General features: G+C 47.5%; 2 protein-coding genes across 2 annotated transcripts; one reads left to right on the top strand and one right to left on the bottom strand.

Moving 5' to 3' along the window:
• Nucleotides 1–2,215: 2,215 nt before the first annotated feature.
• Nucleotides 2,216–44,200, bottom strand: LOC129512205 (collagen alpha-1(III) chain-like). The gene is made up of 11 exons (XM_055329458.1): nucleotides 44,173–44,200; nucleotides 43,844–44,115; nucleotides 42,808–43,788; nucleotides 42,076–42,249; nucleotides 39,402–39,583; nucleotides 24,266–24,448; nucleotides 14,094–15,491; nucleotides 13,216–13,681; nucleotides 12,814–13,112; nucleotides 12,508–12,632; nucleotides 2,216–8,893 (listed from the first exon to the last, which is right to left on the bottom strand). The coding sequence occupies exons 1-5, from the start codon at nucleotides 44,198–44,200 to the stop codon at nucleotides 39,566–39,568; spliced, it is 1,473 nt and encodes a 490-aa protein (XP_055185433.1). The 3' UTR covers nucleotides 2,216–8,893; nucleotides 12,508–12,632; nucleotides 12,814–13,112; nucleotides 13,216–13,681; nucleotides 14,094–15,491; nucleotides 24,266–24,448; nucleotides 39,402–39,565.
• Nucleotides 44,147–45,710, top strand: PCBP1 (poly(rC) binding protein 1). The gene has a single exon (XM_055328227.1). It carries the CDS (start codon nucleotides 44,199–44,201, stop codon nucleotides 45,267–45,269), a length of 1,071 nt encoding a protein of 356 aa, XP_055184202.1. The 5' UTR covers nucleotides 44,147–44,198; the 3' UTR covers nucleotides 45,270–45,710.
• Nucleotides 45,711–70,997: the final 25,287 nt, after the last annotated feature.

Below are 70,997 nucleotides of genomic sequence, written 5' to 3' on the forward strand. Positions count from 1 at the left end.
CTACCACCAGGAATGGGAGGACCGAGATAAGACCATCCCTCTCCTAAACATCTCAAGGGTGTCAACTCTAGAGTCCCACTCTTACTTACTGCCTCTACTTCAGAAGTACCTTTTCCTCTAAATGGGAATCCCCAGTCTATAGAATATTTCCTTTTGGATGTAGCTCTGGACCTTCAAATTTAACTCCAAGACACAAATTTCTCTCCCCTTTCTAGAGGACTAGTTCTCCTTTCCAGTTACCCTCTTTCTGTCATAATGAGTAATTTTCCAACTTCACAGTGTAGACACACACCTTGGCATAATATAACTGTGGTTTTGGCCCACCTACCACCATCAAGTCAGAATCTATTTTTTTTTTTTTTTAAGATTTTATGTTTCAGGGCAGCCTGGGTGGCTCAGTGGTTTAGCGCTGCCTTTGGCCCAGGGCCTGATCCTGGAGACCCGGGATCGAGTCCCACATCGGGCTTCCTGCATGGAGCCTGCTTCTCCCTCTGCCTGTGTCTCTGTCCCTCTCCGTGCCTCTCATGAATAAATAAATAAAATACTTTAAAAATAATAATAAATATATACACACACACATACACACACAGCTCTGATGGTATTTATTTCAACTGAAACAAATTCATACGCTATATATTTTTTTCATTTTATATTATAGCCATCTTTGTGTGTCAGTAATTATAGCTCGATTTATCATTGTACAAACTTAACAGTTTATTTGGCCAATTGCCAATCCCCTATTGATGGTCATTTTGATTGCTTTACCAATTCGATAGTAATAAATATACATCTGTACACTTTCCCTGGGCATAAATACCTAGAAATCAGATTGGTGGATTAAGAATGTGTGTACTTCAGGGGCGCCTGGGTGGCTCAATTAAGTGTCTGACTTGGCTCAGGTCATGATCTCAGGGTCCTGGGATGGAGCCCTCTATCGGGCTCCCTGCTCAGTGGAGAGTCTGCTTCTCTCTCCCCCCCTGCCTCGCCCCCTTCATGCTCTAATAAGAATTTTTTAAAAAGAAAATAACTTTTTTAAGTATACTTATTATTTTAGTTTTTATATTAAAAACCTTTAATCCATCTATAATATATTTTGCTAGAAGGTGACAGGAATTTTTTTTTTTTAATTAGTTAAGACATTCATTCTAAACACTATCCTTGGGATGCCTGCGTGGCTCAGTGGTGGAGCGTCTGCCTTCAGCTCAGGGCATGACCCTGGGGTTCCAGGATTGAGCCCCACATCGGGCCCGCCATAGGGAGCCTGCTTCTCCCTCTGCCTGTGTCTCTGCCTCTCTCTGTGTGTCTCTCATGAATAAGTAATATCTTTAAAAAAAAAAAAAAAGAAAGAAAGAAAGAAAGAAACCCCAACACTATGCTTTCCACTAAAAGCTAAATCTGTTTCTGGACTTTCTAATCAATCTTGAGCTCTGCTCACCAACAAAAATTCTTATTTCCAGATAGAATATTTTTTTTTCATTGCCCACAATAGGTTTTATGCAGACTGCTGCCTATATACACATTGTTCTCCTAGCCTGGAACATCCTCTTACCTTCCCTCCACAGATTCTTCAAAGCAAAACCATTTCTGAGGTAAGTAGTAAATGCTAAAATAATAATAATAATAATAATAATAATAATAATTTAAATTTAAAAAAAAATGTAGTAGTAAATGCTGGGGTGCCTGGGTGGCTCAGTTGGCAGAGCATGCAACTCCTAATCTCAGGGTCATGAGTTCAAGCCCCACATTGGGTGTAGAGTTAGCTTTATTTATTTTTTTTTTAAGATTTTTTTTTATTTTTTATTTATTCATAGAGACACACACAGAGAGAGGCAGAGGGAGAAGCAGGCTCCATGCAGGGAGCCCGATGTGGGACTCGATCCCGGGTCTCCAGGATCACGCCCTAGGCTGCAGGCGGCGCTAAACCGCTGCACCACCAAGGCTGCCCTAGAGTTAGCTTTAAAAAAAGAAATAGTAAATGCTATTTAAAACAAGAAATGTGGGGATCCCTGGGTGGCGCAGCGGTTTGGCACCTGCCTTTGGCCCAGGGCGCGATCCTGGAGACCCAGGATCGAGTCCCACATCGGGCTCCCGGTGCATGGAGCCTGCTTCTCCCTCTGCCTGTGTCTCTGCCTCTCTCTCTCTCTCTCTGTGTGTAACTATCATAAATAAATAAAAATTAAAAAAAAAAATAACCACCAAAAAAAAACAAGAAATGTGTTTTTTAAAAAATATTTATTTATGTTTTAGAGAAAGAGAGTGAGCGGGAGGGGGAGTGGGAGGAGAGAGAATTTCAAGCAGACTTCACATTGAGCATGGAGCCTGACACAGGACTCAGTCTCACAACCCTGAGATCATGACCTGCAATCTTGACCTGAGCTGAAACCAAGAGTCTTAACTGACTGTGCCACCCAGGTGCCCCACACAAGAAATGTTTTCAAAGGAGAGAAATAACATAAAAGAACATATCAGAGGTTCTAAAAATACTTTGTATGGCTAAAGTGGATGAATTTTTACTCAGCAGAACCATTTCAGTGGGCTTTGGACATATGGAGGTAAGTTTGGAAAACAGAGTAGAATTCAACTGCTTTGCATAACAGAGGAAGTAGTATCGGGAATATTTAGTGGCAACAGAGTTAGGAAAGTTTGCAGAGGAATGATTAAAAGAGACCAAAGCCATAGGCACATGGGTGATATATATAGTGATGAATCCCTAATGGAGATATAGACAAAAAAATACTTTAAGGGATAGGGATAGCCAGTATTAGAATTCAAGTTGCTGCTTTCCGGCAATGTAAAACACTCTCCATTATCCTAAATCTTTAATAAAGTCTGCTATACACTTACAGGCTTTAGTTGGGAGATATTTGAGCTCTACATCTGGGTGAATGTGGATGGAAACAGAGACAGCATGCTTGAGACAGTAAGACCATCTATAATCTGAACTAATTTAGTGGAAGCAAGAGCTCAAAATTAGAATGACCATAAATACATGAGCTCCTAGGAATGTGAAGAATCTGGGTGAAGGAATCAGACTCTACAATCTGTAGAATGACACTTTGAGCCAAATTTTTAGGGGAAAAGATGGTTCCAGCTAACTAATGGGTTACATTAAGATACTCAATCTTCAGAAGCTTTTAAAAAGGACCAAACTTGGGACACCTGGGTGGCTCAGGGTGTGATCCTGGTCTGGGGATCAAGTTCCATAGCAGGCTCCCAGTGAAGAGCCTGCTTCTCTGTCTCTGCCTGTGTCTCTCATGAATAAATAAATAAATAAAATCTTAAAAGAAAAAAAAAAAAGCAGGACCAAACTGGGGCACCTGGTGGCTCAGTAGTTGAGCCTTTGGCTGATATCGTGATCCTGGGGTCCCGGGATCAAGTCCTGCATCAGGCTCCGTGCAGGAGGTATGCTTTTCCCTCTGCCTGTGTCTCTGCCTTTTTCTCTGTGTCTCGAATGAATGAATGAGTAAATAAATAAATAAGTAAATCTTTAAAAAGGACCAAACTACATGATGTTCAGTGTGATTTACAGAAGAGACCAGTGGGGGAGGTACCAGTTACTCTGCTTGCACAAGAAATAATCTGAGGATTTTACCCCATTCCTTCCCCACTCCACATGCTCCCGTCGGGGTGTTCCAGTCCCTACCTTACTTAGTGTGTCCTTAATCAACAATCATCTCTTCCATGAAACTTTCTCCCAAGGTTTTAGCTCTCAGGTGATTCCTTTCCAAAACTTCCATTTTACCTAGAATCTGAACCTCGGTGTAACCTTTAATTGTCCTTTTTTTTCCTATTTGTTAACTTCTCTATTAAGTTCAACTAGAGATGCCTTGCAGACAAGGACCCAAGCGAGAGAGAAAGAGAGAGCGAGCACATGCACAAGTGAGACAGGGAGGGAGGGAGGAAGGGACATTCTAAACATCTTACATTACATTCAGAGCCTACTTAATTCCTGGTGGGAAAACAGGGAAGACAATGATGCAGAAGCAAGCCTATTAATGACCCTGGAGGATTATAGAAAGTTACAGTTATCACACCTATAGCTACATATACAGCTATCACAGCTACAGCATACATACAGTTTTATATGCCAATACTTATAAATACCTACAGAAGGACCAAATAACTGGCTCTACTGAAGATCTCTAAATGACTATTACAAGCCCTCTTCTGACATTTCTGTGAGCTCACTCTCTGATCTTCAGTTAAAACCATAGCATTTCAGGGGATCCCTGGGGGGTGGGGGGAGGCTCAGTGGTTTAGCGCCTGCCTTTGGCCCAGGGTGTGATCCTGGAGTCCTGGGATGGAGTCCCAGGATTGAGTCCTGCATTGGGCTCCCCATGGAGAGCCTGCTTCTCCCTCTGCCTGTGTCTCTGCCTCTCTCTCTCATGAATAAATAAAATCTTAAAAAAAAAAAAAAAACAACATAGCATTTCAGAGGAAGTGGCAGAAATGGACAGGGACCCTAGACCAAGGCCCCTAAGGTGGGGCCTATGGGTAGAAGATGCTGTTGGATGAACATCATATCTAAGCGTGAGATCAAAGCTAAACCTTTGTATATAGTTTGTTTCATGATTAGGTCATCCAACTCTGTTAAAGACTGGCCAACCAAAGATCTCACTCATGATAGTAAAGACACATACACACACCAGGATCTCAAAAGGACCTAAAATTTCTTAATCAGAAGTCTTAGTTGGAGATTTCTGTCTACTTCAAGTGGTCTTTTCCAGGCTGTCCCGGTAGAGAATGGCATACAAAGGAAATAACTAGTTTCCTCTTTGGTTGGTTACCAGTTCTGTCAGCTAGAGCTCCAGGCAACTGGTCACCCCCACTGTCAGATTTAAATGCTCTCCACTGGCAAGACTGCCCTGCCTACAGTGCATGCGTTTATCTCCACTGAAAAGTTGAAAAAAGTAATCATCTAGACTACCCCTGAGCTATAAGAGAGGGATTTCATAGGGAAAGTACAAAGTTTACAATGTCATAATCATTCCATAAAAAATGAGCTCCATCCCAGTTAGCACTGATCTTGTATGTGAAGTCAAAATCCTGAACTAGCAATAAGACTTGAAACTGATGCTGAGATGATTACTCCCAGAGTGAGATGGAAGGGGTGGTCAGGAGTGCTGGAGAAATCCTAGAAGAGGTCAAACCTGGGGAAAGAAGCCTCAGAGAAGCCTTGCTTGGATCCAGAAGCTGATGACATCACCCTACTCAGTACTTCCTTTTTCCTGTTTTAACTGGAAGAAAGAGGAAGAAGAATCAAATGTGGGAGAAAGAATGTAGAATCCCTACCTCCTCCCCACCTTACACATACACTCCAGATCACAGCTGTCCTTACACAGATGCCATACAGTTAAGTAGTCAAACACATGATGTGATTCCAGCAGAAAGACTGGTAAATACTAGGTGCTCAGTAGGCATGTGCTGAATGAAGAGGACCAAGAGAGATTTCCTACCCCCAAATAATGTTTTTTCACTGACTGTCACATTACCTTCACCTGGAATTCCTCAGTTTGAGATCTACTCCTTTAGGATAAAGCCTCATACTTTCCAAAACTGTGCTCCACCAAACACCATACTCCATGAGATTTTAATACCACTTCAAAAAAAAATAATTGTTCTCAGGACACCTGGGTGATTGTCTGCCTCCAGCTCAGGTCATGATCCCATGGGTCCCTCCCCACAAGCAGGGAACCCTCTTCTCCCTCTCCCTCTGCGTGCCACTTCCCCTGCTTGTGCTTTCACACATGCTCGTTAAATAAATAAATAAATATTCTCTAGTTAACTAAGTTTGGAAAAGGTTATATTCTCTCTCTTTTGAAGCTTTATAAATGCATATTAAAAGCTGTTTTTGAGGCAGAGGCAGTTGGAGAACTAGCATGAAATTCAGGACAGGGCCCGACTAAGCTAAGTAGCTTGTTCCAGAAGTACAGCTGAGCAGACTAGCATGACATCCAATTCGCCCAAAGAGTAGCAGGGAGAGTTCAGTGTGGTCAACAATTGGGAGATCTGTGCATGGGTAAGACCCTACCTACCAAAGCCTAGATGTAAGGAAAGTCTCTAGTAGGGGGAATGGGTGGGCGGGTGGGAGGAATCTCTGGTATCAGAGAAGGGACCTGGCCTGAGAGAGGCTGGAAAGCAAAAGTCCCAGTCCCTGGTGAGGGGTTGACAGCAGAGTTTTAGTCCTAGACAAGCCTAGGGGGTCCAAGCAGGGCAACTGGACAGAGTCTGATCCTTTTAGGGAAAAGCCAAAATAAAGGTGAGATGGAGGAGAGGCAGAGTAATGGACAGAGCTCTCCCTCACAGTACAGTACACCTATTCAAGAGTCCCTCCCTGCTGGGGGCACTGGCTCCCAAATCCTGGTGATTAGAAGACCTAGCTATTAAAAAAAAAAAGGAAGAAGAAGAAGAAGAAGAAGAAGAAGAAGAAGAAGAAGAAGAAGAAGAAGGAGAAGGAGAAGGAGAAGGAGAAGGAGAAGGAGAAGGAGAAGGAGAAGGAGAAGGAGAAGGAGAAGGAGAAGGAGAAGGAGGAGAAGGAGAAGGAGAAGGAGAAGAAGAAGAAGAAAGAAAGAAGAAAGAGAAGAAAGAAGAAAGAAGAAAGAAAGAAGAAAGAAGAAAGAAGAAGACCTAGCTATATCACTGGACCTTCTGTATGGGGCTATGGTGGTTGGGGAAAGATGAAGGGGTGTATTACATCCAGAAATTCACAGAGTTGTACTAATTCCAGTAAAGAGGGCGGTCCAGACTCTGTCAAACTTCAGGAGGTGAGGGGTGGAGACCATTCCTAGGATATAGCTTTCTAGGGAAATGTGCTGGAAGGACCCCAGAAGCATGAATGAAACTAAAAGTTTGAGCCAAAACAAAATAGACTTAGGGTAAGAACGTGCACAGAGTAGAAGTTGAAGCCCAAAGGTGAAGGGCATCCATGAACTGAACTGAACTGAACTGAACTGTGAGGAGCTGGGAAAGGCACTCAGATTTTAGTTGCTTCTGTCAAAGACTCCCTGGCGGAGAACAGATGTGGGAGTTCAGATCACAAAGGCTGTTTGAAAGCACTGCTAGATGAAAGATGATGAACGGTCAACTAGAAAGACTCTCTTTGGAGGAATTCAGGCCAAAAAAAGCTGTAGATCTGAATCACAGGTGCCATGCTGCAGCCTCTAGATTAGCTATTTTGGCTCTACAAAGTTAGTGGGCAATGGGAATCGCACCTTTGCGTGGACACCCCAAATGCTTGGTCATTGCTTTTGACATGGCTTATTTTGCTTTCTGGTAAAGCCCTATCTCAGCACAGCACATTGGGAAATCAAGACCAGAAGCTGTCCGTGACCAGCGGCCTCTGAGGAAGTGCCCTGCCCATGTTGTCATCAGCAGCCTCTTTTGCGCCACCATTTTACATCACTTCTGGGAAGCTGCCTCCCACTTCCTAAGATCTCTGCCGGTCTTGTCTGAGGACATCACAGCAAACCGCAGACCCAAAGGTCCTACACTCTTTCTTACAGTCTGCCTGTCAGCTGTTCTCCAGACAACATCATGTCTGAATACCCAGTATGCTCACAGGAAGTCTCTCCACCCGACACCCCCTCTTGGAATCATAAGCCTCCATATCCCAATACCCTTAGCTGCTTGTTTTCTCAGTCAAAACTGTAAAGAAAACAAAGTGTTTCTTTAGGGACCCAACTTCTCTTTTCAGGGTCTTTATTTCAAACTCAATAGTTCTCCTTCCTGTCCATGGCTAGGATGGAGTCCTGTCCATGACCAAGCCAGAGTGCCCTTTCCTCTCTGTCTCTGCCTGAGTCTAGTTCTCAGAAATCAATCACCTACACTCATTCATACCTCCACTTACACGACCAAAATGCTTCATAATCAAACCCCTTCCTGAAAAAATAAAATTAAATTTAACTTTTTTTTTAAGATTTTATTTATTCATGACAGAGACAGCGAGAGAGAGAGAGAGAAAGAGACGCAGGCAGAGGGAGAAGCAGGCTCCATGCAGGGAGCCCAACGTGGGACCCGATCCTAGGTCCCCAGGATCACACCCCCAGGCCAAAGGCGGCGCTAAACTGCTGAGCCACCGGGGCTGCCCAAAATTAAATTTAACTTGATTTAAAAAAAAAAAAAAACCCTTCCTGGAGTCTCTTCATTTTTAATAGGGTCTCGAAGGCTTAAGTCAAGGGAAATAAATTTCACTTGTAGAATTCCAACCACTAGCAAAGAGCCGACACAAGTCTTTGAGGGGCAGGCACATTCTGGGTGCCCCTGAAATTACACCACTTGATAGTCCAGCCTTGGCTCTTCTTATTCCATCACCTGACACACTCAAGCTATCTCCTCTGCCAGCCCAGAGGCTAGGCTCCCCTGGCCCTGGGCCAGCACACAGTGCCATCTGGTCTCCCCTAGAAAGGCAAAGGAGAGACACCTCTTGTTTACTCAGTAATAATCCACTGTAATAGTCACATAACAGGTGTCACCAGCTCCAGTACACACAGTAAGAGCACACCACACCCTCACCTCTGCCCCTATCATGCCTTACTCTTTGGGACACATCAACAAATTTTATTTGGAGAATAAAATCTCCAAAGGGTCTCTTGAGCAGTAAACCAGAGTTACCAATATGTTTTGACACTTGTGGATTACACTGCAATGACAGCCTAGAGGTAAAGAACAAAGGCTTTTTAAAAATTCTCCCCTACAGCCAATTGGTATCCTTCCCACATATGTTGTTGCAGCATCTCTATATATAGAACCTAGCATTCTATAAACAGGATGCTCTGGCTAAACACGTCTCAACAAGTAAAACTGTGAGGTAGAGAAAGATGTCATCTCTCCATCTCCTCTTCTTTCCCTAATCTCGTCAGAGACAGAAGAGCTTGGGCTTTGGAACTGGACAGACCTAAGAAGAAACAAAACCTAGTTCAGCCTTTTATTAGCTGTCTGACCTTGGCAAGTTACATAACTTCTTTGACTTTCAGTTTGCCCATGTGCAAAAATGAAAATAATACTTCACTGTTTTGTATTATGATAATTAAACTTAGAAATATAGGAAAAGCATCTAATACATGCCTGGCTCTCCAGGGACAGGAGTTTGTTCTCCTTCATCTAGCTCATCATGCACCTGGTACCCTCAATGTTACTCTCTGCCTGTCCAAGGCCACAGTGTATACCCCACACAAACCTAGCCTTCTTTTCCTAAACCCTATCAAAGTTCCCATCCCTTAGAAGAACTGACCTAGGGGTACCTGAATGGCTCTGTCAGTTAAGCATCTGACTTTTGATTTTGGGTCAAGTTTTGACCTCAGGATCCTGGGATCAAGCCCCACATCAGGCTCCCTATTCAAAGGGGAGTCTGCTTATCTCCCTCCCCTGCTTGTGCGTGCTCTCTCTCAATAAATAAATCTTTAAAAAGAATGAACTGATCTAATCACACAACTAAAAGGATAGTAATTTTGATAAAATTAATTCAAGTAAAATGTGGATGATGTTGCTGGGTTCCTATATCAATTCTGTAGGGGAGGGGGAGGATTTTTACATTTAAAAGAAGAGTTAGACTGGGCAGTCTGGTGGCTCAACAGTTTAGTCCCACTTTCAGCCCAGGGCATGATCCAGGAGACCCCGGATCAAGTCCCATGTCGGGTTCCCAGCATGGAGCCTGTTTGTCTCTACCTCTCTCTTTGCCGGTGTCTTTGCCTCTCTCTTTCTCTGTTTCTCATGAATAAATAAATAAAATCTTTTTTAAAATAAATAAAAAGAAGAGCTAGAGGGGTGCCTGGCTAGCTCAGTAGGTGGAACAGGTGACTCTTGATCTCAGGGTTGTAAGTTTGAGCCCCACTTTGGGTATAGAGATTACTGAAAATAATTTAAAAATCTTTTTTTCTTTTAAGACTTTATGTGTTTATTCATGAGAGACGCAGAGAGAAAGAGAGGCAGAGAAAGACACAGGCAAAGAGAGAAGCAGGCCCCCCTCAGGGAGCCCAATGCGGGACTCCATCCCAGGACCCTGGGATCATGACCTGAGCTGAAGGCAGACGCTCAATCGCTAAGCCGAATAGGCATCCCCAAATCTTTTTTTTTTTAAGATTGTATTTATTTATTCATGAGAGACACACACAGAGAGAGAGAGAGAGAGAGAGAGGCAGAGACACAGGCAGAGGAAGAAGCAGGCTCCATGCAGGGAGCCTGATGTGGGACTCAATCCCGGGTCTCCAGGATCATGCCCTGGGCTGAAGGCGGCACTAAACTGCTGAGCCACCTGGGCTGCCCCCCAAAATCTTTGAAACAATAAAAAAATAAGGGGACCTGGGTGGCTCAATGGGTAAAGCATCCAACTCCTGACTTCAGCGCAGGTCATCTCAGGGTCGTGAGATGGAGCCCCACACTGGGTTCTGTGCTCAGCATAGAATCCACCTGAGATTCTCTTTCTGCCTTTCCTCTCACTCGCTCTCACTCTTGCTATACAAATAAAAAATTTTAAGAGCTAGAAATTCAAAGGAAAGGAAGGACATCTAGTGATAAGGTCTCCTAGATCACAGGGGACCAATAACAGCCTCTCTCTCTACAGGCAAGGCCCACATCACCCTTTATGCTGAAGATGAACCATCAGAACTCTAAGATAGCATCTCAGATTGCCAAACATCACATCTCAAGCCAACAGGTCCAGAAAGAACTTGGGAGCCTTGGCTACCGCTTCTGCTCTGGCCAGCACACACCACTTCCTTAGCCAAGAAGTTACAGTGGTGCTTTTTTTCCTAGGAGGTTTCCAATACTATTTTAAGCTCTTTGAAATGAAGCAGCAACAGATTTGATTACAGTCACAGCCTTGGAATAGCCTGTAGGAGGCTTGAGCTCTACTTCCAGAATCATACCTTCCTTCTCTGAATGGTTTCAACAAAGCTAGATTAGTACAGGTAGCAGAGTAGGACTGCATCTGGACTTCTCAGTAATCCAGGAAGAAGGACGTCAGGGACATTTCTGGGCTTTCCACATGTCAGATCACAGAAGCAGATTATTACAACTAAAAACGGCCCAAGTATAATCACTTGGCACAATGTGCTATGCTGACTATAAACCACAATTCAGCATGGAAGTTCCCTAAGGTACTCTTTAGGAATGTGCATGTTCTACTTGACCTTCTTAGCAAGCCCCCAGGGAGCCCAGGGCATTTAGCCTAAGCTGGGGTCTCAGGAGCCAGATACTCCTATGGGGTGAAAGGGACTGGCTGGCAATCTTACCAGATGGAATAAAGAGGAAATGAAGATGAAGTCCAAGGTGAGGAAAGGACTGGCCCAGTCAGGATTATCCAATAGCACATGTTTAGAGAAACAGGAAAGCTAAGATGTAATAGCAAATGTTTTAAATTTTTTTTTAATTTTTTATTTATGATAGTCACACACACAGAGAGAGAGAGAGAGGCCGAGACACAGGCAGAGGGAGAAGCAGGCTCCATGCACCGGGAGCCCGATATGGGATTCGATCCCGGGTCTCCAGGATCACGCCCTGGGCCAAGGCAGGCGCCAAACCGCTGCGCCACCCAGGGATCCCAGCAAATGTTTTAAATTATATTTATCTAATTAGTCGCCAGGGTAAAAATCAGAATTTTACTGGATTTTCCTTATACTTTGCTGGATTTCCTTATATTTATTTTGTGTTAAATATTATTTTTGAAATACTACCAAGGGCTGAAAATATGAGGGACATCAGAATGTACTGCTTAGACCTCTAAAGTTCTTACTCTGGTCCTTGGCTTTAGTAAGATGCAAGGAAAACCAAGATTACAAAGCTTTAAGGTTAGGGATGCCTGGGTGGCTCAGCAGTTGAGCGCCTCCCTTCTGCCCAGGGCATGATCCCAGGGTCCCAAGACTGCGTCCCACATCGGGCTCCCTGCAGGGAGCCTGCTTCTCTCTCTGCCTGTGTCTCTGCCTCTCTGTCTCTCTCATGAATAAATACATAAAATCTTTAAAAAAAAAAAAAACCACAAAGCTTTAAGGTTAATATTCAATTCTTCATTCAATAGCATTTCTTGGGGGGCTAGACAAGTATCAGGTCTTTGCTCAATCCTGGGATACAGCAGCAAACAAAACAAATATGAGTTCCTGGAGCTTACTCTAGTGAGAGTTGTTAAGAATAAGAGCAGGATTGGGGCACCTGGGTGGCTTAGTCAGTTGAGCATTGGACTCTTGGTTTCAGCTCAGGTCATGATCTCAGGGTCACAGGATCAATCCCCGCCTTAGGCTCCACGCTCAGCGCAGTCTACTTGTCCCTCGCCCTCTGCTCCTCCCCCTACTTGTGCCCCGTCCTGCTTGTTCTCAAAAATAAATAATAAATAAAATCTTACAAAAAAAAATAAAAGCAAAAGATTCATATTGGAAAACAGGCAAGATTCTGCAGCTAGCGATGGGACACAGAGGAAGGACACCCCTTCTGACATGCCAGCAGAAGAGGCCATGGGCAAACAAGGGGCTGTGTAGGGGGACGGGCTGGGTCAGACAACATCCTCATCCCTCTACTCACTTTGGTAGAGAAGAGGCCAGGTGACCAGGGCCCTCAGAACCAATGCAGTCATGATGCTCCTCCTGCTCTGCTCACAGCCATGAACTGTGATATGTGCTATGTGAGCTACAGGTGACATCCTGAGGCTGAAAAGAAAAAAAAAAAAAAAGACGAGTTGTCTCCTGACAGGAATTCTACAAAATATAGCAGGCCAGAAATGGGAAGCATAAAAACAACTGCCAGAAGAAGCTGAGCGACCCTGCCCACAACTGTCACTCACATTTCTCTGACATTGCATGGAAATGAAAAATAAAAGCCTGACTTCACCTGGAGAAGTGGGGCCACGAAGTATCCTGCTGAAATAATCAGTCTACAGCCAGAGCCTCTGAGAGGAGTTTCTGATTCAGGGTGTGAAGTGGGTAAGAAGGGGGAAACGCTGCAGCCTGCTGTGTTAGAGAAGGAGCCATTCCAGCAACTGAGCACCAGCAGTAACAGAGGTGTGACGGCATGGAAGGTGCAGAGCTGACAACAGCAACATCAGGAACTTCAGAGTAAGTGCCCTGCCCACAGAGCAGTGGCCTAGAGACATCTCAAAGGGTCTGACCTCTCTAGGCCTGCTTCCTTACCTGAAAATGGAGATAATAAAAGAACATGTGTTGGTTTCCTAAGGCTGCTGTAATAAAGATTACAAACTGGGTGGCTTCAAACAAAAGACATTTATTCTCTCACAGTTCTAGAGGCTAGAAGTCCAAAATCAAGGTTTCAGCAAGGCCATGCTCCATGTGAAGGCTCCAGGGGAGAATCTTTCTTTGCCTCTTCCAGCTCTGGCGGTTGCCAGTAATTCTTGACATTCCTTGGTTTGTGGCAGCACGATTCCGATTTCTGCTCCCATCTTCATATGGATGTCTTCCCTCTGTGTATCTCCCTCTTCATATAAGAACATCAGTCACTGGATTAGGGCCCATCCTAATCTACTATGACTTCATCTTAACTTGATTACATCGACAAGAATCCTATTTCCAAGTAAGATCACATTCATAGGTTCTGGGTGGACGGGCACATAATACATGCCACGGAAGAGTCAGCTCCCCTTCTTCCATGTCTTTGGCAGATGACAGCTGCCATGGGACATAAGAATGCTCTGTTATGTAGAAATTCCGCTCCCTCTATCTTGAGTCAAGAGTTCTTAAAAGAGCTGATGAAAAAAAAAAAAAAAGAGCTGATGAGGGCACAGGTAGACACAATGTGTTTGTTACCATTCAATTCCCCAGATCAATACCCTACCAATAACTCAGGCTGGAGTGAGGAAATAGCCCCTACAATCACTTCATTTGTTTTTCAAAAACACAGAATTTATCATTCCAAACAATGGACGCTTCAAAGCTGTCCTCAAACTAAGATCCATTTAGAAGGAGGCTCCAGAGAAGAGCCAGGGGAGAAGAGACACTAGCAAATGCAGCAGTTTCACTGCTTAGATAAGCTGTGAGTTTTGATTCCAAACTGCTTTACAGAGCATATTCACCCCACAGCTTAGCAACTGAATGACTGAGTCCAAACATGAAATTCATTCTCTGAAATGAGGATTTGCTACCTTTAGGATATCTTACTTTCAAATTAGAGGAGGGGAAAAAAGATTGAAGGCTCCTGCTCTTTCCTCTTGAATAAATAGGTCTAGGACAGTACCCAACTGAAAAGAAATAGAGCCAGATCTCAACTGCTATCCTTGTATCAAAATAAATTCCAGATGGATCCAAGACTTAAAGATTTAAACACACACACACCAAGTACTCAAAGAAAATGAATAACTATTTTTTATAATTTAGAGGTAGGGAAGCATGCCTTTTCTTTTCTTTTTTTTTTTTTTAAGATTTTATTTATTTATTCATAGAAACAGAGAGAGAAAAAGAGAGGGGCAGAGGCAGAAGCAGGCTCCAAGCAGGGAGCCCGACGTGGGACCCGATCCAGGGTCCCCAGGATCACACCCCAGGCTGCAGGCGGTGCTAAACCGCTGTGCCACCGGGGCATGCCTTTTCTAAACACTGGCCTAGCAGCAGGAAAAACTATAAGAAAAAAGATTATTTTGACTACCTAAAAATACAAAACTTTCCAAGAGAAAAAAAAAATTGCATAAATACAGTCAAAAGACAAAAATGACAAACTAAGAGCAATTCTGCATTACATATAATAGTCAACACTTCAGCTCTTACAAATTATTAAGAAAATATTACTGGGAAAACATGCAAAAGACATAAGTGACTCAAAAAATATATAAATGTCCAACATACATTTGAGAAGATATTGAATCTTTAATATAAAAAAGAAATATAGGGATCCCTGGGCGGATCATCGGTTTGGCGCCTACCTTTGGCCCAGGGCGTGATCCTGGAGTCCTGGGATTGAATCCCACGTCAGGCTCCCTGCATGAAGCCTGCTTCTCCCTCTGCCTGTGTCTCTGTCTCTCTCTGTGTCTCTCATGAATAACTAAATAAAAATATAAAAAATATATAAAAAATAAAAAAATAAAAAAGAAATATAGGGATCCCTGGGTGGCTCAGCGGTTTAGCGCCTGCCTTTGGCCCAGGGTGTGATCCTGGAGTCCCGGGATCGAGTCCCACGTCGGCTCCCTGCATGGAGCCTACTTCTCCCTCTGCCTGTGCGCCTCTGCCTCTCTCTCTCTGTGTCTCTCATGAATAAATAAAATCTTAAAAAAAAAAAAGAAATACTAATTAAATTATACTTATTGAGTGACATTCCATTACTATTTGAAGCATTTTACTTAGATTAACTGACTTATTCTTCCAGAAACAGGTGCTATCATTATGCTTACCTTATCAAAGATGAAACTGAGAGAGAAATTAAATGACATACCCAAGGTCACACAGTAAGTGGCTGCATCAGAATTCAGGCCCCAGCAAACTGGCTCCAGAGTCACATACCATATCACATCACATCTATCAGAGTCACCTGCTCAACTACCACATTATAGTGACAAGACCGCTTTTCACCTGTTAGATGAGGAAGATGAAAAACATACAACCAGTATTTTTATTTTTTAAGATTTTATTTATTTATTCATGAGAGAAAGAGAGAGAGAGAGAGAGAGAGAGAGAAAGGCAGAGACACAGGCAGAGGGAGAAGCAGGCTCCATGCCAGGAGCCTGACACGGGACCCGATCCCTAGACTCCATCCCGGGCCCCCAGGATCACGCCCTGGGCCGAAGGTGGCGCTAAACCACTGAGCCACCCGGGCTGCCCACAACCCAGTATTATTGGCAATGTAGGCAATCTCATGTGCTACTGGTAGAAGTTAACATTCATAAAGGTAGTTGGTTCCATGAATCGTCATTTTGAACATGCATATCCTTTAACTCAGCCATTCTAGTTCTTAGAATTTATCCTAAGGAGATAAGTAGACAAATGCACAAAGATTATATACAGGGTGTTTATCACAGAATGCACACAATAACAAAAATACTACAAATAGGGCCACCTGGCTAGGTCAGTCGATAGAGCATGCTCTATCTCAGGGTCCTGAGTCTGAGCCCCACATTGTGTGCAGAGATTACTTAAAAATATATATATACTGCAAATAAAAAGCCCTACAGATACACCAAAAGTCCAAGAAATTCATTCATTCAACAAATATTTATTGAATATCAACTGTGTACCAGGAACTGTTCTATGTCACAGCTACAGAGCAGTGAATAAAAAAAGAAGGAAAAAAATTTGTCTGCATGGAGCCTACATTCTAATGGAAGGTGTTGGGCAATAAACAAGAAAAGTATATAGTATATCAAGTGGTGTTAAACGCTACAGAGAAAAATAAAGGAGGGAAGGGAGATAGGAATCCACCTACACCTACAAATTCTTTAACTCTCCCCTTCCTTCCTCATCCTTCTTCCTCCTCTTTTCAGAAGCCAGGCCAGTAATAGGGAGAAAAGGATAAAAGCCAAAGATCAAGGCAAGCTGATGGGGCCTAAGAAGGATGGAGGGAAACCCCCATAGAACTGGATGGGATTCCTCTTACTTCACCACATGAGAAACAATAGATCCTGGGATGCACACTTCCTCCCTGCAGATCTGTAAGATCTGAAACAAAGCCATCTGATTCAGATTCCCTGTTTCATCTCCTAAAAACCCCAAGTGCCCTGCAGGGTAGGTTAAAACTGACTCGCAAAGGGAAGTGACTAACCACAGCAGGCCAGAGCTCTGCCCCCAGCACACAAGTGCCTGTATTTTCCTAGGAGCAGCAAATGACACAGGGCTGAGCCTATTTTACTCCCTACCTTATCCCTTACTCCATGTCTGCACCCAACAAGCTACCCTGGGTGAGTTAAACTCATGCCCAAACCCATACACTCACCACCTTGTATGACTAGTCTAGAGATTTAGTCGTCCCCACTAAGATTCTTAAGCCTAAGTCCCTACCAAAAAGTTGCCCATGGTGACTTTTTCAGTCTGGGGTAAGGTTTTGAGTAGCCTCGTGGACAGGATCCAAATATATTTGCTCTCAGATACGTGGAAGCCAATTACACTTCTTGCCTGAGCACAAAGCCACTAACAAGGAATTGGCAACTTCCCAAAGGTGGAGCCCATGCTGCTAACCCCTATTTAGCCTAAGGGTAGGTAGGAGGCACGTGAACAGAGGAGGGGACCTAAGGAAAGACTGAACAGTTTCAAAATATTTCTCACATACTCTCTGCCACTTCTTGGACACCAACAATAACACCCTGTGTTATGAGTTTTTATATACTATCATCAAAAATGACAAATCACTTTAGTCAAACATTCCTACCGTATGCTACTAAATTTAGGAAGTCCATGGCACCCACAGGGTCCAGCTGCCCTGCTGACAGTTGAATACCCAGGCTTGACATTAGAAAGAGGTCAGAAATCTGAGATTGTCCTCAATCTCAGGGCTGCAACACAGACATCTCATTACACACCATTACACACCAGCACACACCAGCTTCTCCTCTCTCCTGGGCTTCCAGCAGGGAATATCCGTCCAATACATCCACATACACACACCCGAAATCCTCCAACACGCTTAGTCTACAAACGGAAGAAATTCTTCACTAGTAAAGAGTACAAGATGAGTCAGAGAAAATCCAAAAGCAATCATCTCTTTGGCAGAGGAGCCTCTCTCTCTACCTCTCTTTTATCTTCCTTGAATACGTAGTTACTGAGAAACTTCTATTATGCTTGTCACTATAAGATAGAACCATAAGACACGCCTCCCACCTTCAAGAATTTACTCCATTTGGAAAGACAAAATCAGTGCAGCCCGGGTGGCTCAGCGGTTTAGTGCCACCTCAGCCCAGGACGTGGTCCTGGAGCCCCGGGATCAAGTCCCATGTTAGGCTCCCCGCAGGGAGCCTGCTTCTTCCTCTGCCTATGTCTCTGCCTCTCTCTGTGTCTCTCATGAATAAATAAATAAAATCTTTTAAAAAAATGACAAAATCAACACACAGGAAACATAAAAGGGGGCTCCAAGATTTCTAGTGCATGGAACAGGAAGAACAGAGAGACGAATAGTGGGGCATCCTGACATACGCAGGTATCTTCAATTTCAAACACAATCTCCCCCTTTTTTAGTTCCATTCTCAGTAGAAAGAGGTTTCATTTCAAGAAAAATCTCATATACCAAAATCCAAATATATTAAGCTGGGGATCATTTACTAGACAAAAAAGGATCTTCCTTCTCTTCCTCTTTCCTGTGAAATTTAGAGAGACTTAACGCCTCCCCAGCCCCCGCCCATTCTGTCTGTCTCTCTCTCTCTCTTTCTCTCTCTCTCTCTCTCTCTCTCTCACACACACACACACACACACACACACTCTCTCTCTCAAGTTTTCACGATCACATTTATAGGGTAAACCAAAGTACTTAAAAAATGTAAAACACTCAGCATGCCTGTGTGGTTCAGTCAGTTAAGCATCCAACTCGTGATCTGGGCTCAGGTTGTGACCTCAGGGTCATGACACTGAGCCCCACATTAGGCTCTGCACGCTAAGTAGAGAGTTTGCTAGAGATTCTCTCTCTCTCCTGCCCTTCTCCTACTTTCTGTCTCCCCTATACACACGTTCGCACTTTCTAAAATAAATAAATCTTTAAAAACAAAACAAACAAACGAGGGAATCTGGGTATATTAAGTAGAATCCTCTTCTGTTTTCACACAGATACTAATACTAGCATGCCACAAACACTACTCTACACCTTGCCTTATTCTTAGTAACAGATCTTTTTTTTTTTAAGATTTGATTTATTTATTCATGAGAGACACAGGCAGAGGCACAGAGGCAGAGACACAGGCAGAGGAAGAAGCAGGCTCCATGCAGGGAGCCCAACGTGGGACTCAATCCCAGGTCCCCAGGATCACCCCGTGGGCAGAAGGCAGGTGCTAAACCACTGAGCCACCCGGGCTGCCCTTAATAACAGATCTTAGACACTGTTCTTTTTTTTTTTTTACTTATGATAGTCACAGAGAGAGAGAGAGGCAGAGACACAGGTGGAGGGAGAAGCAGGCTCCATGCACCGGGAGCCCGACGTGGGATTCGATCCCGGGTCTCCAGGATCGCGCCCTGGGCCAAAGGCAGGCGCCAAACTGCTGCGCCACCCAGGGATTCCCTTAGAGACTGTTCTGAGTGTGTCTGTCTCATTCTTTTTAATAGCTACATAATATGGCAATATTCACTACAATTTACTCAACTAATATCTATAATAAGATATATTTTTAATTGAAATATAAAACTTAGCACACCAATTTTACATATTTTCCCCCAACAAAAATCTTCAGATTTCACTCTTTATATATCCTCTAAACAACTGATGATCATTGATACCTCCTTTGGTTTGAATTTAATACTGTTAATAGTGTTTCACCTTGATTCATTTCTACTAGGATATATGTTGACTGTGTCATTATCACCAATGAGTAAACACATGAAATACATATTGTCCTCTGAATATTATGGTTACCCTTTATGCTATCATCCTTATAAATGGCTTAATAATATACTTTCTAACATGTTTAACTCTGAGCAAGTGCAAGACAAACTATACACATACACACACACACACTTTCATTACTTAATTAAAAAACATCTCTTTCACTTCAGTGTCTCTGGATCTGCTATTTGGTTTCTTTTAGATCGCAGCAAGGTAGAACAAGTGAGGGCTCTTACACATACATCAGGGCTTGAATCATGATTCTCCCCTTTCCTTTTTTTTAATTTTAATTTTTTTTATTCTCCCCTTTCCAAATAAATCAAGCTCTCAGAGTTTATGGCTTATCATCTATAAACCAAGGGCATACCATCTATCTCTTATACAGATGAAATCACCACAAAGGGCAAGAATTCCATTCAAGAAAACCAAAGTGCTGTCTCTATTGAACTAGCACCACCCGAGGAAGTCAAAGACTTGCTTAGAAAAGTGGAAAAGGACAAGAAAAAAATCTGACCAGGGACGTCTGTCTGGGTGGCTCAGTGGTTGAGCATCTGCCTTTGGCTCAGGGTGTGACCCCAGGGTCCTGGGACATACTTCCACATCAGGCTCCCTGCAGGAAGCCTGCTTCTCCCTCTGCCGGTGTCTCTGCCTCTCTCTCTGGGTCTTTCATGAATAAATAAAATTTTTTTAAGAGAAAAAAAAAAATCTGACCAGCTGATGAGAGAAAGGGTGGTTCCAGCAAAGGCAACAACACATGCGAAGTATGAGAGTTGTGCACAACCACAAAGCACCCACACAGGTACTGACAAGAAGGGGAAAAGCAATTTATAGTCAACAAATACTTCCTTTGTGCTTCTAGGCACTGAAGATACAACCATGAGCAAGAAGGTCCCTACCTTCATGGAACTTATAATCTAATAGGAGAGAAAGACTAATAAAAAGCAGTAAGTGGTCTAATGGAAGAAAATGAGGTACTAAGAAAGAAAGCAACATGGAGTTGCTTTGTACAGAGTAGTCAGAAAAGACTTCTAAGAGGAGATAACATTTAACTGATACTTAAAAGTAAGGGAAAGTTAATGAGGTGAAGGGCAGGGTAAAGAGTGTTTCAGGCAGAGACTACATCACCACAAAGGCTCTGAAACCAGAGAGCAGAAAAAGAGATCAATGAACTACGAGCAGGTGGGGGTGCCGTAGGAGATAAGGAGAAAAAGACTTGGGATAAGACTTGAGAAACAGACAGGGACCATATCTTCCTGGATTTGAGAGGCCACAATTTGGGTGAAATTTTGTAAGACTGTCTATTTTCACTAAGACATTTGAACTTGATCAGAGAAGTAACAGGAATGCAACAGAGGACTTAAAAGGAGAGATAAGATTGGGTTGTCTTGGGTAGCCCTGGTGGCTCAGTGATTTAGCGCCGCCCTGAGCCCAGGGCGTGATCCTAGAGACCCAGGATCAAGTCCCACGTCGGGTTCCCTGTATGGAGCCTGCTTCTCTCTCTGCCTGTGTCTCTGCCTCTCTCTGTGTGTGTATCTGTCATGAATAAATAAATAAAATCTTTAAAAAAAAAAAAAAGATTGGGTTGTCTTATAGGAGGATAGTGGCACCTGTGAACTGGGTGGCCAATGGAGAGTAAAGACAGCTTGGGAACCAAATAAAGATCATCTACACTAGAACAGGGTCAGTGTACACAAGAAAAAAGAGGCACCCTAGAGAAAATCTGCAGTGCGACCGGTAGCCTTCAGGGTCCATGCTCTAGTCTGTTTTCTGAGTCCAAAGTCAAAGCTTCCTACAAATCCCAGAGGTCCTGACCTGCCATGGGTTAGTCATTAAGGTCCTCTACACCTCATCTGGCTCTGCACCTAGTGCAGCAATGAAATGAGGAGGTGCCAATATATAAGGAGAGTTATCCATTGTCCCCTGGGTGACAGGTGACAGACCACATTTCCTAGGACCTTTAAATCCAAGAAAAGGGCTCAAATCTCCTTTCTTACCCTTTAGAGATGTGAAGCCAACAGAGTCCTCTACGTCAGTTTCTCCAAATATACTCTGTGGATGATGACTGGAGTCAGAGTCATCTGGGAGGCCAATCAAAACACAGATTCCTGATTACCACCTTATACCTACTGAATCAGAAAAGCTAGAAGTAGAGATCAGGAATTTGCATTTTACTTTATTGTTTAAGTAAGGTCTACACCCAACACAGGGCTCAAACTCATGACCCCAAGATCATGAGTCACACACTCTTATAACTGAGCCAGCCAGGCACCTCCAGGAATCTGCATTTTAAGTAAGTATCCACCATGCCCCTCTTTTGCCCGCATGGGTAATTCTGATGTATTAAAGCTTCCAAATCATAGCTCTACAAACAGGACTAATGAAGGAAGGCCCTCACTTAAAGTTGGCTGGCAATGTCAAAATTAAGGCACTATGTAGAACCAAGAATCAAACTGAACGTGCAGTAATCTAGAAGGAGTCAGAATGAACTAAGAAATTTGAAGGAACCAAAGCAAAAAATAGAAGACAGGACATCAGAGCATGAGGCTTAAAGAACAGAGGAGTCAAAGACAGGGAGTAGTCTTGAGGGAACCACTAACAATGGCCATGATCTCTGGCTCCTCTAGGCTGGTTTTCCTAGCAGAGTCCGAGTAGGAGAGTGCAGATGCCTTGCTTCACATAGGCAAGGTGATCGGGCTTAGACTGCCCAGGATGTACATACAATCACTCTATCCAACCTTCAAAAGAGAAATAAGCCTCTTTAGTAAGTACTGGTCCTATCCCCATGATTACCCCCAACCAAGCACCCACCATGATGCCAGCTACTGGTCAGGCTGTAGAAGACCTCCATGCCACATAGAAAAATACATAGAACACCTCTAAGGACTAAAGAATAGCACTACTCACCCAAGATTCTCTACTTGGCACATTAGAGAACCCTAACACCGCCATAAACTCAAGGACCATTCCAGGTCAGAAACCTTGAAGCCCACTGCCTATACACCCTTAGAACGTACATCTCTGCACACCCAGCCAGTCCTCCGCTGCTCCTACAGTGCCTCACTGATAGAATCCCACCCTATATTCTACACTCCCATGTCCTTCCCCAGAATTCAGACAGAAATTCCACAGACTCAGGCTAGGCAGAGTCCTGAATTCCTGAGGCTCCTAAGGCCACACCACTGTGTGGTGGGAGGAGGTACAGCCTAAAGGAAGTATACTCAGTCTTCCTAAGGGAGAATCCTCCACCGCCTAAAGGGAGCACTAGGACTGCTACAGGCTTCTGCACAGGCAACTTTTTCAAGAATTAACTAGTTAACCTAGTATAATTAAAAGGAGGAAAAGTGGGCTCTTGGGAGCAGAAACTGAATGAAGTGTGGGGGAAAAGGCAGAGTAGGATTTCTGAGGATTTGACTTTCAGATAACTGACACATAAAACCCAAAGTAATATGCACCTGGCTCAAACCTTCACACTTCAACCACCTGATCCTTCTCATCCACAAGCTGCTTCCACTAAACAAGAATGCCAAAAGATGATTTAAGTAATCCCCAAGATTATTTACGGCCCTAATCGAGAACTGCTTGCCCTATCCTTTCTTACACTCCACCCATTATCCTGATTCTCTGAGGTTTCTGACTTAATGATTCAGCTTCCTGTTTCATCTTTGCCTCACCTTATCCCTAAGGCCTTTTGCTTCCATCCTTGCTTAGAATCCCACTCCACTCCCTGTGATTCTGCCATCAGCCACTCAGGGTAAACAATCTGCCTACCCAGGTCCCCAACTTTGATCCTCAGCACTCATGCCTCCTTCACGGACAAGTCCTCGGCCAGGCCGACACTGATTTTATGAACATGTCTCAGAGAGAGACAAGTGTGTGAGATGATTCATCTCAAGCATGTTAGACAGTTCATCCAGGCAAACACTGGAATCACCAAAGATGTAAGAAGGAGAATGACAATGAGCCAGGGCCAAATGGCTAGGCCTCTGCTGTGGGCTGGAACCATCCCTTGAGATGGGGTGCTGGGAAGGATTCTCCAGAGTACCAAGTGAGGGCTAAGAAGGTACGCCTTCGAATGTCAGGGTAAGGTCTAGGTCTTAAAGGTTTTACATGTAAAAGCCCAATGGCAAGATCACTTAAGTTTTTTAAGCGGGAAAGTTAGACCATGATCGTTCGTAGTATATACTATAAAGAGCCCTCTGGCTGCAACATGCAGAGTGGAATGCAGGCAGGGAAGGATAAAATCAAGAGTGAATGTAGTGATGAGAATGGATTAAGTACATTAAGTTGAGAAGACCCCAACAACAACGACTATGATGATGATAACAACCAACACTCTCATAGTATTTACTGGGTGCCTATCTATCATTCTAAACACTTTACATGTTATTAACTTATTTTACATTTACACATACTCTATTTTAGAAGTCATAAAACTAAAGTACATGGTAGAGGCAATGAAGGAAAGAAACAAATTCGATCCAAGAAACACTGGAGAGGAAAAGTCCCAGTGAAGACTGGCTGTTAAATGTGGGAGAGGAGGGCAGCCTGGGTGGCTCAGTAGTTTAGCCCCGCCTTCAGCCCAGGGCATGATCCTGGAGACCTGGGATTGAGTCCCATGTTGGGCTCCCTGCACAAAGCCTGTTTCTCTCTCCGCCTCTCTCTCTCTCTCTCTCTCCCTCGATCTGTGTCTCTCATGAATAAATAAAATCTTTAGATAGATAGATAGATAGATAGATAGATAGATAGATAGATAGATAGATAGATGTGGGAGAGGAAAGGAAGTCTGAAAATGACTACCAGCCTCTGGGCCTAGTAACTGTGTGCTACTTACCATGTGACAGGACACTGGACGAGGAGCAAATGGGGAAGAGCAGAAGGCTGCAAGATGGCGAGTATGTCAGACATCCTTGTGATGTTGTCCACATGAGCAGCTGGATATTGTGTTCTGGAGAAAGATCTGGGTTTCAACTACATGTAGATGGTTAAGTGGAGCTGTCAGAAAGGTTGAGATCACCTAGGAAGAATATGAAAAAAGAAAAAAAAAAGGCCTATAAACAGAATGCTGACATTTAAAACACAACAAGAATCATTTATAACTACAAAAAAATGGAAATACCTTAAAATCCCTCAATAGGAAAATAGCTAAATAACTAAATACAGTAGCCAAAATGAATGAGAAGTATGTTTACATACCAACATTAAATATTGTCAAGGTACCTTACTGGGTCAAAGAAATACCAAAATGACCCATAAAATGTGACCCCATTTGTGTAAATAAAACATAAAAATAACACTTTTTCTGGATTCATACATATGTATGTAAACACACAGAAAAATGTCTGGTAGGTATAAGTTCCAAACACTAACAGGTTACCACATCTGAGGAATACAAAAATAACTGAAATGGGGGAGGGGGTACAGGAGAATTCAAAATTTTAATTTTTAGATTATATTATATTCCATATAAAATTAAAGATCAATTTTTCAAAAAGTAATGGGAATCTCAGGGCACCTAGCTGGCTCATTTGGTAGAGTGTGTGTGTTTGAGCCCCACCTTGGGCACAGAGCTTACTTAAATATAATAATAATGGGGATCTTTGTATTTTCCCCTCCATTTTGCTGTGAACACAAAACTGTTCTAAAAAAAAAAAAAACTCTTAATTTTTTTTTTTAAATGGGCAGAAGAGAGAGCCTACAAAGGATATCCTTTGCTTCAAATGCAAAACTCTCTCTGTCCCTTCCACCCACAATGGCCTTGGTGTTCAGATTTAGTTTCCCATTTCCCCACATCTGAGATATTAACATGAAGCTCCCTAATTCCATGGCCTACCCTGAATCAGCAGACCCAGGCCAAGCCTGACCACCAATTCCCTAGTCTGAGACTCAGAGTCCCAGGAGGATTGAGACACCAAGGTCTTAAAAAAAAAAATGGGAGAGTGAGGGGCACATAGCTGGCTCAGTCAGTAGAGCATGCCACTCTTGAGAGGAAGCCAAATTCTGTGAAGGAGCTGAGGGCAGGACATGGGGGTATGTGTGTCTGGGGGTAGCTTCACATCAAAGCAGCAATTCCAGGAGGCACAGTATAAACCTTCAGAACCTGGAGCAGGGCAGCCCGGGTGGCTCAGCGGTTTAGCGCCACCTTCAGCCCAGAGCGTGATCCTGGAGACCCGGGATCGAGTCCCACATCCGGCTCCCTGCATGGAGTCTGCTTCTCCCTCTGCCTGTGTCTCTGCCTCTCCCTCCCTCTCTGTGTGTCTCTCATGAATAAATAAAATCTTTAAAAAAATAGTAGAAGCTGGAGCAGCAGAAAGAGGCCAAAAACTTGACTCCTTCCTGAAAAGGCGGCTTCTTTTTTTTTTTTTTTTTTTTTTTGAAAAGGCGGCTTCTAAAATGAGGAAAAAAGACACTGAAACACTGCCTTTCCTCCTTCAGTAAACCAAAGGCAGCAAGATCATGGCAGATCTCTGATGACTGTACTCTTAACTTTCAACTAAGAATGAAAAACAACATATTTGGTCTACACGTCTTCCTGGTTACCCAAAAAGCAAGCACTACCTGGGCCTTACCCAACAGCTGATTCACCATCAATTAGTCTGTATCACAGCCTGCTGAGCCTTACACTTCACACAGTCACATACCAGACTCTAGAAAAAAAACAGTCTGATGTGAGCTGTCAAAGTCCTCTCGGTACCTGACCTCACCCTCTGGGGTAGGTTTCATTTCAAAACTGAAAGGGACAGAGAGCTGGGGAAATCCAAAGATCAACAGAGCAGGAACAGGTGGTTCCCAGCAGAAAAGGGTCCCAGGCTGGAACTCAAAACAGAAACCAGACCATTGATAAGACAGTTTATGATGTCTGTCTCCAAGCCAGATACTTACATGCTTTTTAATATTTACAACAGGGCATGACCGGGCTTATCCAACCACTGACAATTAGATATCAAATTCTCCAAGGATTCAATCAACCTCCTGGCTTTATTAAGTTTTAGAGCTCTGGGATAACTCCAATAACTGGGATACCTTGTGAATTTTATAGTTCAAATGGGCCACATTTTTTATCTATTTAACCTCGTGGGAGGGAAGGGCAGAAGGGGAAAGAGAGAAACGGAGAGAGAGAATCCCAAGTAGATTCTGTGATTCAGGGCTCAAGATCATGACCAGAGCAAAACCCAAGAGTCAGACACCCCACCAAATGAGCCACCCAGGCACCCCAAATGGGCCACATTTTAATCATAATGAACTTCATCATCTCCTCCTCCTCCTTTATCTCCTCTCAGAAAAATTCTCAATAAAAAATTTCCATATTTTTCATGGTGGCCCTCTCAACAGAACAATACTCAATGAAAGTCTAGTTCAATGAATACAATGAAAGAAATCAAGTTATTTGCTTGAGATTCACTTTTAACTTAGCTGAGGGATCTCAAGGAAGTCATTTAACCTTTCTGGACTCAGTTTCTTCGCCTGTGAAGTAAGAAGGTTGGAAACAGATGGAAGGAAAGCAATAAAACTTCCTTGAACTAAAAAGGAAAAGTTTTTAAGTCTAAATTCAACAAGCAGCAAGCGGAGTTATTTTAAAAAGACACATATCTCAAGCATATCAAGATGAAATGCTAAGCAGAAAGAAAAAACTTACAAACTTCTAAAGAGAAAGAACGAGTAGTTGCTTAAAAAGGAGAAAGATTCCTATTGGCATTGGACTTCCCATCTGTATCAATAAAACCTGAAGACAGTAGAAAGCTGCAAAAGTCCCTTTGTAGGGACTAGAACTACCATTTGATAACCCTAAACCCTGCCAAGACATCATTCCTGCATTATGGTAAAACTCAGGCCTGCCCAGCTGGCTCAGTTGGTAAAACATGCAACTCTTGATGAAGGGTTATAAGCTTGAGCCCCACATTGGCTGTAGAGATTACTTAAGAATAAACTCCCAGGGCATCTGGGTGGCTCAGGCAGTTAAGCATCTGACTTAATTTTAGTTGGGATCATGATCTCAGGGTCGTGACACTAAGCCCTACTTTGGGCTCCATGCTCTGCTTGTCTCTCTCTCTCCAAAATGGATAAATAAAATCTTGAACAAAAAATAAAAAATAAATTCTTACAAAATACATATATATGAACATACATATACAGTCTCTCTCTCTCTCACTCACACACACACAAACTGGACCATCCGTGCCCCTTATCTAAGGAAATCACTCAGAGAAAGAAGCAACCTATTCAAATTAATATTTAAAACTGGAGCAGGGCAACCCGGGTGGCTCAGCAGTTTAGCGCCGCCTTCAGCCCAGGGTGTGATCCTGGAGACCCAGGATCAAGTCCCACGTCAGGCTCCCTGTATGGACCCTGCTTCTCCCTCTGCCTGTGTCTCTGCCTCTGCCTCTCAAGAATAAATAAAATCTTTAAAATTTTTTTAAATAAATAAAACTGGAGTAAAGCTGGGAAAGACAAAGTGTGCACAAAACATATTTTCCCCTCCCCCAAAAAAGATCTTTTAATGAAGCTGTATCAGATGACTTCTGACTGCCTTTCCAAGCATAAACAGAAACTGTCCTATACACACATACTCCGTCCCTCCAAGTCTGGGTTCGTGAGTTGCTCATCACCTAGTGGCCTGATGAAGTAAATGCAGTTTTGTCAAATGCCCGGATAAACGTCCAGCCATTTTGTGAGCTCTGACAGCGTGTACCGGCAACAGGCTAACGTCCTAGAGATTACAAGACTGCAGACCCTCCAGGCTCATACACAACTGCAGAGACTTAGCTCACTATCCACTCATTCCCCAAAGATGTGAGAGGGGCTCATAGTTGTGACTAACCGTAAGTGAAGCATAGATTTGTTGCAAGGCTGCACTTGCAAAGCAGTAAAAAGCAGATTGTTTCTTGTGCCGACCAATTCAAACTGAAAGCAAGTTTAGATGCTATGAGAAACCTTAATAAGAAAATATGTCTTATAAATAGGAAGACTGTCTTCAAACATTCATAAGATTGGCATGTGAAAAATGGATTATATTTATCCTGTATGGTTCCAGGGGACAGGCCTAAAGGTGATGAGAAGTCATCTCACTTAGATTTCAATTCAAAACAAGAAATAGGGGATCCCTGGGTGGCTCAGCAGTTTAGCGCCTGCCTTTGGCCCAGGGCACGATCCTGGAGTCCCGGGATCGAGTCCCACATCGGGCTCCTGGGATGGAGCCTGCTTCTCCCTCCTCCTGTGTCTCTGCCTCTCTCTCTCTCTCTCTCTCTGTCTATCATAAATAAGTAAGTAAATAAATAAATCTTAAAAAAAAAAGAAGAAATACTATCTTACCAAAGAGAGCTATTCAACATATAATGGGATTCCTCAAAAAGTGATGAGCTCCCCATCAATGGAAGCATTCAAAAAGAACTTGGTGACCACCCGTCAGGGGGATGATGGAAAGCTCTCCTATAACTGGATAGCAGACAAAAGACAAGGAGATTGATTTTTTTTTAAGATTTTATTTATTCATGAAATACAGAGAGAGACAGAGACACAGGCAGAGAGAAAAAGTCTCCCCACAGGAAGCCCAATTGGGGACTCCATCCCAGGACCCCAGGGTCATGCCCTGAGCCGAAGGCAGAGGCTCCACCACTGAACCCCCAGGCACCCTAGGAGATTGACTATTACCTCAAAGACCCTTTCTAATTCCAAGAGTCTATTATTCTAAATAAAACAAAAACAAAACAAACATCACTAATAGAGTCCTCCTTCTGCTTTTTTAAGTTCCAACCAGGCAGTACAACACAGTAGGTTGGATACCACTGTCCACTTGAGTAACTATAGACAAATTATTTAACTCTATTTGCCTCACTTTCATTATCTGTAAATTTAGAATAGTACTTATAAGATTACTATGAAGATTAAATAACAAACTTCTTAACAAAGTACTAACATACAGAAAGTATAGAAAACTGGGAGCTTGTAAAGGAACGGTAGCTTGGGGAGGGGGGAGGGGGGAAAGTGAAACCTAAATGTGCTGCTTGTTTTAGTTATCTGTACCCAACTCTCAACCAAAGCATTCCTGACTGTTGCTGGCCAGAGGCTAGGTTCCCTAGGCAACCAGTCTCAAAAAAGAGCCCAGACCTACCTTCTTCAGGAAGGCGGTATTCTCTGTCCTGAAATCTGGCATCCTCCCAGGCACAAAGAAGGCTCCCTAAAACCTCACAAATACAGTGGCTCCAAAATCAAGGAGCTGAGCAGGTATGACTTCAAATGGTCAATGAGTTAGGTGGGATCTCAGAGACCCTCGGGAGTGACCCTTCTGTTTAACGAAGGAGGGCAATAAGGCTAAGAAAAGTGAAGTCCTGGATGTGACAGGTTGGTCATAAGGTTGACACAGGCCTCCTTTTTTCTAGCCCAGTAGTCAAAATCTTCCCTTTTTCAGATGGGAAAAATAGGATTGGCCCTACTAAGCCATCTGCCCCATACTATGTACGTTACATAGGTAAGAAAAGAATAAAATGGTAGAGTGTAGAGGTTAAAAATTGGACTCGAGAGCCAGATTGCATATTCAAATCCCAGCACTATGTGAGTTTAAGCATGTTTCCCAAACTCTTTGTTTCTATAAAATAGGGATAGGAGTGACTACCTTACAAGGTTACATCAAGGAATAGATGAGATAACCCATGTCAATGCACTGCACATAAAGTGCTCAATGTATACACTGCTCTGCTTCTCATCATTACCAGTTGTATTAGGAAAGACAATCATAGTAACAAAAGAGATAGGACAAGCTCCTATTTAGGTCCAAAAACAGTACAGTACGATTCAGGTGTTTATTCAGCTCCATTTCCTGGTCCCAGCCAGGGAACACTCAACCCCTCAGAAGAAGACCGTAACTGACTCATCATTCTTTCATTTCTTTGGATCTAGGGAAGAATTACCTCAAAGAATAACCAGTATGTGCTATGGTGATACGATGCTTCAGATCACAAATACAAGCTCATGTAGGTCTGAACTCATGTGACCTTCAGATCTATGCTCACCCCAAGCTGGACAAAATGCAGTTCATGTCCAGTCTCTTCCCTTCAATCCATGATGGTGGTACAGTATAACGGCAGGAAACACAGGCGCTGGCTGGAGTGCCTGGCTGGCTCAGCCGTCAGACCATGCAACTCTTGATCTCAGGATAGTAAGTTCAAGCCCCATGTTGGGTGTGGAGCCTATTTGAAAAAGGAAAAGGAAGAAGGAGAGGGGAGAGGGGAGAGGGGAGAGGGGAGAGGGGAGAGGGGGAGGGGAGGGGAGGGGAGGGGAGGGGAGGGGAGGGGAGGGGAGGGGAGGAGGAGAGGAGAGGAGAGGAGAGGAGAGGAGAGGAGAGGAGAGGAGAGGAGAGGAGAGAGAAGGAAGGAAGGAAAGAAAGGAAAAGAAAGAAAGAAAAGGAGAAAAGAAAAGAAAGGAAAGGAAAAGAAAAGAAAAAAGAGCCCTGGAGTTTGCCTGCCCAGGAGCCAATTACCGTCCTGTCATTCATTTGCTACGTCACTTAGGTATATTTTACCTCTTTCTAAGCCTCTGTTTCTCCATCTATTTTAATTATTATAACGGTGACATTTGGTGAGCACACTCTATGTGCCAAGCATTATGCTAAGCACTTTACATGGCTTGCATCATTGAATTGTCACAACCTCATGAGGCAGGTACTATTACCACCCTCATTTTACCCCTCATTTTACAAAGGAGGAAAAAAGAGTTGTTTTTTTTTTTTTATTTTTTATTTTTTTATGATAGTCACAGAGAGAGAGAGGCAGAGGGAGAAGCAGGCTCCATGCACCAGGAGCCTGACGTGGGATTCGATCCCGGGTCTCCAGGATCGCGCCCTGGGCCAAAGGCAGGCGCCAAACCACTGCGCCACCCAGGGATCCCCGAAAAAAGAGTTTTCTAATTCAAGGCCAAACATCTAGTTAGTGACAAAGCAAGGACGTCAGGACAGGATGTCTGACCCCAGAGTCGATGCTCCTTCACTGTTCTCCTTCTCATAGCCCCAGCCTATGGTTGCTATGCTGTTAAAATAAGACAATCTACATAAAGTGCCATTTAGTTGCCAATAGTAATAGCCATTACTATTATTGCTGTTATTCTCATCATCAATCCCTTTGAGCCTCTTCAAATACTACTTTCTGAGTTCCAATTTCACCTAAAAGGAAACGGTTATCTGCCTGTACCTAGACACCAGCTCACTGGGCAGCCGAGGGTGGGGTTCTAGTATCTCCCTGCTCTCATAATACAGGCGTTATGTATCTGGGTAGAAAGACAAGGAAATATTATCTATAAACCTCCTACCCTAAAGCAGCTCTTTCTGCCCGTGGGTCCTGCCGCATGCTTTAATAAAATCACCTTTGAAAAAAAATAAAAAATAAAAATAAATAAATAAAAATCACCTTTGTGTACCAAAAACAAAACAAAACCTCCTACTCTATAAAAAATAATATATTAACGTCTTTGTTTTAAGATTTTATTTATTTATTCATGACAGACACAGAGAGAGAGAGGCAGAGACAGAGGCAGAGAAAGCAGACTCCATGCAGGGAGCCCAACGTGGGACTCGACCCCGGAACCCTAGAATCATGCCCTGGGCTGAAGGCAGGTGCCAAACCACTGAGCCACCCAGGGATTCCCCCCTTTTTGTTTTTAAAAATAAAATTTTTAGGGGCACCTGGGGGGCTCAGTGGTTGAGCATCTGCCTTTGGCTCAGGACATGATCCAGGAGTCCTGGGATCAAGTCTCACATCAGGTTCCCCACAGGAAGCCTGCTTCTCCCTCTGCCTGTGTCTCTGCCTCTCTGTGTATCTCATGAATAAATAAAATCTTTAAAAAATAAACAAAATTTAAAAAAATAAAATAAAACTTCACTACTTTCACTAAAACAGAAACCTACACTTGATAAAAATTTTTTCCAAGGGGCACCTGGGTAGCTCAGTTGGTTAAACGTCCAACTCTTGATTTTAGCTCAGGTCCTGATCTCTCAGGGTCATGGAATCGAGACCCCTACTGGGCCCCACGCTCAGCAGGGGGTTTGCTTGAGATTCTCTCTGTCCTCCCCACACACACACTCTCCTGCTCTTTCTCTCTCAAACACATAAATCTTTAAAAAACTTTTTTTTTCGAAATAGAAATATATACTATTCACTACAAAAAAGAAACTGTCCTTGGGGTGCCTGGGTGGCTCAGCTGGTTAAGTGGTCAACCCTGATTTGGGTTCAGGTCACAATCTCAGGGTTGTGGGATTGAGTCGCATGTCAGGCTCCGTGCTGGGCATGGTCTGCTTGAGATTCTTTCTCCATCTGCCCAACATCCCCAAAAGAAATTATCCTCTATCTTTCCCCTTTTCACTCCCCCATTCCCAAAATCAGGCTTGATTTATTCATTCAATCCTCACAAGGAGATAGAGGTCATTCATCATTATTTCCATTTGACAAGTGCAGAACCTGAGGTTCTGAGAGGTTTACTTATTTTTTTTATATTTTTATTTATTTATTTATTCATAGAGACGCAGAGAGAGAGAGAGAGGCAGAGACACAGGCAGAGGGAGAAGCAGGCACCATGCAGAGAGCCCGACGTGGGACTCGATCCAGGGTCTCCAGGATCACGCCCTGGGCTGCAGGCATCGCCAAACCGCTGGGCCACTGGGGCTGCCCTTCTGAGAGGTTTATAACCAAACAGTTATACGTGGGTGACCAGGGTTTCTGGAAAAGGACTTTCAGATAATGGAGAAAGGTAGAGATAGTAAACTCCTTCACTTATCCAGAGAAGAAGTGGCTATGACAGAGGGTTCCTAGAAGATATCTAAGTGAACCAACACTGACACCAGGATTTTAAAGAAACTCCTACTCTAATAAGACACGACCAAACACAAACTGTAACCCAAAAAGCAGTAATGCAGTAAGCTATCAGAAATCCTGCCCTCCAAGAAACAATACAAATTATCAATAAGCCTGACAAAGTAGGACTTCATCTCTGAAGAGATCCATATCTTGTAAACCAGTCTTTACCTCCCTAATTCCTTTTTTTTTTTTTAAAGATTTTATTTATTTATTCATGAGAGACCCACAGAGAGAGGCAGAGACACAAGCAGAGGGAGAAGCAGGTTTCCTGCGGGGAGCCCAATGTGGAACTAGATCCTGGGACCCCGGGATCACACCCTGGGCCAAAGGCAGACGCTCAACCACTGAGCCACCTGGGCATCCCAACCTCTCCAATTCCAACATGATGTATCACCTTACCTGTTAACACAGCACTACTCAGGTGGAAATAAACATTTTTTAGACTGAGCCACTTGAAGGCAGAAACAACGTTACTCATAGAGATCTTTCCCTCATTATTTGGTACACCCTCTATACATTCAATACATTTTTTTCATTCAATATTTTTATTTAAAATTTGAAAAACATATTCATTCAATTCCCATGTGCTAGGCACTATTCTAGGAGATAGTGATATAGCAACAAGCAAAACAAAGCCCTAGCCATCGTGAAATTTACATTCCAGTGGCAGGTGACCAATAATAAGCAAACTATAATAAGAGAAAGTCTAGAACAATGCCTGGCACATAGCAGCCATCCCACAATAAATATAAGAATAATGAATGAATACTACATTAAAGTGTTTAGTTCTGTGGAGAAAAAAAAAATAGAGAAAGGGAAGAGTGAAAGCAGAGAGCAGGAGATGGCTTTTACTTTAAAGAAGATGGTCAAGAAATGCTTCACAAACTAGATGACACAGCAGAAACCCGGAGGAGGTAAGGCAGGAGGCCACACTGGTGGCTGGAAGAAGCCTTCCAGGGAAAGAATACAACTACGTAAGTCCAAGGTTTGGCAGGTTGGAGCAACTGCAAGGAGACTAACGTGTCCAGAGCATCAGGGAAAAGTACTAGGTGAGGTCAGAACAGCAGCGAGAGGTGCTGCTGAAGATCCCGTGTAGCCTCCTAGACCACTGAAGGACTTTAACACTTTAAGATTTTATTTATTTATTCATGAGAGATACAGAGAGAGGCAGAGACACAGGCAGGGGGAGAAGCAGGCTCCATGCAGAGAGTCCAATGTGGGACTCGATTCCCGGCCTCTGGGGTCACGCCCTGGGCCAAAGGCAGAGGCTCCACTGCTGAGCCACCCAGGCGTCCCAGGACTTTAATTTTTAACATGGGTGGGACCCAGTTTTCAGCAGAGGAGTGACATGGTTTGATACACACGTAAATAGGATCACCCTGGTCACTGTTCAGACTAGACCAAGGAAGACCATTTAGAAGTCTACACCAGGGATCCCTGGGTGGTGCAGCGGTTTAGCGCCTGCCTTTGGCCCAGGGCGCGATCCTGGAGACCTGGGATGGAATCCCATGTCGGGCTCCCGGTGCATGGAGCCTGCTTCTCCCTCTGCCTGTGTCTCTGCCTCTCTCTCTCACTGTGTGCCTATCATAAATAAATAAATAAATAAATTTAAAAAAAAATAAAGATTAGAAGTCTACACCAAAAGAAGCAGGGGAGGGGATGAGAAGTGTCCAGATGCTCAATCACCTGAGCCAATCAGAAGCTCCCAGAGGTACCCATTTGAGAGAAGTTTCATAATAATTTGATGAATATGGTTCGGCTTAGGAAACTATTAAGTACCCAAGTGGAGAGGATATTCTGTAGGCAGCTACATATGAGTCTTGAATTCAGGAGAAGACATCCACGCTAATAATATACACTTGAGAGTTGTCAGGGTACAAATGGTGTTTAAAGTCTTGAAAGAGATCATCCAGGGAATGAGCATAAACAGAGAAGGGATGATCAGAATACTCCACCATTAGAGACTAAGGAGATAAAGAGAACTCAGCCCGAAAGGGGAGGATGGGGTTGACAAGGAAGGGCCAGTGAGGCAGGGGGAGAAGCAGGGGAGTGGCATCTTGGAACCCAGGCGAAACTAAAGTGCAAGGAGGGAGTGTCAGGTGCCACGGAAAGGTCAACATGACTGAGGAATGACCACTGAACCTGTGTGCTATTTTCTAAGCACGTTCTTCCCTACTCCACGCAAAGTACTTCTTTTCTTTTTAATCCAGGTAAAATCCCAGTATTGTCCAATGAATACACATAGGTTTTTATTTAATGCAGCTCTAACCGTGTCTCAAAAAACAAAAACCAAAAATCAATGTGCTTAATCCGGACACAACAGACTTTACACAGCAAATAATGCTGAACAAATGCTTTGTCTGGTTGAATTCATTGTGTCTCTGAAACAAAGTTCCCAACCAAGTCTTGCTTGCGCTCAGTGGGGGGGATCAGAGAAATGCTCCATCTAAATGTATTTCTTTTGTTCTGCCATAAAGTAGCAATTATTCTTGAACTCCTTTCCCTCTTTACTCAAACATCCTACCAGAGGATGACCCTAAATTTCCACACTCACCCCGCTTTGAAATCAAAGCAGAACACAATCACATCCAAAACTTGGATACTAAAGGGATATACGGGGGGGGGGGGGGGGGGGGGGGGGCGGGGCGGGCCTGGGCACCTCCAACACTTCAGCATCTGACTTCCACTGGGTCATGATCTCAGGGTCCTGGGATCAAGCCATTTTGGGCTTCCTGCTCAGCAGGGAGTCTGCTTCTCTGTCTCTCTCCCCCCCACACACACCCCATCCCTCCCCATTGCCCGTTCTCTCTAGGGATATGCTATTTCCTACCCTTTCTTTCCTTTGCTGATTCAAAAACTGCTTTATTTACATTTTCTCCTTAGAATCTCTATCTAGGGCAGCCCCGGTGGCTCAGCGGTTTAGCGCCACCTTCAGCCCGGGCATGATCCTGGAGACCCGGATCGAGTCCCACGTTGGGCTCCCTGCATGGCGCCTGCTTCTCCCTCCGCCTGTGTCTCTGCCTCTCTCTTTCTCTCATGAATAAATAAATAAAATCTTAAAAAAAAAAAAAAAGAATCTCTATCTGGAAGTACAATTTCTGATGTCTTTACCTTTGAGAATTACTGCTACAAAATAAGACTTGAACTTTCTGTGCTCTAGTAAGCATAATCAAGTCTCAATAACGTACACTTCTGAAACAGTAGAACAAGAATCACCAAAAACTGGATCAGGCCTTTCTGAAATACCTTCAACGTCTGAATGGACTGTGGGCCTTTGCTTCCAAGTTACCCTTTTCTGCCCTCCACCTTGCAATGTGCCAACTTGGGACAGCCTGAATGCCAACTTCCCTAGGTAGCCTTTCTGGATTCCCCCCAAGGCTGAATAAGGATCCTCTTCGGAGCCCACAACATCTTCTGCTTACTCATATTCTAATACTTCAATGTACTGTACTGCAAATCTGTTTACCTGTCACTGTCCTACTCCAGATCATAAACATTTTGCAAGCGAGGACAGATCTCAAGTCATTTTTGCATCCTTAGTGTTTGGGACATATCAAGCAATCAGTAAGTATTTGCTGACTGCGGTGTCCAACTGGCTAGGATGGTAGAGCATGGGACTCTTGATCTCAGGCTCCTGGATTCAAGCCCCATGCTGAGAGTACAGTCGATGTAAAAAAAAATAATAAAAGTATTTGCTAACATAAAATTTGACCCGGAATACTTTATGTGATTTTTGTAGCACATTTTCCTTGATAAACCAATTAAACTCAAGGAGACCAATATTAAAATTACTGGCATCCTGGAGACCCGGGATCGAATCCCACGTTGGGCTTCCGGTGCATGGAGCCTGCTTCTCCCTCTGCCTGTGTCTCTGCCTCTCTCTCTGTGACTATCATAACTAAATAAAATAAATAAATAAATAAATAAAATAAAATTACTGGCATCTGGGGCACCCAGGTGACTCAGTCATTTGAGCATCTGCCTTCGGCTTGGGTCATGATCCTAGGATCCTGGAATCGAGCCCTATGTGGGGCTTTCTGCACAGCGGGGAGACCGCTACTGCTTCTCCCTCTGCCTGCTGCTCCCCTTGCTTGTGCGTGCTCTGTCAAATAAATAAAAAATTACTGGCATCTAATTACATTGCCAGCTATAGCAGAAACAAAGAAATTTCCCCTACCTGATATTGGAAAGAGAGGATAAAAAAAGAGACGTGGTGCTCAGGAGTCCTCCTACCAGCTGTTCTTTCTTGGTGCAAGACAGCAGCCTCTGCTTCCCACACTACATGAGGGCCAAATGGACCTCTGAATGGTTTTCTTCACATCCCTTCCACGGATCCTGTGTTCTCCTCTTCCCTGGTCCTTTGTTTTTCCTTTTCTTACCTTTTTTCCTTCCTCATTTTCTATACTTTGCATTAGCACTCTTGTTATTTTCCCTTTAACTTTTCTCTGCACTCCCTTCCTTCGTGCTTTATTTCAGTCAGAGTAACCCTGGGGAATCCATTGGGATTACTTTCTCCAACTAGGAGAACTTAGGACAAGAACGTTGCTGTAATCTCCCAGAAACTTCTGTAAGGCACACCAATGTATTTCTTATGTTTCTGAGGAACCCAGTAATAACCCCCTAACAGCAGCACAAGGTCATCAGTATATAAGATTATTATTACTACTCTCGTTACTAACCACAAAATGGGTAGGAAATACTACTTAGGTTAGGAGCACCTGGACGGCTCAGTAGGTTAAGTGTATGATTCTTAGTTTTGGCTCAGGTTCTGATCTCAGGATCCTAAGATTGAACCCCAAGCTGGGCTCTGTGCTCAGCACAGGGTCTGCTTAAGGTTCTCTCTCCCTCTCCCTCTGCCCCTCCCCCTGCCTCTCTCTTGTGTATGGGCTCGCTCTCTAAAATAAATAAATCTAAAGAAAAAAAAAAAAACACACACACACACACACACACCCACAAGTAATAGGGCACCTGAGTGGCTCAGTCCATTAAGAATCTGCCTTTGGGGCAGCCCCAGGGGCACAGTGGTTTAGCGCCACCTGCAGCCCAGGGCGTGATCCTGGAGACCCTGAATCAAGTCCCACGTCGGGCTCCCTACATGGAGCCTGCTTCTCCCTCTGCCTGTGTCCCTGCCTCTCTGTGTGTCTCTATGAATAAATAAAATCTTAAAAAAAAAAAAAAAAAGAGTCTGCCTTTGGCTCAGGTCATGAGCTCAGGGTCCTAGGACTGATCCCTGATTGGGGTCCTTGTTCAGTGAGAAGTCTGCTTCTCCTTCTCCGTCTCCCTCTGCTCCTCCCCACCACTCATGCTCTCTCTCAAAGAGATAAAGAAAATCTTATAGAGAAAAAAGACAAGTAGTAATTTAAAAAATAAGCTGGTGAACATCACTTAAAATATGCACATTTTATACATATATATATACACACACACATATGTACCTTAGGTTGTCCTCTGTAGTAACCCAGAAAGTGACAGTCAAGGCCCTCTCAACTTACTATAATTTCAAACAAAAGAAAAATGAAACGCTAAGCCTAAACGGGTTTTGAAAAAATGCTGCTTGTTGGTAGGGCAAATTTCAAAAGCTGTAGTATACTTGCTGGACCAGGTAGATTAGGGGGAGAAAACGTGGTCCCTGCCTCCAGAGTTTCCAGAGGAATAATTCCTACCACTTCCAAATCCATAAATGTAAACATTAGAGAAAAAGAGAAAAGAGGTTTTCTTAAACCAAAAAAAATCAGAAACCTAACCTAAGTGGCCTGGATGCTCCAAGACAGAAAAATTAAGCCTGGATTAAAAGCTTTTGGAGTTAAAAATAGAAGTATTCTATATGTCAGAGCACCAGAGGCCAGGAAGAACAAGACACAACCAGAAGTCAGAAGATCCAGCTCAGGTACCGACAAGCTGTGTAACTTGGGCAAATCCCTTCACTCTTCAATCCACAGATGGCTCTTCCATGAAGTGGGCATAATAATACTTTCCTGGCAAAGCTGTTTATGATGATTAAGTAAATAACGTGAAGTCACTTCAAAATATTTCACATAACGTGCCAATGTAAAGTCAAAGGAAGCAAAAACCCTTCCTCTGAAAGGAATATAAAACCCGTGGTTCAATTTCCAAAGTCTAGGCCTGACTCACCTTCACAACCTCATTAAAATCCTTAACTAACACGCAGTCATTCAAATGGGAGAAGGAGAGTCATGCATGAGACTCCAGAGGTGGGGCAGCGACTACTTAGTCAATTGTTCTGTATCTCAGTGGCTTCATCTGTAAAATGGGTGGTGTAGAATTCACACAAATATCTACAAGATAGTGCAGGTCTGAGGAAGGGAGTGGAGAATTTACGGTAAGTGAGTAAAAACGTTTACATAATCCTCCCCCCTCCACCCCCAAGACAAAGAACCAAAATCATCAAATATTACTTATTCCCCAGACAGAATTAGAAGACAGAATCAATCCCTTGTTTTACAGATGGGAACCCCACAGCCTTGAACTGGGTTATAACCCTCTCAAAGCTAGACACTGGCAGAGCTGGAGCCACACACCCCCCCAAGGCCAATGGCCTCTTTACCAGATTTCCGGGTCACCCACAGCACCCGTAGCCTATATAACACACATTACAATTGAATCAACAGCTAAATGTGGCCTATGGGGGACAGAGAGGGCTGCAGGACTCAGGACTCAGGACGGGGTATGGGACCGAGGCTGAGAGCTAGGAAGCAAAAGTCTGTATTGCGATTGAGGATAAGATCCTAGGATTACTCAGATAAGAAAAACTTAATGGAAATTTTCAAACAAAAAAGGTTTAAAATAGGCAGTCTTGGGAAGAAAGACCCAATGTATCCAATTTTCTTTAGGGAAAATAAATGTGTGGCAGATTTAGAGGACCAGAGTATTTTGAATCCGGCTATAATTCTTAATTACATACAATTTTTCTTGTTGTCTCCTGAGTTTTTTTACTAATAATTCCAATTCCCTCAACAATTCTGTCTCCCCTATAAGATGACCCTCCACAGACTACATCTTGCATAGTAGTAAATACACAGACCCTGAATTCAGGCTGCCTAGATTCAAATCCTCCTTTTACTACTTTGTAACTGTGCCTTAGACAAAATCCTTCACCTCTGTGTATCTCTGAAAATGGAGATGAACATCACTCCCATCTCAGAGGTCTTTGTAAGGATTAAATGTGTATGTTACTCATTTGGGTCACAACCTAATAATGGGTGTTTCATCATTTTAGGTTTTTTTTTTTCATCATTTTAGTTTTGATGCGCCTTTTTATTTTGCATTGAAGAACAGAAACTGCTAGAGTACACTGCGCTAAGAATAAGTATTGTTTTGCAAACATTTTGTTTCTTTTTTTTTTTTTTTAAATTTATTTACGATAGTCATACAGAGAGAGAGAGAGAGAGGCAGAGACACAGGCAGAGGGAGAAGCAGGCTCCATGCACCGGGAGCCTGACATGGGATTCGATCCCGTGTCTCCAGGATCGCGCCCTGGGCCAAAGGCAGGCGCCAAACCGCTGCGCCACCCAGGGATCCCGAACATTTTGTTTCTGTGTTATGTACTTGTGCACGTGATTTATTTTGTAAAATGCAGCTTACGGTGGTTTGCTTTTAAAACTGTTGGGGAGGGGGATCCCCGGGTGGCTCAGGGGTTTGGCACCTGCCTTTGGCCCAGGGTGCGATCCTGGGGTCCCTGGATCGAGTCCCCCGTCGGGCTCCTTGCATGGAGCCTGCTTCTACCTCTGCCTGGGTCTCTGCCTCTCTCTCTCTCTCTCTCTCTCTATGCCTATCAATGAATAAATGAAAAGTAAAAAAAAAAAAATCTTAAAAAAAATAAAAATAGGGCAGCCCTGGTGGTGCAGTGGTTTGGCGCCGCCTGCAGCCTGGGTGTGATCCTGGAGGCCCGGGGTCGAGTCCCACATCGGGCTGCCTGCGTGGAGCCTGCTTCTCCCTCTGTCTGTGTCTCTGCCCCTCTCTCTGTGTCTATGAATAAATAAAAATCTTAAAAAAAATAAAAATAAAATAAAAATAAAAATAAAAATAAAATAAAAATAAAACTGTTGGGGAAAAGAAAAAAAAAACGTTGGGGCATGTGGCTGGCTCGGTTGACCGAGTGTGAGTGTGCAACTCTTGATGTGGGGGTTCTGAATTCAAGCCCCACACAGGGTGTAGAGAGGACTTAAAAATAAAATATCTAAAATAAGAAAACATCAGGGGCGCCCGGGGGGCTCAACAGTTGAGCGTCGGCCTTTGGCCGAGGGCGTGACCCCGGGGTCTCAGGATCGAGTCCCACGTGGGGCCTGCTCCTCCCTCTGCCTGGGTCTCTGCCCGTTTCTCTCTCTGTCTCTCATGAATAAATAAGTAAAATCTTAAAAAAAAAAGAAAAAATAAGGGCATATCCCGGCCCCCGAGGTAACGTGAAGTAAAGCTCCCAGCGGCGCGGGGCCGAGGAGGGCCGCGGCGCGGCACCGTGGCTGCCGTGTACCCACCTGCAGCGCCTTTGTGGAACGGCGCTCGGGCAGGCCTGCGGGAGGCCACCGGGCACAGGCTGCTGGTGCGGCCTGCACGTCGTCGTTAGGCCAAACCGAGGAGCTCCTCCCAGGCCTCCCAGGCCTCCCAGGCCTCCGGCGCTCCGTCAGGGGAAGGCGACGCAGGCCTGGCGCCCGGGGAGGTTCCCAGCGTCTCACGGCTGGGGGCGGCGCGGGCGGCAAGGGAGTCACCCCGCGGTCCCGCCGACACCTCAGCCCCGGGGCCGCGGCGGGCGGCGGGCGCACGGGGAGCTCCCCCGCGGAGCTCACCTCACCTCGGCGTCCGGGCCGCGCTCCCGGTCTCGCCGCCGGCCCGGCGACCGAGGCCGCGCACGTGCTCCCGCGGCGGCGGCGTTGGCGTTGGCGGCGTTGGCGGCGTTGGCGGCGTTGGCGGCGTTGGCGGCGGCGGCCTGCGCTCCGGCCCTCGGTCTCGGCCTCGGGGGCTCCGTCTGTGGGGAGAGCGGCAGAGACAACAGCTACGTCAGAGGCGCGCGAAAACGGAGCCCGCGTGCGGCCGCCTGGCGCCTCGCGCCCTCCCCACGGCTCGCCCCGCCTGCGGGGAAACTGAGGCCCGCCCGCGCGCGGGGCCCCGGGGCAACGCGCTTTCCTCCTGTTTTACTCCCTGCGGCCCGTGTGAGCGGCCCGTTCCGCGGCCTCCCGGCTCAGCGCAGCCGCGGGCCCCTCGCAGCCCGGCAGGGCGCCCTTGTCCCCGCGCCGCCGGCCCCCGCGTGGGGGCGGAAGACGCACGAGGCCTGGGCGCCGGGCCCGCACACGTCTCCACCTAAGCGAGTGGGGGACACGCGCTACGACCCGGCCGCCGGGGTCGCGGCAGGGCGGGCGGCGCGCCCGGGAGCTCTCCCCGCCCCCCCTCCCGGCGGCGACGAATCCAGGCCACGTGCCGCCATTTTGTGTTCTGGAAACATGGCGGCCACGCCGCGGTGGGGGGGGGGCAGGGAGGGCGCCACGTTGGCCGCCGGCCCCGAGGCCCCCCGCCGCGCCGCGCTCGCCTGCTGGGCGCCGCCCGGCCCGGCTCGGCCGAGGCAGCGGCGGGGGGACGGCGGCGAACGCACACGGGCCGCCGCGCCGCCTTCCCTCAGCGAGAGGGACGCGCGCGAGCGAGCCGGCGGGGAAGGCCTTCCAAGATGGCGGGCCCGGCGGGGGCCGCCCCGAGGGGAGCGTCGCGGGCAGGGCCCTCCGCACCGCCCGGCGCGGCCGCACGTGCGGCCATTGTCTTCAGGGCCTGACGAGGCCGCCACGACAGGAGGGACCCCGGGAGGCGGGGTTCCCGCAGGCTCGGCCGCAAGGAACTTGCAAAATGCAAACAAAGCATTATGTAAATGGACGCCATTCCGGCGGTCGTTTTTTTTTTTTTTTTTTTTTCTTCTTCTTCTTTTCCTTCCCTGCCCCCTCCCCGCTCCCGGCCGTGTTTCCACAACTCCCCAGAACCCTCGGGCGGGGGTCGGCGGGGCCCTCCGCGGCCGCTCGCGGGCGCGGGGGGAGGGGCGGGGGCGCCCGCGCTGCGGAGACCGAGGCCCCACGTGCCCGCCCGCGCGCGCGCACCCGCGCCGCAGGCCTCGCCCGGCCGCCCCTCCCCCCCGGAAGAGCGCGGCCGCCCCGCCCGCCGCCCCACACCCTGGCGCAGGCGCGCTGGCCGCCTCACGCGCACGTTTTAAACCCGCGGCGTCCCGGCTGCCGCCTGCAGTGGCCGCCGGGGCTGCCCGTGTCGCTCCGCTCCCCGACGCCCGTCCCGAGGCGGGAAAGTGACGTGTCGCCCCCGTTCCCCACACTGACCCCGTCCCGGCGCGCGCCGGCGCCGCCCGCGCCCGCCGCACGCATGTCGGCCTGGAGGCCTCGCCGGGCTCGCCGGGCTCGCCGGGCTCGCGGCGCCCGCCCGCCCGCCCGCCGGCCGGGGCCCTCCCGGCAGCGCGCGGCGGCCCGGGGGGGCGGGCTTGAGCGCGGGCGCGCGGCGGGCGGCGCAACCTCGTGACCTAAAAAGGACGGGTCCTCGCTTTTTTTTTCCAAGGGGTCCTGCGCGGCAAGCACTTCCGGGGTCAGAGGGTACGCGGGGTTGAAAGCGGGCTTCCCGCCCCGCCCAGACCGCCGAGGCTGCCGCCGGAGTCGCCACCGCCGCGCCCTCGCCCACCCGCCCGCCCGCCGCTCCCGGCCCCGCTCGCCCCCGCCGCCGCCGCCGCCCGCCCCCGGACGACGCCGCGGCCTCCCGCCCGCGCCCGCTCGCCCCCGCGGCCCTCGCTCGCCTCGCGCCGGCCGTTCCGGGCCTACAGCCCCCTCCCCCCGCCCGCCGCCCGCCGCCGAGCCTTGACCACGTAACGAGCCCAACTCCCCCGAACGCCGCCCGCCCGCCGCCCGCCCGCCGCCCGCCCGCCGCCCGCCGCTCGCCATGGATGCCGGAGTGACTGAGAGCGGACTCAACGTGACTCTCACCATTCGGCTGCTCATGCACGGGAAGGAAGTGGGGAGCATCATCGGGAAGAAAGGGGAGTCGGTGAAGAGGATCCGCGAGGAGAGCGGCGCGCGGATCAACATCTCGGAGGGCAACTGCCCCGAGCGGATCATCACCCTGACGGGCCCGACCAATGCCATCTTCAAGGCCTTCGCCATGATCATCGACAAGCTGGAGGAAGACATCAACAGCTCCATGACCAACAGCACGGCGGCCAGCAGGCCCCCGGTCACCCTGCGGCTCGTGGTGCCGGCCACGCAGTGCGGCTCGCTGATCGGGAAGGGCGGCTGCAAGATCAAGGAGATCCGCGAGAGCACGGGCGCCCAGGTGCAGGTGGCGGGGGATATGCTGCCCAACTCGACCGAGCGGGCCATCACCATCGCGGGCGTGCCGCAGTCGGTCACCGAGTGTGTCAAGCAGATCTGCCTGGTCATGCTCGAGACGCTCTCCCAGTCCCCGCAGGGGAGAGTCATGACCATCCCGTACCAGCCCATGCCGGCCAGCTCGCCGGTCATCTGCGCGGGCGGCCAAGACCGCTGCGGCGACGCGGCCGGCTACCCGCACGCCACCCACGACCTGGAGGGGCCGCCCCTGGACGCCTACTCGATCCAAGGACAACACACCATCTCTCCGCTCGACCTGGCCAAGCTGAACCAGGTGGCAAGACAACAGTCTCACTTTGCCATGATGCACGGCGGGACGGGATTCGCCGGAATTGACTCCAGCTCCCCCGAGGTGAAAGGCTATTGGGCAAGTTTGGATGCGTCCACTCAAACCACCCATGAACTCACCATTCCAAATAACTTAATTGGCTGCATAATCGGGCGCCAGGGCGCCAACATCAATGAGATCCGCCAGATGTCCGGGGCCCAGATCAAAATTGCCAACCCCGTGGAAGGCTCCTCTGGTAGGCAGGTTACTATCACTGGTTCTGCTGCCAGTATTAGTCTGGCCCAGTATCTAATCAATGCCAGGCTCTCCTCCGAGAAGGGCATGGGGTGCAGCTAGAACGGTGTAGGTTCGCTTACAAGCCGCCGCCACCACCACCACCCCACCCGCCCCCCCCCTCCCCACCCCCTTTCTGCTGTTTTCCCATGATCCAACTGTGTAATTTCTGGTCAGTGATTCCAGGTTTTAAATAATTTGTAAGTGTTTCAGTTTCTACACGACTTTATCATCTGCTAAGAATTTAAAAAAAAAAAATCACATTTCTCTGTTCAGCTGTTAACGCTGGGATCCATATTTAGTTTTATAAGCTTTTCCCTGTTTTTAGTTTTGTTTTGGGTTTTTGGCTCATGGATTTTATTTCTGTTTGTCGATAAGAAATGTTAAGAGTGGAATGTTAATAAATTTCAGTTTAGTTCTGTAATGTCAAGGATTTAAAAATTAAAAAATGGATTGGTTAAAAAATGCTTCATATTTGAAAAAGCTGGGAACTGCTATCTTGAACTCTTTGTTGGTGGTTTTTTTTTTTTCTCCTTCCCCACCCTCCAATCCCTTTAGCATTAAGGCCTTTGTAGGGAGAAGGGTGGGCCCGTCCCTGGTGTTCTCTCCAGCCCTTTTCACCTACTGGTAGGATTCCATTCCCTTTCTGTCCCAACAAAGGAACACGGCAGGCTGGGCCTGCTCTGGGATATTTGCAGACAGTGGGGCTCCCCGGGAGGGTGACATCCCTCCAGCCAAGTTCCAGAGAGAGGCCTCTGCCCATTTCTCTGGTAGAAAACAAGGGTTTCCCCAGATGGGGAAAAAAAAAAAAAAAAAGTATGCCCATTCGGTAGGAACTCCGATGAATGGCAGCGCGTCCTCCCGGCCGGCCGGCCCCACCCCCCCCCCCAAACCAATCTCAACGGGGAAAACTCTTAGCCAGGAACAAAAAAAAAAAAAAATGTTCGGAGGTGGGAGGAGTCTGGGGGGGGCGCCCAGAGAGGAGGTGGGGGAGGGGAGGGGCTGACGTGGGGGGAAGGGGAGGGTCGGGGGTGGGTCGGAGGATTTGGAAGAGGGCAGGGGTGGTGATCCGAGGGGAGGGCTCTGGGGCGCCCGGGCCCAAGGGGGATGGTACCGGCGGGGTGCACGTGGCACGCATGCACCTGTGGCAAGCCGCCTGTCAGGATGTTATTACACCTGCCAAGTGGTGGATCCAGGAACAAAAGAGGCCCAGCTTCTAATTCTTCAGCTGTGGGCAGCGTTGGAAAAATCATTATACCGGGAAATAATCCTGCCTCAGTGGGGCAGCCCTCGCAGGCCGGGATGGAGGCAGATCCACCGAGGGTAGCCTAGGGATGGGGCGGTAGGAACGCAGGTCCCCGTCCCGCCCCTCCACTGTGATGACAAGGCCGCACTTTCCACAAAACCGCAGGAGGCGGCTAGCTTTGGGCGCCGCTGCTCATCCTGGGCAGGAAGACCGGGCAGGTCTTGCTGCGAAGGCCCAGTAAGCTCCCGTGCACGCCGGCCGTGGGGCTAGACCGGACTTCGGAGGAGAACTTCTCTGCCATTAGGCAAGGACTCTAGAAACAGTAACACAAGACAATGGACAATTAGGTGCCAAAGTGCTTAGTTCAAACCCGGGCGCTGTGGGAGATCCCTAACAGCCGAGAAAAATTCCTGTGGGAGGGGAATGTTCCACACAATAAACGTCTGTTGAGGCTTATCCTCCGCAGGCAACCTGCCTCCTTCCGAGGTGCCGACGGGCTTCTCAGTCCCGGACGTAGCACCGCGGTCCGCTGTGCGCCTCACCCCTGGACCCGGCCGCCAGGGGCTGAAGGCAACCCACGTTCTGGACCTGAACCGCGGTCACACTTGACTTCTGCCTCTCGTGTGGCCTTGGGCAAATTATTTGACGTCCTCTGTAAAATGGAGGTGTCCCAAGTCTGCACCCCCCGGCTGGTGAAGAAGACGAGCGCGTCCGTGAGGCAGAACGGTGCCTGCGGCGGGTAAACTGGACCTCGGGCCGCAGGAAGCCTCAGGCGAATTTCTGTCCACAGAGTCTTTGGACAGAAAAGACACGTTTTATTTTTTCAAAGATTTTACTCACCTACTTGACAGTACAAGCAGGGGAGGGGCCGAGGGAGAAGCAGGCTCCCCACCGAGCGGGGAGCCCCGTGATGGCGGGGCTGGATCCCGGGACCCTGGGACCGTGACCTGAGCCCAAGGCAGCCGCTCAGCCAGCTGAGCCAGCCAGGTGCCCCCCGCCCCACCCAAAAGGCAGATACGGAAGAGAGAACAAAGCAGTGTGTATTAATGACAAACAGAGGACAGACAGTTGGACTGAAGGACAGCTAAGGGAGGGCCTAGGGAAGCCCGCAAATGGCTTCATTGTCTTCTAGAGATAAGGAGCACAAGTCAAGTTTTCGTGGAAGAGGGCAGGAGTGAAACATTAAGTTAAACCCTCAACCCCAGGCCGGACGGTTTTTGAGGAGTCCCTAAAATGTGCTGGGTGAAGTGGTCCAAACGCCCTATAAAAAGTAGACCTTGGCTCAGGGCTTTAGCGCCGCCTTCGGGCCGGGGTATCATCCTGGAGACCCCGGGGTCGAGTCCCGCATCTGGCTCCCTGCATGGAGCCTGCTTCTCCCTCTTCTCCCTCTGCCTGTGTCTCTGCCTCTCTCTCTCTTTCTCTCTCTCTCTCTTTCTCTCTCTCTCTCTTTCTCTTTCTCTCTCGAATAAACAAAATCTTAAAAAAAAAAAAAATAGGCCTCAAATTGTCCTCAACCCCTTCCCCTCCCACCCTTTCAAGAGCAAAGGTGGCAATAATTTCTAAAATAATGGGTTAGGCAAGGCCTAGGATGAAGGGCACCTTGGCTGGACTCAAATCAGGAAGAGCAGTTAGAAAACTGCCTCAAGAGATTCTAATCACACCCTGGGGGGGCACCTGGGGGCTCAGTCGGTTAAGCACCTGACTCTTGATTTCAGCTCCAGTCTTGACCTCAGGGTCATGGGATCAACCCCCACATCGGGCTCTGTACTCAGCATAGTGTCTGCTTGAGAATCTCTGTCTCTCTCTCAAATAAATAAATAAAATCTTTAAAAAAAAAAAAAAAAAACAGGCCGAGAAGTAGTATCACTAGGAATACAAGTAGAAAGGAGCCAATGCGAGGGAGAATGAAACTGAGTGTGGAGGCCTGGGAAGGAGGGGCGAGGGGAGCCCTGAGTTCAGACTCGGGGATACGAGTATTTGCAGGGAGAAGTATTCAACAAGCAGGAAGAGACAGACAAACGGAAGGAAAGTCAGAGCTACGGAGAGACCGGGAAATGAGAGGAAAGGGCTAGAGCCTGAGCTCTGGGGTAATGACCTCGTCTACTTGTTCACCACGGTCCCCACAACATATTCGCAGGGGCTCCCTAAGCACCTATAGAATCTTTATCAATCAAAAGTATCTCCAGAATGAGTATAGAAGTAGCCAATGAGGAAGGATTAGTCAAAGCTGGAGAAAACCCAGGACAGTGCCCTTGAGAGCAGTCGAGGAGGGAAGTTTCAAAGCTGACGACAGTAACGCTACTGAGAGGTTTAACAGAATTGATTGAACATTTACTTGCTGCAAAATACTTTGAACTAAAATGTGATGTTTCGGTACAACTGAAAGATGTGCAGCAGCTGATTATAGTGAAAGCACAGTACATGACACAAAGAGCAAAGAGGGGGACACCCTGGTGGCTCAGCGGTTTGGCGTCTGCCTTTGGCCCAGGGCATGATCCTGGAGACCCCGGATCGAGTCCCACGTCCAGCTCCCTGCATGGAGCCTGCTTCTCCCTCTGCCTGTGTCTCTGCCTGTGTGTGTGTGTGTGTGTCTCATGAATAAATAAAAATAAAATCTTTAAGAAAAAAAGAAAACAAAAGAATTAGAGGCACCTGGGTGGCTCCGTTGGTTAAGCAGCTGCCTTCCCCTCAGGTCATGACCCCAGGGTCCTGGGATCCAGCCCCGCGTTGGGCTTCCAGCTCACTGCTTCCCCCCTCCCCCAACCCCCACTCATGATCTCTCTTGTTCTCTCTCTCAAATAAATAAAATCTAAAAAAAAAAAAAGAAGGAAAGAAAACAAAAAATTTATATATTAACAGTTAAGATAAATTGAAATCTACTTTCTAATAGTTTTCTGTTGCTTTTTTTTTTTTTAATTCCTTCCACCCAATCATTTTTAGAAACCACTTGAAGGGGATCCTGAGGAAGATGCTTCCAAAGTCATGGGTATCCTTGGGGAGCAGAATTTCAGAAGAATGAGAGGAGGAAGCCAGATTACCCCAGGAGAGGATGGCCTGGGGTGAGGAAGTGGAGACCAGAGTGAAGATGGCTCGAATGCTTGAGGGTGCAAAGGAGAGAGGAAAATTGGGGAGGGCCGGAGGAAAGATTTTGGTGGGGGAGTTTGTTGTCTTTGGAAGAACTTCACTAAAGACAGGTAATAAGGGGATCCCTGGGTGGCGCAGCGGTTTGGCTCCTGCCTTTGGCCCAGGGCGCGATCCTGGAGACCCGGGATCGAGTCCCACGTCGGGCTCCCGGTGCATGGAGCCTGCTTCTCCCTCTGCCTGTGTCTCTGCCTCTCTCTCTCTGTATGACTATTGTAAATAAAAAAAAAAAAAAAAAAAAAAAATTAAAAAAAAAATAAATAAAGACAGGTAATAAGGAAGCAATAGGAAGTTGAAAAGCTGGTAAGAGCGGACTTGGAGAGGCGCCTGGTTGGCTCAGTCAGAGGAGTGTGACGCGCAGTCTGGGCGGAGAGATGACTTAAATGTTTGTTTTGCTGTTTTTTGGGGGGTTGTTGTTAAGTAGGCTCCACACCTGGCACAGGGCCCAGTGTCGGGCTTGAACTCATGACCCGGAGGTCGAGACCTGAGCTGAGATCAAGAGTCCGACGCTTAACCCACGAAGCTACCCAGGTGCCCTGAGATCACTTAAATTAAAAAAAAAAAAAAAAACACAAAACTTTAAAAAAGAAAAAAGGATTGTCTGGGAGCAGCGAGCGTCAGGTGGCAGGCAGTGTGACTCTTAGAAGTGGATTCATTTTGTCCCCCTCCTACCAGGACTCACCCTACAGGCCCCTGCCCGCCCTGCTGAGGCCGGGAATCAGGAGCCCCCCCAGTTGCTGTGCCTCCGCCTGGCCCGGTCCTGCCACCAGCTGTCAGGCCACCACCACTGCCCCTGGGCCGGCAGGTCTCCCAGCACCCACTGCCCCCGTGTTTAGAGGGCTGGGGGGCTCCTGGGGCCCGGTAGTGAAGGTGGGCCTCAGCCCAGGTCAGACCCCTGCTGCTGCGTCTCCCCTGCCCCCTCGTGACCTCGCTCGCTCGCTCTCGGGTAACTAGATGGGAAGGTCAGAAAGGAACCTGAGGAGGCCGGCCTCGCCCCGCCGGCGCCCCAGCAGCCACCCGCCCGGCCTGGCCCCCCGCGTGGAGCCCATCGGGCCCTGCCCCGGTCTCCGGGAGGGCGCCCAGCTCGGCGCAGCCCAGCGCCCCCAGGCCTGGGAGGCCCGGCCCGCCGCCTCCCACCCGGCGGCCCCCACCCGGCGGCCTCGCCCCTCCTGCCTGTCAGGCCCGGCTCCCCTCCTGGGACCTGCTGGGCCCCGGGACACCCGTGGGCTCCCGCCTGCAGCTGCAACGTCGGGGCGCTCCTGCGTGACCTCGGCCGCCTCGGGCCTCCGTCCCCATCTGGGAACCATGGGTGGGACCCTGTCCCTCCGGCCACCTCCGTGGGCCCCGGCCGTCCTGCCGCCTGCCCCGCAGCTGCCTCCCCACGCACAGACCTCTGAGAACACGCTCGGAGGGCAAAGCAGGTCACCACCAGCACCAGCACCACCACCACCACCACCAACACCAACAATATCACCACCACCAACGACGACGACGACGACCTGGCCACGGGAAGCCTGGCTTGGCATTCCAGGAAACCACTCGGGGAGCCTGATGGGGGGAAGCAGAGGGAGGGGTCCACCACCCCAGAAGGTGCTGTTGCCCTTAGGTGCTGTGGGGAGGCACAAGAGAGGAGGTGGCCACGCCAGCCCCCAGGTATCCCAAGCCACCCACCCCTCAGGTCCCAGGAGAACACCCAGCAGCAGGGCTGTGGCTGTCCCGGAGTGCTCGGGCCCCTGTCCACCCACGCAAGGTCAGGGGGCTCCCCAGACACCTGCCCCCCCCCGGACCAGAGACATGGGGGTGGCAGTTGAGGCACCAAGGCTTGGTGACAGCAAACACCCCACTATGAGGCACCCCGGGTGCTGGAGAGACCCAGTTAGCGACTCCCTGAGCGGGTCAGCCCCAGTGGAGAGGCTTGGGAAAGCTTCCTCCACGTGGGTGAGATCCTGTGCCTTCACTCAGTTCAGCTCTACTTCTAGAAGCGTCTTCTAGGGCCGCTTGGCTGGCTCTGTGACCTCAGGCTCGTCCATGTGAGCCCTGCACTGGGGGGGTAGAGACTCCTAAAAATAAACAAAAAAAATTTTTTTAAGATTTTATTTATTTATTCATGAGAGACCCAGAGAGAGGCAGGGAAAGGCAGAGACACAGGCAGAGAGAGAAGCAGGCTCCATGGCAGCCCGGGTGGCCCAGCAGTTTAGCGCCGCCTTTGGCCCGGGGCCTGATCCTGGAGTCCCGGGATCGTGTCCCGAGTCGGGCTCCCTGCAAGGAGCCTGCTTCTCCCTCTGCCTGGGTCTCTGCCTCTCTGTGTATGTGTGTCTCTCATGAATAAATAAATAAAATCTTAAAAGAAAAGAAGCAGGCTCCATGCAGAGAGCCTGACACGGGACTCGATCCGAGGACCCCAGGATCACGCCCTGAGCTAAAGGCGGGAGCCAAACTGCAGAGCCACCCAGGGATCCCCGTCCCAAGCTGCTGTCTTAGTCATATTCTGGACCGTCCCACCAGGCCAGAAAAACTGCCCCCAGGAGACTCTAAATGGATAGTCTGCACATTATTTTGTCTTTGATCCTTTTTTTCCCAGTTTTCCAATGACGGTGCTAAAACATTTTATAGACCATATATGAATATGTGCTGCAGATGACCATCAATGAGCGTCTGCCTTCGGCTCAGGCCGTGACCCCGGGGTCCGGGGGTGGGGGGTCCCCGCAGGGAGCCTGCTTCTCCCTCTGCCTCTCTGTGCCTCTCATGAGTAAACAAATAAAACTTTTAAAAAAACGAAAGTAACACATATATACTACTCTTTTTTAAATGGGATCATACTCATTTCTCTAAAACAAAAGTAACAATAAAATGGGATCATACTCTACATACTAATTTGTATCCTGTTTTTCTCTTTGTTAAATTGAGATATCACTTAGATACCGTAAAATCCACCACTTTGAAGTGTGAATTTAGTGGCTTTGGTACATTCACAAGGTTGTGCAATCATCACTGCTATCTTTTGCCAGACATTGTTATCACCTCAAAAAGAAACCCATACCCGTGCCCAGTCACTCCTCATTCCTCACCCACTCCACCCAACCCAGTCCTGGCAACCAATAATCTACTTTCTGACTCTGTGGATTTGCTTGTCCGGACATCTCATAGGAGTAGAACTGTACGGAATGTGGCCTTCTGGGTCTAGCTTCTTTCACTCAGCGTGATGTTTTCAAGGTTCATCCCTGCTATAACGTGTATCGGACCTCATTTCTTTTTTTGGCTGAATATGTCGCATTGTAGAACTAGACCACATTTTGCTTATCCGTTCATCAGTTCATACACATTTGGATTGTTTCCACGTTTTGACTATTATGAATAATGCTGTTACGAACACCTGTGTACAATTTTTTTAAAGATTTTATTAATTATTAGAGACACAGAGACAGAGGGAGAAGCAGGCTCTGTGCAGGGAGCCCGACGCAGGACTCGATCCCGGGACCCCAGGACCACGCCCTGGGCCGAAGGGAGGCGCCAAACCGCTGAGCCACCCGGGGATCCCCCTCTGTTCATTTTTAAAAATTGGATTATTTGGTTTTTTTTATTATTGATTTGAAAGGGCTCTTTATATATTCTGTACACTAGATTCTTATCTTATAGATGATTATAAATATTTTCTCCCATTCCCTGGATTGTTTCTCTCTCTCTCTCTCTCTCTCTCTCTCTTTTGTCTCAACTTACTTGGTGGTTTCCTTTGAATTTCCTTGGTGGTCCTTTCCTTACTTGGTGGTTTTTAATTTTGGTGAAGTCTAGTTCATTTATTTTATTCTTTTATTGCTGTGCTTCTGGTGTCATATCTAAGAAACAACGGCTTAATCTAAGGTCATGAAGATTTATGCTAATGTTTTCTTCTCATAGTTCCAGCTCTTATGCTGTAAAATTCAAAACATAAGTATAAATCTTAATGACTTTGGACTTATGCCTTTGACCCATTTTGAGTTAATTTTTGTATAAGTTCTGAGTGGAGGTCCAAAGTAATTCTATTGCATATGGGTACCCAGTTGTCCCAGCACCGTTTGTTGAAAAACCTATTCTTCCATTATATCCTATTTTTTTCCATTATTTCTTATTTTATAAATTAATAAATCCTGGGCAGTCCCGGTGGCTCAGCGGTTTAGCGCCGCCTTCAGCCCAGGGCCTGATCCTGGAGACCCGGGATTGAGTCATGCGTTGGGCTCCCTGCACGGAGCCTGCTTCTCCCTCTGCCTATGTCTCTGCCCCCCTGCTATGTCTGTCATGAATAAATAAATAAAATCTTTAAAAAAATAAATTAATAAATCCTGAACATTTTCACTGCAATAAACACTATTTCAAAATAGTATTTTTTGTTAGCCAGTATATCCTATTACATTGATGGAATGTATTTAACAAGTCTCCTACTTAAACATAAAGTTGTTTTTATATTTTACTATCTTAAATAATACAGCAGTGAATATACTTACCCAAATATCTTGAGATACATCCCTGATTATCTTCTTAGGACAAATTATTCAGAAGGGGAAAGGCCGAATTCTACGGGGCGCCCGGCTGGTTCAATCAGAAGTGCATGTGATCCTGATCTCGAGGTTGTGAGTTTGAGCCCCACATTGGGTGTAGAGATTAAATACATTTTAAAAGGGGGGAGGGTAGCTCTGCTTTCAAGGCTTTAGATGCATATAATTGCTTTGCTCTAGAGTAATTCTTAAACTTTTTGGTCTTGGGACCACTTTACACTCTTAAAAATTATTGAGATTCCCCAAAGGCTGTGTTTGTGTGGATTATTTCTATCCCTATTACCTGTCTTAGAAATTAAAGCATAGAAAAAAATTTTAAACATGTATATATTCACTCATTTTAAAATAACTAAAACGAACCCATTAAATGCTAACATAAGTGATATATTTTTAATTAAAAATAACTATTTTCCAAAAGAAATAAAAATATAGTTAGTGAGAAAAGTAGCCGTTTTACATTTTTGTGACTCTTTAATGCCTGGCATAATAAACAGATCGTGCTGGAGTCTCCTATCTGATTCGGCATCAATCCGCTTGGCTATCACCCTTCATCTAGATGCTGGAGATCGCACTCTACACTAATGAGAGGATGGGAATGAAACGGCAAATAACATTTTAGTATAGTCATGAAAATAATTTTGACCTCTCAGACCTGCGGGTCTCAAAGAACCCCGGGGGTCCCTGACCACTCTGAGAAATGTTGTTCTTTTTTTTTTTTTAATTTTTATTTATACTTACAGAGGGAGAGAGAGAGGCAGAGACACAGGCAGAGGGAGAAGCAGGCTCCATGCACCGGGAGCCCGATGTGGGATTCGATCCCGGGTCTCCAGGATCGCGCCCTGGGCCAAAGGCAGGCGCCAAACCGCTGCGCCACCCAGGGATCCCAGAAATGTTGCTCTATAGGAAGGATCAACCAAGGTATGCTCTCATCACTGTGCCTTTTCCCTGCACCTTCATCACTGGGCAGCATTGTTTTGTTTTGTTTTAACATTTTATAATTGGTTAAGCAAAAAGCAGACTCTCTTCGGGATTTTATTTTGTATTCTTTAATTGTTAATAACGTTGAAACTTTTTTTCACGATTTTTGTAATTTATATTTTTATAAATTTTATATTATGTATTTCATATATCATATAATATATAATATATATTTTCTAATATATGATATATTTTCTAATATATAATATATATTTTTCTAATATATATTTATGTATAAATATATAATATATTTTTTCTAATATATATTTATATATATTAACATTTTATATTATAATTTGCCTCTGTATCCTTTGCGCATTTTCTCCCTAGGATGGGCATCCTTTACCTTAATAATTGTATGAACACTCTTTATATTGAAGATATTACCTTTTGTCATGAACATTGAAAGTATTTTTGATACACAAGAGTTTTTTAAGTTATTATTATTTTTTATATTAAAATACCTGTTTTGTTTTGTTTTGTTTTGTTTTGTTTTGTTTGAGTAAGCCCTATACCCCATGGGGGGCATGAACCCAGGACCCTGAGGCCCTCTCTACCGACTGAGCCCCAGGTGCCCCCGCCCCCACTAGTATTTTTACTGGTCTCATCCTTTCCTTTTGTCCAACACAAAGCCAAAGAAATTGTCCTCTAATTTCCCAGCAGCAGTGTGTGAATGTGTTTATTTTGGCCCAGGAAGACACCAGGAGGTACCTGATTAGTATTTTTAGAGTATTAATAAAATCTTCCTATTTTTATTGTATTGATTATTGGGGTGTTACACAAGGAGAGTGGAATTACACTGGGGTCAGAAGGAAGAGGATCTTTGATGTCACCATCCCAGGACACCTCCCAACCAAAGGTCCTTTGGGAGAAAACTACTAGGCCAGAGCAAGGTGACGATGGTGGGTTTCACTGTGTGACACGAGATGGGTGTCACCGGCCTCCACAGCGGAGGCGCAGGGAGGAGACGACTGCAGTGGGTGGGCCTCCTGGCCTCAGGCCCACAGTGTGGCGCCCAGCAGGGGGCTGTCTCATCTGTCCCAAGGTGGGGCGATTTACGCCCAAAACTGTAGCAAGGGACTTGGGCGTCCCAGAAGTTAAAGCTTTGTTAGGGGCCAATCGCCTGAGCGCTCATGACCCATTTCTTAGGAAGAGACCTTTTAAAATAAGAAAAGGAAACTAGAACTAAACAGTCTGACAGGATATCCTAGCTAACCACAAATTTACAGAATTATAGTTCAGCGACAGAGATCTTCTTTTGCAACTTTCCTCAGATCTCTCCAGACCTTTAATGGCTTAACTGCTCTCTGAAAAAACGAATCAGAAACCATTACAAAGTGGATTTTGTGTCCAAGGTGATGAGGCCCCATTTGCTGGGATTTTCTCAATATTGTTTCCCACATTCTTCACCACCCTAGAGATTTTTCTTTGCCTGTCTGGCAGATAAAAAAAAAAAAAAAAAAAGAAAGAAGAAGAAGAAAGAAAGAAAGAAAGAAAAAAGAAAGAAAGAAAGAAAGAAAGAAAAAAAAGAAAGAAAGGCATAGCACCATGTTAGGTTTCATTCCTTAGATGCCTGGTGAATAATAACAAAAATTTTATGTTTCTCAGCTGTTTGCATTTCTCCTTTGGTGAGTGAACTATTAACATCTTTTTCCCCCTTTTCTGCTGATGTGTCCATATTTTTCTTATGGATTGAAGACCTCATGATACAGCAAGATATTAACCCTCCATCAGATACTGCATTTTTTCTTAACTTGACAGTTTGCTTTTTCTCTTCTTAAGTAGGCTCCACACCCAACGTGGAGCCCAACGTGGGTCTTGAACTCAAGACCCTGAGATCAAGACCCAAGCCGGGATGGAGAGTCAGATCCTCAGCCCACTGAGCCACCCAGGTGCCTCACCAGTTTCCTTTTAACTTCTGCTCAGCAGGCATTCCTAATGACTAAGCAGCTAAATCTATCAATCTTTAACTTTATGGTTTCTGTCTTTAGTGTCACGCTTGGGAGGTCCTTCCTTCACCGCGATAATTACTTTTAAAAACTGTCCTCTCCTTTCTTCTAGTACTTTATGTTTTCATGTTTTACATTTAAATCTAATCCATCTGAAATTTATTTTGCTATCTATGATAGGAACAGCTAATGATTTTTCCCTGCAATTGCTAGCTAGTTGTCCCAATGATATTTTTTGAATAATCCAAGAATGACAAATATGTGGTCTGAGTGTAGCCTCCCCCCTCCTGGGCCCCTGGAAGACATTTCTAATCAAACACAGAACTCCTCCAAGGCCTAGACAGGCCTCACGGCCCTCCTAGAACCTCAGGCAGCCGCCTCCAACCTGTGAGATGTGGCATCAAGATGAGACTTCTTGCCCTTCCTTAGACTAACCCATCCTTTTCTCCGGGGATCTTAGAGGCCTTTATTAGATAATACAGGCTTTTTTATTCTATACTTTGCTTTCTGTTTATCCATGGGCCTGTCTTTTCCTGTGCTAGCTCCACCCCATTGGTTATTGCATCTATGTACTAAACGGTAGTAACCGGCAGCACAAGCCTCAGTCCCTTTGCAACATTTTCTTGATTATTTTCTCTGATCCGAACTTCTGACTAAATATTGCATCAAAGAAATCCAAAATAAATTAAAAATCATATTAGATTTTCCAATCTAGATACATAGTATTTCTTTCCCCCCTTAAAAAAAAAAGATTTTATGTATTTATTCGGGAGAGAGACAGAGAGGGGCAGAGACAGAGGCAGAGGGAGAAGCAGGCTCCCTGCGGGAGCCCGATGCAGGACTCGATCCCGGGACCCCGGGGTCACACCCTGAGCCTAAGGCAGACGCTCAGCCGCTGAGCCACCCAGGTGCCCCATTTCTTTCCATTTTTAAAGATTCCCTTTATGTCTCAGAACAGTTTTATTCTGCGAGGTCAGACACATTGCAGGTGAAGTTTATTCCTAGAGATTTTATATTTGTGGTGGCTATTCTAAGTGGGATCTTTTTTTAAAGAATATAGCATCTAAGACAAAAAAGAATATAGCATCTAAGTGTATATATATGTGTAAAATGTCTACCTTCTTATTACTAGAATGTAAGCTTCGTGGGAGCAAAGACCACACATCTTTTGCTCCTAACTGTAGCCCTAGAGCTTAAGAAACAGCATGTCCACATCATAGACTCTCAATAAAAGTTTGCTAATGAGGGAAGGGACAATGGCATGAGGCAATGCCACTTCTTACTCTGTCATTAATCTGTAACGGGCAACCCTGCTAAATTCTTTTGTTAACTGTTTTTTGTTTTGTTTTTTGTTTTTTTCTTTTGTTAACTGTTTTAAAAGTGATTCTCTGGGCTTTTCCACATCTGCAAATATCGATAATTGCCTTCTTTCCGAAGCGTATTGCTTTCATTTATTTTTCTCATAAGACTCATTGAATCTACTTTTTTTTTTTTTTCTAAGATTTTATGTATTGATTCCTGAGAGACAGAGAGAGGCAGAGACCCAGGCAGAGGGAGGAGCAGGCTCCATGCAGGGAGCCCGACGTGAGACTCGATCCTGGGACCTGGGGTCACGACCTGAGTCAAAGACAGATGCTCAACCCCTGAGGCCCCCAGGCGGCCGGAATCTATTTTTTTAATAGATTTTCCTATGCAGATCCCTATTCTTTCGGGACAATTCTAACTGCTAGGGACGCGGCGGCACCTTTGGTGTTCCTCACTTTCATGGTCTGCCCTAGGAGGTGTGACCCCGCAGGGAGGGCCGGTCTGGGGGCAACTCGAGGACTCCGCTTTGGGCTTGCTCAGACGGTGTCAGCGGGGCGGCGCCCACCGGGCGGCTGGACACACGGGAATCTGGACGGGAGACGGGGATCTGAGAGTCGGGGTCACGGTGGGTGCGGCTGGGCCGCGGGCCCCGGGGGGAGGACGGGGGTGCACAGCCGCGGGTCCCGCTGCGCCTGAAGCCCTCGTGCGGGTCATGCGGGTCGTGCGGGTCGTGGGGGTCGCAGGGGAGGCCTGCAGGGCCGCGGCTGGAGCCCCGGAGGCCGGCGCTTCCCAGGCGCTGTCCCCGCGCGGGAGGGGGTCACACGGCCGCCCCGCCTCGCGCTCCGGGCCCCTCCCCGCCCCTCAGCCCCCAGGGCCCGGCCCGCTCCCCCCTGCAGACAACGCGCTGCTCCGCGGGTCAGCCACGCCGCGGTGCGGTGCGGGGGTGCGCGGGGGGAGGTACGGGGGTGCAGGTGTGCGGAGGTGCACGGGGCTGCGGGGTGTGTGTGCGCGGCTGTGCGCAGGTGTGCACGGGTGTGCGGGTGCGCAGAGGTGCGGGGTGTGCGGGCGTGTGCGGGGGGTGCGCAGGTGTGCACGGGGGTGCAGGTGCGCAGAGGTGCGGGGTGTGCAGGTGTGTGCGGGGATGTGCACGGGGGTGCGCAAGTGTGCACGGGGGTGCGGGTGCGCAGAGGTGCGGGGTGTGCGGGGATGTGCACGGGGGTGCGCAAGTGTGCACGGGGGTGCGGGTGCGCAGTGGTGCGGGGTGTGCGGGGATGTGCACGGGGGTGCGCAAGTGTGCACGGGGGTGCGGGTGCGCAGGGGTGCGGGGTGTGCAGGTGTGTGCGGGGATGTGCACAGGGGTGCACAGGTGTGCACGGGGGTGCGGGTGCGCAGAGGTGCGGGGGTGCGGGGGGGACAGTCGCGGGCGGCCGGAACCGCGACTCCGGGGGTCTTCCCGCCCTGCCCCGGGGCACGATGCCTTTTTTCCTTTTTCCGGGCAAGAATTCAGACAGGACCATGTGACTCTCCTTCGGCGGCCACGGGGCTGCGGCGCAGGGGGCGGTCGGGCCGCGGGGTCGCGCGTGGCGGCCGCACAGGATGCGGGGTGCGCGGGGCTGGGCGCCGGGGTCGCGGGGGGGGGCGTGCGGGGCCGTGCGAACCGCGAGGCGGGGGCGCAGGACGGAGGCGGCCGTGAGACCCGTTTCATCGGGTTCAGTTTACTTTTCAAAATGTGGCTTCCGGGGCCGCGGGGTCAGGGTGGGCGCGGCCCGCGGCCCAGGGCGTGACCTCAGGTCCGGGGATCGAGTCCCGCGTCGGGCTCCCTGCGTGGGGCCTGCTCCTCCTCCCCCCCCGCCCGCCGTGTCTCTCTCTCTCTCTCTCTCTCTCTCTCTCTCTGTCTCTCAAGGATCAATAAGTAAAATCTTTTAAAAAATAAAAAATAAAAGAATAATGGAATACAGCTGCTAAAGAGTTGGAAATTCCAACCGTGGCTTCCCCAGGCCTGTCCCGCGGAGCTGCCCCTCGCCCACGCACGCTTACGACCTTGTCTGGCCGCTGGCTCAGGGGACAGGAAGGTCCGAGGCCACAGGTACTGATAATAGTAACGGTTCCGGGTTTTTACAAAGTTGACTCCTTGCCAGGCACTTTGCACTGATGCCCTAACTTGCCCCACGTAAGAAAGTCAGCGTCCAGAACCCCCGTGGTTTTGTTGTTGTTGTTGTTGTTTGTTTTGTTTTGTTTTTAAGATTTTACTAATTAGAGAGAGAGAGAGAGAGATGGTGTGGAAGCGGGAGGCGAGGAGGGAGAGAGAATCTCAGCACACTCCATGCTGACTGCAGGGCCAGCGGGGCTCAGTGGCAGGGCCCCCATCACCACCCTGCCTGAATGGAGAGTTGGTCCCATTATTAGCCAACTGGCCAAACTGCCTCCCTGGTGGCAAGGACATTAGTGTCCAGTTGGGTGTGCATCACAGACACTCCCAACCCCAGGCCGGAGCTTTCATACCACAGAGGACCCCCAGGGTAAAGACTCTCAGGAACACATATTTTTAAGATGGTTTTTAATGCTGTTGAAACACACAGCAAACTAGCTGTATTCTCTTTCCCAATTCTTTCTCTCTCTCTCTCTCTCTCTTTTTTTTTTTTTTTTAATTTTAAGTCATCTCAACACCCAACACGGAGCTCAAACTCCCAACCCTGAGATCAAGAATCATAGGCTTGATCAACTGAACCGGACGGGCACCCTGCTCCCAATTTCCTTCCCTTTCCCCCTTTCCCTTTCCCTTTTCCTTTCCCTTTCCTTTTCCTTTTCCTTTTTTTTCCTTTTCCTTTTCCTTTTCCTTTCTTTCCTTCTTTTCCTTTCCTTTCCTTTCCTTTCCTTTCCTTTCCTTTCCTTTCCTTTCCTTTCCTTTCCTTTCTTTTTTTTAAGAGAGGGAGGGGAGAGGGAGAAGAGAGAGAGGGAGAATCTTGAGCAGGCTCCACACCCAACGCAGAGCTCTGGGCCAGGCTGAGATCATGACCTGGGCTGAAATCAGGAGCCTAACACATAAGTGACTGAACCACCCAGGCGCCCCAGCCCCTTTCCCAATGTCTTTTACAAAGATTGCCAAACTTTTGGGGGCATGCGGGTTGGAGTAAAGATGTAATCTTGGCATAATGAGTCTTCACCTTGGCTACCCAGTGCAATCACCTGGGGACCTTTGAAAAATCCCGATGCCATGGGACGCCCGGGTGGCCCAGAGGTTGAGTGTCTGCCTTTGGCTCAGGGTGTGATCCCGGGTTCTTGGATCGAGTCCCACATCAGGCTCCCTGCATGGAGCCTGCATCTCCCTCTGCCTGGGTCTCTGCTTCTCTCATGGATAAATAAATAAAATCTAAGAAAAGAAAAGAAATCCCAATGCCTGACCCCTATCCCCAGACATTCTGATGTAATTAGTCTGGTTTGGGGACTGGCCTTTGGTAGTTTTAAAAGCTGCCCAGGTGGTTCTAATGTGCAACCAGGGAAGAGAATCACTGGAATAAAAATGAACTGGCCTAACGGAGCCTGGATCTCCCAGCCCCAAGGCTCCCTTACTTGCCCTCTGACCACAACCAGCTGAAGCTGTGCCAGTGTTCCCAACTCACTACGGGGAGGGGGTGGGTGTGCTGGAGCAAAGAGAGCTCAGTACAAGGAAGGAAGGAGGACAGGACCATACAGTTTCTTCTCTTTTCTTTTTTTAAGATTTATTTATTTGAGAAAGTCCGCCCACACGGGAAGACCAGAGGGAGAGGGAGAGAAGCAGACTCCTCACTGAGTATGGAGCCCCTTTTTGGGCTCAATCCCACAACCCTGGGATCACAACCTGACCCAAAGTCGAGTCTGGATGTTCGACCCCCTCACCTACTAAGCCACCCGATTAAGCCACCCGGGTGCCCTGAGGCCATGGAATGTCTCAAAGGCTGAACATTTTGACTCCGGTTGTTCTGAATTGTTGCATCTTACCGCTACTTTAGGGCACATTGTGTTCAGTTTTATTAATCTCTCAAGTTTTATTTATTTATAAACCTACACCCACATACACACAAGCTAGTGGAAGAAAGCAGCTGCACATAAAGCCAAAAGCACTTGCAACCAGTAGTAAATAAGCCCTAGAGGCTTAATCCACGGTCTGGTGCACAGAGACAACAATACTGTGATGTACTCATCAACCTTACTAAGAGACTAGAGCTGCAGGATTCCAGCCACCAGAAAGGAGGGATGTTATGCATCGTGATAGAGGTGCTAAGTACTGCGACAGTGGCAGTTGTAGGACAGTATATTAATATATCAAGTTAACATGTTGTACACATTAGATTTACATAATGCTTTATATATCAAATATTTTTCAATTTATTTATTTATTTATTATTTTTTAAGATTTATTTATTTATTGGGGATCCCTGGGTGGCGCAGCGGTTTGGCGCCTGCCTTTGGCCCGGGGCGCAATCCTGGAGACCCGGGATCGAGTCCCACGTCGGGCTTCCGGTGCATGGAGCCTGCTTCTCCCTCTGCCTGTGTCTCTGCCTCTCTGTCTCTGTGACTATCATAAATTAAAATTAAAATAAAAATTAAAAAAAAAGATTTATTTATTTATTCATGAGAGACACAGAGAGAGGCAGAGACGTAGCCGGGGGGAGAAGCAATCCCAGTGCGGGACTCGATCCCAGGACCCCGGGGTCACGCCCTGAGCCCAAGGCAGATGCTCCACCGCTGAGCCCCCCAGGGGCCCAAAATATTTTTCAATTTAAAAGAGAAAGCCAAGAGCACTTGTCTCTAGGTCCGGCCTGTGCCTTCTGAGATCTCAGTCTCCCCATCCATGAAATGGGTGGGTCGGCCCTGGCAGACCAAAGGCCCCTTCCAGCAGACACCCCAGGATTGGAGGCGGAGGTCAGCCTCTGCCCTGGATGTTGGGTCTGGTACGACGGTCGGAGAACAGGGCTGCCCGTTAGCCAGATCCGGTCTGCCCGCCAGAGGGACCCCCCCAGGCGGAGATTCTGGGGGGCTGCGTCTGGCCCATCTGGAGGCGCCGCGGTCAGGGAGGCCAATCATCCCGCCAGGTTGCCTCCCATCTAGTCTCAGAGTAGGGGCTCCCCCCATCCCCCACACCACCCCCCGATGAGGCTGCGCCCGGCAACAGGAGGGCAGGAGGTGCCCGAGCCTGTGGAGCCGCTGCCCTTGGCCCAGGCCGTGACCCCGGGGCAGGGGTCGGGCCCACGTGGGGTCTGCTCCCCCTCTGCCTGGGTCTCGGCCTCTCTCTCTGGGTCTCAGGAATAAATAAATAAAATCTTAAAAAAAGAGCGAGGGGAAGAGCGAGAGGCGGCGGGGGGCGACGGAGTCGTCTTGGAAAGGACGTACCAGCACATTCGGCCGCACCAAGTTCTGGAGAATCCTCGGGTGGCAGCCCCCAGCGCACCGCTCACCTGGGACCGGGTCCCCAACAGGACGGCGGCGTCTCCCAGCCTGGGCACCCGGCACACTGCCAGGCCCCGCCTCTGACCCGGTGACCCTGGGCCAGGATCGGAGCCAGCCGCGCTCCTCCCGCGGCTCCGGGTACACAGGGCAAAGGAGGAACCCCGACTCTTCCCCATGTGGTTGCAAGGCCTCCGGTATCCGGGCCAGGCCAGGTCCCCAAGTCTCCTCCTCGGGTCTGTCTCTCTCCTGCCTCCGGCCACTGAGCTCGCTGCCCTCTGGGGCCGCACCGGGAAGGACGGGCTGGCCACCCTGGCGGGGTCTGTCCTCCGGCTCCCACCCCCCGCCTGGGACATGGGCTCAGGAACGGTCGGGTGCCTCAAGGATGGCGAAACGGGCAACCACACGCAGTAAGGCCCTGGGATCGGATGATCCCTGAGCTCTCTCCCAGCGCTGGTGTCCAGCCGTCACCTTGCACACCGCTCGGCACCGGTGAGGGCCGGGCCCAGCTCGGACTGAGTCCCAGGCAGACTAACAGTTTCCACTCCAGAAACATTTAGATAAACAGTCTGACAAAGGGTTTTAAAGGTTTTGTTCATTTTTAGCGACGTGTAAACATTTCCAGCAAAGTTTTAGCAAGGCGCACGGATGAAATTGCAACGCAAGTATTTTAGATCACATTAAAAGACCAAGTTATAGCTGCACCGCGGTGCAGGCGGAGTTGATGCCACTAAACTGCACGCGTAAATATGGTTAAGATGCTACATGTTACGCGCATTTTACCACAATTTTTAAAATTTATTTTATTTTTTAAAAGATTTTATTTATTCATGAGAGACACACATAGAGAGAGGCAGAGACACAGGCAGAGGGAGAAGCAGGCTCCATGCGGGGAGCCCGATGCGGGACTTGATCCCAGGACCCCGGGGTCATGCCCCGGACAGAAGGCAGGGGCTCAACCGCTGAGCCAGCCAGGGATCCTGAAAACCCTTTATTCTTTTTTTTTTTTTTTATGATAGTCACAGAGAGAGAGAGAGAGAGAGGCAGAGACACAGGCTGAGGGAGAAGCAGGCTCCATGCACCGGGAGCCCGACATGGGACTTGATCCCTGGTCTCCAGGATGGCGCCCTGGGCCAAAGGCAGGCACTAAACCGCTGTGCCACCCAGGGATCCCAAAACCCTTTTTTCTTAAGGAAGAGGGAGAAAGAGAGGATTCCTGGTTTAATAAAATGTTAAAATATGGTGATACCTAAGGTACCCTAATATCACTGATTTCCATTAGTTACAGTTGTCATTTCCAGGACTAGGAAATAAACAAAAGTGCTCCCTGAGTAACCACAATAAATGTCCCTTGACTAATTAAAGAATGTATTTTATGAGGTGGGTGATCTACATTTCATAGTCAAGAAAATTAAGGCTCAGGAAAGGTAATGGCTAAATTTATACCACGAGCTAGTTCAAGCCTCAGGATTCAAGACTACCCTGGGCGCCCAGGTGGCTCCGTGGTTGAGCGTCTGCCTCGGGTCCCCGCAGGGAGCCTGCCGCTCCCTCTGCCTGGGTGTCTGCCTCTCTGTGTGTCTCTTGAATAAATAAATAAAAAATGTTTTAAAAACCCCAAACTGCCCTGGGTGTGGAAAGAGCTAAAACAGAAAGGCAGCCGAGGTCCACCTCCCCCCGCGCCGCGCTGCTCCGCTCCTCGGGTGCTGTGTTTGCAATGGTTTCCTGCTTTAGCTGGGTTTGGTTTTGGTTTTGCTTTTTTTTTGGTCGTTGTTCTTGTTTTGACCTCCCGAAGCAATTGCGGCTCCTGATCCAAATGAGACTTTACTGGAAGGACCCGGCGGCTCCCAGAGGCGAACCAAAGGCGGAGCTCAGGAACGGGCGACGGGCAGGGCCGGCAGCTGGGGCACCTCCTGTGCAGAGCGCGGTGGCTCATGTGATGCGGCCACGCCTGCCAGGGCAGGCTCCCCGCTCAGGTTTCACGTTCCCCGGGGACAGAGTCTAGCTTGCCCGCCTGGCGAGGTGTCTCCAGCCTTCTCACTTTGCTCTGCCAGGGGAAATGCGGTCCTGGATCCCAACAAGCCACTGGGCTCATCTTAAGTGTTGGCTCTTCTCAGAGAAGGGGGGACCCTGGGGGCCAAGCTGTCCCCAGCGGGAAATTTTCTGGGGGAGGGGAGAAGGAAACAGGAACGCCTGGTCACCCGGAGGAGCCCCTGTAGAAATGTCCTGAGCAGGACGTCTGGGGGACTCAGTGGCTGAGCATCTGCCTTTGGCTCAGGGTGTGACCCCAGGGTCCCGGGATCGAGTCCTGCATTGATGAGGAGCCTGCTTCTCCCTCTGCCTGTGTCTTTGCCTCTCTCTCTCTCTCTCTCTCTCTGTGTGTGTGTGTCTCTCATGAATAAATAAATAAAACCTTAAAAAAATGTCTTGAGCTATAAATTCATGTTGTTCCATTCGAGGTTTCACTGTTACCCAGGTTTGCAAACTTAGGCAGCATATCTGCAGTTATGACCTCAGTGGCCCCATAAAACTTTAAAACTCATCTTCACTGGCACCAACATAGCTACTCTGGAGCTTGTCTTCCAAAGTCACCTTTGCATGTTCAGTGGGTCAGAAGGCGGCTTGGAGCAGGGAAAAAGAAGGCATACGATCTAGAAAGCTCAGAGTTGCCTGGTAGGCAGGCTGTGTTCAGTCTTCAAGAAGCCCATGAGGCCACGCTAAAAAAAAAAAAAAAAGAAAAGAAAAGAAAAAGAAAAAAGAATTAAAGTGTATGCCATTCATTTGGCTCCATTAACTGTGCACTTAGGCTCATTGCACAGAAACTCGCCCGTGCACAGCCAGGCCCAACAAGCAATAACCAGAAGTGTCGGGCCTCAATTCTAAAACTCATTTAAGGCTATTAGAATCATTAGCTCTTACTCAAGTTCAGCTATAGGCACAAATCACTGACCGAATTACCTGGCCAGGAGTCCAGTCAGCATTTCAAAGTCAGGCAGGCCCATGGGGTCAACAGCTGCAGCCACCCCCGTAGCATAACACCTCACCGCTATTTCAATCACATTTCTCTGCATCCCTGAGGAAGCTGCTATTATTGTAACCACTTATGGATAAGAAAACTGAGGCACAGAAAAGTTCTGACTTGACCTAGAACAGAATATTGGGAAATCCCAGACAGAGTGGGGACTTGATTTCCGGTCTTCTGACCCAAATCCCAAGCGGATGTGTCTTATGAAGACTTTCTAATGGATTCGTTGCGTCTTTTTCCCCTTTATGTTATCAGCCTTGTCAGAGTAGATTACTGAATGATCTTCTACCTTTACCTGCAGGGGCTGGCTCCTCCACACAGTCTAAATGCTCTTGCAAAGAATGCTCTGGATTACCTTCTCTGCCCAAGAAAATTGTGTCACTCTTTTCTTGGGCTCTAATTGCAAGAACAGCTGAGCTGGAGCAGATCCAGTTGACCATTTGTTGCCAAATCCCGGATTACACGGTAGACCAGAAGCGTTTTCTAGGACTACATTATTGAGTGGAGTGTAGTTAGGCTAAGGACTCAGGGACCAAGGTACTAGAAAGAATCTCATTCTAAACCTCAGGATTGAAACCCCAGACCAGAGTTTTTGCTTTTGCCTGTGAGATGTCAATCAGAGCTTAGTTCAGCCTCAGTGCTGATCCACGGGTCCTCGATGTTCCTCTCTGCTCGACATGGGCCTCTCCGTCACCCCCCCCAGAGGAGGAGATGAACGCAAGGGGCATCAGAGTGGCCACAATTTGAGGAGAGAGAAAATCAGCCTCTTCACGGTTTGGATCTGTGTTTTGCTAACTCTGAGTCAAGATTCCCATTAATGTGTTGTGAAATGAATTTACTGGGTCAAGATCAACACTTTATTTATTTTTTTACTTTTTAAGATTTCATTCATTTATTTGAAAGAGAGTGAGCAAGAGAACACAAGCAAGGGGAGGGGCAGAGGGAGAAGGAGAAGCTGAGCAGGGAGCCCCGTGTGGGGCTAGACCCCAGGACCCTGGGATTGTGACCTGAGCCGAAGGGAGCTGCTTAACCCACTGAGCCACCCAGGTGCTCCAATACTTTCTTTCTTTTTTTTTTCTTTTTTTTTTTTTAATTAAATAAAATAGAGGGATGCCCAGGTGGCTCAGTGGTTCAGCATCTGCCTTTGTACTGGGATCGAGTCCCACATCGGGCTCCCTGCAGGGAGCCTGCTTCTCCCTCTGCCTGTGTCTCTGCCTCTCTCTCTGTGTGTCTCTCATGAATAAATAAATATTTTTAAAAATAAAATAGAATTAATCAAATAGGAAATATCAGACTATTTCACATAGTTAAGGTAACATTTCATAAAACATTTAAAAATAATTCTTTAAAATAAATATTTTCTGTGTGTAATGTGTTTGCAACATAAACTGTATTTTTTACAACAAATCACAGGAAAAAAAGTTTGGAAGCCACTGATAGGTGGATTGAGAGCTGGAATGTCTAGGTTTATAATCCTCTCCAGTTAAAACAAGGTCTCAGCTGTCAGGGAATATCATGAGGGCTATTTAAAACTTGCCACCTAGAAGCATGAAACCAAAACCAAAAGCTACAGAGGAAAAGATTGAGAAACCTATAAATATTTCTAATTTTTTAAAAAAATACTTTAGTTATTCATTTATTTATTTTAGAAAAAGAGTGAGCAAGCAAGCATGCACATAAGCAGAGGAAGGGGCCAAGGCGGGGGGCATGCTGAGCCCCATGTGGGGATCAATCCCAGGACCCCGATATCACAACCTGAGCTGAAACTGAGTCAAATGCTTAAACAACTGAGCTACCCAGTCTCCCCTATTTCTAAATTTTCTATGCTAGAACGTGCAAAACAGAATTGAATGGTAAGAAACAAACTGGAAAAAAAATGCTCCCACAGACATTTCTTTTTTTTAAATTTTTTTAAATTTTTATTTATTTATGATAGAGAGAGAGAAAGAGAGAGAGAGGCAGAGACACAGGCAGAGGGAGAAGCAGGCTCCATGCACCGGGAGCCTGACGCAGGACTTGATCCCGGGTCTCCAGGATCACGCCCTGGGCCAAAGGCAGGCGCCAAACCACTGCACCACCCAGGGATCCCTTTTATTATTATTTTTAATCATTATTTTATTTTTAAGTTATTTCTACACTTAACATGGGGCTCACACTCCCAAGCCCAAGATCAAGAGCTGCATGTGCCACCAGCTGAACCAGCCAGGTGTCCCATAAATATTCTTTTTTTGCAAGGGAGGGGCAGAGGGAGACAGAGAGAATCTCAAGCAGACTCCCCACTGAGCACAGAGCACAATCTCTTGACACCGAGATCATGACCTGAGCCAAGATCAAGAGTCAGACGCCCAACTGACTGAGCTACCCAGGTGTCCCCCATAAATACTCTTAATATAAAAATAAGGATTATAAATCAGGAGAAAAAACCTAACATCCCGATAGCAAAGGACAGAGGAAAACCATTTTTTAAAGGGAAATTAATTATGAATTAACAAAAGAGGGAAACAAAAAAAATGTCCAACTTCACCGATGTCAATGAAGACAAGATGTAACTTTTTCACCTCCCAGTGTTTTTTAAGTCCCCAGTTTTGCTAAGGATGTAAAAAAAGACAAAGGGCATCACACACTAACTGAGGGGACTATAATTAGATAAACAGGAGGAAAAGTTGGCAACACTCATCGGGAGCCTAGAAAATCACACACCCTTTGGCTCAGTAGTTCCTCTTCAAATAACTTATCTGAAGGAAGCTGCCGTGGGCGCGCCCGGGCGCCTGCAACAGTAAACACTTGGGAACCATCGCAACTGCCCGACACCAGGGACCTTGCGACCTCCTTTGTGCAAGAACCATGAGGGATAAACGAGCAGGGCAGCCCGGGCAGCCGGCAAGGTCCGGCCTGGGCCTGAGCGGGGCTCCTGGGGAGCTCGTGGGGAGCGGCAGGCGATGGAAGGGTTTGGGGGACTCGCGCTGGGGGGGAAGGGCAGGCAATGGGACTGGTGAATATGGACAGACAGGTTGAGACAGACCTGGAAAAGCTGTTTTCAAGAGAGATTTTGTGAGGTTTTAAATCTGGCAAGAGGGGCCCAGGATGACAGATATGGGTGGTGGGGAGAAGGGTCCTGGGGAGAAGTAAAGAAGGTAAGAGGGTACAGCGAATGTGGGACATAGGGGAACTGTGCAGGTTTATTTAGGGCGGTCAGGAAAGACCCCTCTGACGAGTGGCCATTTCTCAAAGACCGGAAGGAAAAGTGAGGACTGCCAAGGGCCGCGGGTGGAGGGACATCAAGAGCAAAGGCCCTGAGGCAGCTACATGCTTGGTGAGTTTGAAGAGCAGCAAAGCGGCAGTGGCAGTACGGTTGCAGTCTGGTGAGCCTGGGAGAGCAGGGGCAGGGTCAAGGGCGTCAGGTCATGCGGGGCATTGGGACCACTCTAAGGATTTGCCTTTTACGCTGATCAGGATGGGGAGCCACGGGAGGATTTGGGGTAGAGAAAAGATGTGACCTAATTTATGCTTTTAAAGGATCACTCTGGGAAGTGCAGTGTAGAGAAGGGACTTGAGAGTCCGTGTAGGGCCTGAAGACAGAAGCTGGGGGCGAGGCGGGAGGGAGGCTGCAGCCATAATCCAGGCACGGGCTCCCCAGGGGGCTCAGGTGCTTGAGCATTCGACTCTTGTGGTTGGGGCTCAGGTCATGATCTCAGGGGTCCGGGGATCGAGCCGTGCATCAGGCTCTGCACTCAGCATGGAGTCGGCTGGAAATTCTCTCTCCCTCTCCCTCTGCTCCGCCCCTGCTGCTCGCTCTCAAATAAATCAAATCCCACAAGCACACAAAGGGACACCTGGGGGCTCAGCGGTTGAGCACCTGCCTTTGGCCCCAGGCGTGATCCTGGGGTCCCGGGATCGAGTCCCACGTAGGGCTCCCTGCATGGAGCCTGCTTCTCCCTCTGCCCGTGTCTCTGCCTCTCTCTCTCTGTGTCTCTCATGAATAAATAAGTAAAATCTTAAAAAAAAATCCAGGTAGAAGGCAGTGGCTGGGACCGGAATGACAGCCGAGGAGGTGGCAAGAGGGGGTCAGACGCCGGATGTATTCTACGGTGAACAGGTGGGCCTGCTAACGGGCCGGGTGCTGGTGGTGTGTGGGCACCGGGTCCCCCTCATTCCAAGCGCCTCCCACCCGCGGACGGTCCACGGGGCTTGCTGCAG

This window comes from Nyctereutes procyonoides, unplaced genomic scaffold (assembly GCF_905146905.1).
Source record: "Nyctereutes procyonoides isolate TBG_1078 unplaced genomic scaffold, NYPRO_anot_genome, whole genome shotgun sequence".
Classification (NCBI taxonomy): domain Eukaryota; kingdom Metazoa; phylum Chordata; class Mammalia; order Carnivora; family Canidae; genus Nyctereutes; species Nyctereutes procyonoides.

Excerpts from the sequence above, each read along its gene's own strand:
- PCBP1 (XM_055328227.1), top strand. The coding sequence starts at position 44,199 with ATGGATGCCGGAGTGACTGAGAGCGGACTCAACGTGACTCTCACCATT.
- LOC129512205 (XM_055329458.1), bottom strand. The coding sequence starts at position 44,200 with ATGGCGAGCGGCGGGCGGCGGGCGGGCG. Across the intron at positions 44,116-44,172 it reads CGGCGGGCGGCGGGCGGGCG|GCTCGGCGGCGGGCGGCGGG; the intron begins GCGGGCGGGCGG and ends TACGTGGTCAAG. Across the intron at positions 43,789-43,843 it reads CGTACCCTCTGACCCCGGAA|GTCACGAGGTTGCGCCGCCC; the intron begins GTGCTTGCCGCG and ends CGTCCTTTTTAG.